Source organism: Zingiber officinale, chromosome 6A (assembly GCF_018446385.1).
Source record: "Zingiber officinale cultivar Zhangliang chromosome 6A, Zo_v1.1, whole genome shotgun sequence".
NCBI lineage: Eukaryota > Viridiplantae > Streptophyta > Magnoliopsida > Zingiberales > Zingiberaceae > Zingiber > Zingiber officinale.
Genome location: NC_055997.1, coordinates 115,127,923 through 115,200,011, shown reverse-complemented (window position 1 = coordinate 115,200,011; position 72,089 = coordinate 115,127,923). Strand labels below are relative to the sequence as shown.

At 38.4% G+C, this 72,089-nt stretch overlaps 2 protein-coding genes across 2 annotated transcripts; one reads left to right on the top strand and one right to left on the bottom strand.

Moving 5' to 3' along the window:
- The first annotated feature begins 41,348 nt into the window (after positions 1-41,348).
- On the top strand, positions 41,349-44,879 carry LOC121997579 (protein CYPRO4-like). The gene is made up of 2 exons (XM_042552067.1): positions 41,349-43,073; positions 44,425-44,879. The coding sequence occupies exons 1-2, from the start codon at positions 41,424-41,426 to the stop codon at positions 44,710-44,712; spliced, it is 1,938 nt and encodes a 645-aa protein (XP_042408001.1). The 5' UTR covers positions 41,349-41,423; the 3' UTR covers positions 44,713-44,879.
- A 1,972-nt stretch (positions 44,880-46,851) lies between these two features.
- On the bottom strand, positions 46,852-47,232 carry LOC121995190 (protein TsetseEP-like). Its single transcript, XM_042548997.1, has one exon. The coding sequence runs from the start codon at positions 47,230-47,232 to the stop codon at positions 46,852-46,854; it is 381 nt and encodes a 126-aa protein (XP_042404931.1).
- Positions 47,233-72,089: the final 24,857 nt, after the last annotated feature.

Below are 72,089 nucleotides of genomic sequence, written 5' to 3'. Positions count from 1 at the left end.
AATAAATACATGGTTAGATCAGTTTTGAAACTTCTTTATATATGAAATGCGTATTTTATAAAATTAAGTATGTAGTTCATTCTGAAAATTTTTACCTCTTCCGGCTTACCATTACAATTCGAAAATACTTAGTGATGGAGATTTAAAAAAATAATGAATAATATATTTTTTATTTAAAACGTGTACAGATTGATCATGGCTGCGTTATTTACCAATTACAAAGAGGGTACCTATGGGTAAGTTCCGTGCAGTAGGTAAATTATTTTTGAGAAATAACACGACACGTACACGTGTCTTCGACGCACCGATCAGTAACGTTAAACCCTTATGCCCTGTTTTTGCCCTGTTACTTGGGATACGAATTTAAAAATCGAGGAAAATTGCACTGTTTACTTCATGAGGAAGGATAGATTTATCGTCCTTTTTATTGTTTACTTCTTATCAAATAATTGATGGATGAATTCTTAAATCCATCGATGGGTTATTTTTTGATATTTTTTCATCCTCCTAAAATCGGACGAAAAGCCTACATCCATCCTCTGCTCACAATTCACATCATCTCCGCCACCACCCTCCTGGTTGTCTTCTCCTCCGTTGAGCCTTTTCTCTCCCCTCCTTTTGTTCTCATCTGCCTCTAACCAATCCAACTTACAACTCCTTCCTCCGCTCCTCCTCCTGCGTCGCCATCACCAACACCTCCACGCCCCGTGCTCACAAGTGGCTCGCCTGTGGGTAGGCGGGTGGCCTCGCGCTCGCCCACAAGCAAGCGAGAAAGCGGGCTGCCTCACCTCGCCCACGAGGAAGCGAGCAGGCAAGTGTCCTCACGCTCGTAGGCGACTCGGGCACGAGCAGGCGGGCGACCTCACTCTCGCTCGCAAACAAGCGAGCAGGCTGCTTGATGGCGAGCTGGTAGGCGACCTCCTGCTCGCCCGCTAGGAGACTGGTAGTCGTAAACCGGCAGGCGACCATGAGCACGCAGGTGGCCTCGCGCTCGCCCACAGGGAGGCTGGCAGTCGTGAGCCGACACGCGACCGCGAGCACGCAGGCGGCCTCACTCTCGCCCGTGTCGAGGATGGCAGTCGTGAGCAGGCGGGCAACCGTGAGCAGGCGAAAGTCCAGGGCACTCGCTTGTGAGCAGGTAATGGCTGGGGGAGCTCGTCCGTAAGCAAGCGGTCGGGGGCGCTCGCCCAATTTTTTTATTTCTCTTTTCTATCTTCCTTGATTTGTTACCCATCCGTTGCCTTTCTCTTCCTTTTATTACCCATCTGTTGTCTTTCTCTTCCTTCGTTTCGAAGGAATTTTTTCTATTGGGATTCTTTTCCTTTCTCCATCCATATCTAAGAATAAATAGAGATGTGCATTTAGTCCAAAGATCGTGGTTAGAAATATAGCTTTGAAAATAATTTCAAAAATATTTTGGAAAACATTAGTGAAGACTATTTATTGATAGTAATCACCATTAGAAAGTTATACACAAATTTGGAAGAAACATAGAAGTTTTCAAGAGTTTCTAACTTTATGTCAATCTTTGAAAATTGGATGTATTTTCTTAAAAAATTATTTTTTTCATGATAATATATAACATAATTAATGTCTACATGAATTTTCATGATTTTTTTAAATTTTGTAGAATTATTTATGTATTTTTGAACTTCGATTGAAATCAAAATCAGAAATTCAGTTATAGTAATCGATTGAAGCAATCGATTACCACACCTTAATCGATTAAGGCAATCAATTAAGGTGAATTTCCATGAGCACAGTGGCTCACAGAATCGATCACCGTGATTGATAAAAGATCTAATCAATTAAAGTAATCGATTGAGACACTGTGATCGATTAAAGTAATTGATTGAGACATTGTGATCGATTAAATCTCAACTTCAATCGATTTAGGAGGTTATAATCGATTAAGAAGGATGATTTTGACTGAAATGGTCTAATTTCAATCCTTTAAGCCTCGTTTAGTAGTGTTAACCATTCTTAACCTTAAGAAATTCATTTATGAATATTTAATGGTAGTTTTCTTGTTGAAACATTAAAAGATTGGTTAAATGAGACTAATTTAGAGTTTACGATAAAGTTTAGTTTCAAAGTTTTATTTTGAATCTCAAAACTTCAAATTTTCGATTTTCTAAAAGTTTAGGAACTTCAAATTATTGTTGGTACAATGACAAAATGTTAGAATATATTTTGAGGGGGAGCTACTCCTTAAAGACATGATTTTGATTTTCTTTCAAAACAATAAAACAATAGAATGTTGAAATCTTCATTGTTATGAATGCTTAAAGTTGAGCATTGGAAAACAATGGAAGTTGAAAAATCTTCATTGTCATGAACGATTAATGCTCAAGGGTGAGCATTGGACATAATGAAGGTTATGAGACCTTCATGGTGATGTTGTCAATAATAAGTGAAGTTGTGAACAACATGAGATAACTCTTAAGGAGAAGAGTTTTTGATATGTGCCAAAGGCGGAAAATATAAGGTTTAAGTTATGAATTTCTCCATATTCACATAGGAAGATTGTGAAACCCTTATATTAAGGGGGAAAATATAGGAAACCCTCATTTATGTTTTGGCGTGAAAAAGAAGTTGAGGCTTTGAGATTAACCTAACTTAAACGTATTGCCAAATATCAAAAAATAGGGAGGTTGTTGGTGCAATTTCCCTAGGTCTAGGTTGACCAAATTGACTAAGCTTGGGTTGGCTCAAGCTTGAGTCTTGATGTTTGAGTTTTGATATTTGATAATATATGGAGATTGCAAGTGCAATTATCCGTTTGGTGAGATTATTAGTGTAATTCCCCTCTAGTCAAGATTTGACTAGTTTGATGTGAACCAGAAGTCAAGTAGGTCAAAGTTGACCTGATACTTGACTGAGAAGTACTAACTGGAGGTTAGGCAAAAACAAAACCAACGGGACGGTTGACAGAAGAAGAAAATCTAGATGTGTCAGTGTTGACTAAACACTTGGTGTGGAAAATCCTGATGAGTGAAGCCAGGCAGTTTGGAAAAAATCCTAGCGAGTGAAGCTAGATGATGAAAGTCTTGGTGAGTGAAGTTGAGTAGTTGGAAAATCCTAGTGAATGAAGTTAGATGATGAAAAGTCCTGATAAGTGCAGCCGAACAGTGAGAAACTCCTAGTGAGTGAAGCTAGGTAATGGAAAGTCCTAGTGAGTGAAGTCAGGTAAAAATCTTAGTGAGTAAAGCTAGATAATAGAAAGTTCTGGTGAGTGAAGTCAGGTAAAAAGTCTTAGTGAGTAAAGCTAAGTAGTTAGGAAAGTCCTAGTCAGTGAAGCCAAACAGATGAAAGTCCAAGTAGGTTAATAGTTGACCGAACATTTGGTGATTGGAAGTCCAAGTAGGTCAAGGCTGACCAAACACTAGGCAAGAGATAGTAAGTCCAAGTTAGTCAAGGTTGACCGGACACTTGGCATGAGGAGAAAAGTCCAATTGGGTCAAAGGATTGACCTAACACTTGGTGGAGAAGTCCTAGTAAGTCAATGTTAACTGGATCCTAGGAAAGGAGGAGTCCTAACATGCCACGGTTGACCAGATGTTGGATAGAGTAACCCTAGATTTAGGTTTGAAAGTTAGGGTTTGGTAATCGATTAGGCTAATCGATTACCATAACTTAAGCGATTACCCTAATCGCTTAAGCTTATTGTTGTAAAATCAGAAAGGGTCGTAATCGATTACAGCAAGCTTAATCGATTAAGGCAATCGATTAAGCCAGTTTTCGCGAGTGCATAAAGAGGTGCCTAATCAATCAAGCTAATCGATTAGGCACATCTTGTTGAATCATTGAAGTCGCTAGAGGGGGGGGGGTGAATAGCGATCGAAAATTCGAAGCGAGTATGCAGCGGAAAAATAAAAATCACAACGCTAACAGGAACCAGTTTTACTTGGTTCGAAGCCTTTGTCGACCCCTACTCCAAGGCCCGCACTCATTGACTGCTTCGTTAGGCAATCACTAATAGTTCGCAAATAAGATTACAACAGTAGGTACAAGAACTATTAAAACGAAATACCAACAATGATAATAATAAAAAAAACTTGATCATAAGTTGTCAGAGTAACTTCGCAGTGTGGCAGGGGTTGAGCGCAACAGAGTAGTTGTAGAAGAAATTGTTGTGTTTTGATGCTCCGTGGAGGCCTTCTTTGATAGGCATGCTCCGGGCACCCAGATCCCTTCCGGGCGCCTAGGCTGTGACTTCGGCCGTCCAATCAGCGCTCGCCTAGCTGTCAGGATTACTTTTGTCTTCTGTGCACCCGGACCACCATTTTTCAGAAATTCCTTTTCCTATAAGAAAATGTTAGTCCGAAGCAAAAATAAAAATTAAACTACCCTGCAAAACAAAATTTATCACAAATATAGTAAAACAGAGTAATAATTAGATTTCATCTCACCGAGATCGGAATCTAGTCATGATCTCAACTTAGATTCCCGAAATAATTCTAAGTTAGATCGACGCCTAAGTTTCCTAACTGGGAACACATCTTCACCAAGTCACTCCCCTCCAGTGACTTACCTTAACTTACCTGCCAGAACTCCGGTCAGCCCGTCGACTCGTCTGGACTTCGTGCCAGCTACCTGGTAGGCCCGTCGACCTAGCTGGACTTTGTGTCAGACATCCGGTCAGCCCATTGACCTGTCTGGACTTCGTGCTAGCTATCCGGTTGGCCCATCAACCTAGCTGCCAGCTATCAAGTAGGCCCGTCGATCTAGCTGGGCTTCGTGCCAGCTATCAGGTCAGCTCGTCGACCTAGCTGGACTTCGTGCTAGCTATCCGGTCGGCTTGTCGACCTAGCTAGGCTTCTCCTACACACTTAGTCGAAATGTTAGATCACAACGAAACTAACTTAACCTACTTTGTCATTCATCAAAACCTGAGTTAGATCATCAGTGCTAACCACACCAACACATCTTAAGTGATTAGGGCAATCGCTTAAAAATCATTTTGTGGAAAACATAAAGCTTCTTAATTGATTAGGTTAATCGATTAGGAATTGGCTTAATCAATTAGGATAAGTGATTGAGTTTTTAAAAAATAGTCGTTATGCAGATTTGCTGACGTGGTAGTCGATTAAAGAGATTCTTAATCGATTAAGACACCAACGGTAACCCTAGAAAAGAGTTTTTCATGCACTGTTTCATTAGACCTCTCGATCTCACTGGCTGCACTAGTTCTTGGAGGCTTAGAGTGAAGTGTTGTTGCACTTCCAAGTTGATCAAGAGATGTCTACAAGCAAGAAGAGAGAAGCTAGGGTTTCACTTGTTGTAAATCATGTAAGATTTCATATTGTATTAGCTTCTTCTTGTTCTTCTTCTTATATTCTTTGTTGTGAGCTTGTACGAAGCTTCTTCACTTCTGGATTATTTCTGAACAGGAGTGTTTCACAGTGTATAGGTGTGTACTGTGTGGATCCTTGGATTAGTCACCTCATTTGGGGTGGATACCAAGTAAATCCTATTTTTTATCATTGGAGGGGCTTAGCTTCAAGTATTCATCATCATCGAAGCGAAGAAAGCTATTCAACACCCCCCCCCCTCTATTGGTGCAGGAAGCACCAGACGATTGAACCTGTGTTTGATAATGACAAAGGGTTCAAAGTTAAGTTATCTTGTTATCTAACAAGTGTGATTGAACTTGCAAGAAAGTCCTAAGTGTTCTTAGATAAAAGCCTTAGTGGATACTAGGTAGGTGGAAAACCCTAGAGGGAGGTAACCCTAAGTCTTAGGGGGTGGTAATCTTAGGTTATGGAAAACCCTAGGGGGTGGTAACACTAGGTGGAAAGTCTTGGCGGGTCATGAACTTTGTGCGAAATCCTAGAGTCGGGGACTCTAAGAGAAAATTCTGGTGGTCGCGAACTAGGTGAAAGTCTGGACGAGTCGTGGAGCATACGTCCAGCATGAAGACCTGAAGTCTCGGACGTTGAGCAAAAGTCCAGTCGGTCTGGAGGACCGGTCTTGCAACAGATAACTTCTCTTGAGAGGAGTAGGTGAGGACATGTTAGTTGCTACTCGGAATATCGTACCGGTTCTCCTATACAAAAATTTTGTACAAGTCCTGAACCTTTCCTAACAACCTATTGTGTTCTTTATAAATTAAATTTGGAATCACAAACGGAACTTAACATTATTTATTCCAAATTCAACTTATTTGTTCTTAAAGGTTTAGATTTGGATCGCAAATGATGCTTAACATTATTGATCCAAATCCACCTATGTTACAAATTTGATTAAATATTTATTTCAGATATTGGCTTTCAAGTTAAACATGGTGAGGCACTAGGCCTTCTTGGTTATGGGAGCATCCACCACTTCCTAGACAAAGCCTTTCAATGAAATTCAATATTTAATCTCCTTATAGTAACCTTAGGTTTAACCAATAAGAACAATCGAATCACAAGATCGAAAAACAAAAGAAACACAAATTCGAATCATAAATCCAAAACCTAGAATCATAAGCCTCTTGTGTTTAGTATTTCAAGATCTAAACAAAATGATGAACTAGTAATGATGCGGAAACTAATAACTAGTTATACCTTTTGTAGCTTATAGACCTCACAATCTTCTGTCGTATTCCTCTTCTTGTTAGAATGTATACTAAAAGCCTAGCTTTTGGTATAAAACATTTATCTAGAAATAAGAATCACATTGGTCAAATGTCTACATTTGTGATAAATGTAGTTGTTCAATTAATTTATATTGTAGATAACATGGTGTGTGGTGTCACACACAGATCATGTTATCAGTACCTTATAAATTATAAACAGTAGCTCACGACCAAGATGGAAAGGAACAAACCATTGGAAGGTCGTAGTGTAATTAGGTATTAGTTTATCTTAACTATATAATTACACTAGTACACTTAGAGTGTATTGAGTAGGATCATTTGAGGTCGTTCCTTTTATACTGACTTTATGAAGGAACAAAGACCTCAGTTATTATGGAAGTGTGTGCTCTTAATCCTAATATAATAACAAGCACATATATTTGATATTTATTTCTTTAATTTATCAATGGGTGAGATTTAGTTCGATAAATCAATAAGCCCGATAAGTTGGGAAATGATATCACTTATAGTGTGTGTTGTTGATTATAGAAGGAAACTGTGTCCTAGTGATCTAGGTTGAGAATGTCCCCAAGAGGAGCTCATAAGGATTGTCATGTTAAACCCTGCAGGTGGACTTAGTCCGACATGACAATGAAGTTGAGTGGTACTACTCTTTGAGCTAGATATTAATTAAGTGAGTTGTCAGTAACTTACTTAATTAGTGGACATTTGTTATCTTAAACACAGGGAGACTAACACACTCATAATAAGAAGGAGCCCAAAATGTAATTTGGGATTGGTGCGGTAGATCAATAATAGTTCTCTAGTGGAATGAATTATTATTGATAAAATTCAGTTGTGTGTTCGGGGCGAGCACGGGATGCTTAATTTTATCGGGAGACCAAAACCAATTCCTCCTCTCGGTCCCTATCGTAGCCTCTAGTATATAGAGATTTATACACACCGCATACCCACCTTCTTACCCATCCAATGGTGCCGGCCAAGCTAGCTTGGAACCCAAGCTAGGGTCGGCCAAGACCAAGTGGATGAGCCATGTAGGTGGCCGGCCACTAGAATATTAAAAAGGTTTTTTATTAAAATTATTTCTTATGTAGATATCATGATTTTAAAAGAGAGTTTAAAAATTAAAAATTTCCTTTTATAGCTTTCTACAAAAGATTAAGAGAAGAGATTAATCTCTTTCCTTATTTGTAGTTTAAAAGGATGGTTTTAATTTTTGGTAAAAACTTTCCTTATTTGTAAATCATCTACAAGTTTAAAAGAGATTTTAAAATTTGAAATCTTTCCTTATTTGTTGATTAAAGGAGGATTTTAAATTTTAAAAAAACTTTCCTTTTTAACCATGTTCATGATTTAAAAGAAAGTTTAAAAATTAATAATTCTCTTTTATTAGTTTCTACAAAAGATTAAGAAAAGACTTGATATCTTTCCTTATTTGTAGATTAAAAGATATTTTAATTTTTAGAGATAACTTTCTTTTTATCCACATGTTTAAAAGAAAGATTTTAATTTATTAAATTTCCTTTTTATAAACCAATCATGAATGGATTAAATTATTGGAGAAATTTTTATAAATTTCCAGAAACAAATTAGGAAGTTTTAATTCTTGTTTTAATTAAAACTTTCCTTGATTTGGGGCTTGAGGTGGCCGGCCATTGTATTTGAAAAAGAAAATTATTTTTAATTAAATAATTTTTCTTTTCAATGGAAAAAGAATTAAGGAAGTTTTTATTAAATTTTCCTTATTTGCCAAGACCAAGGATTATAAAAGAGGGGGTAGAGGAGGCTTCAAGGTGAACGACTCTATTCTATTTTTCTTCCTCTTTTCCTTGGTGGTGTGGCCGGCCCTTCCTTCTTCTCTTCTTCTTCTCTTTGTGGCCGAACCTCTTCATGCTTATGGAGTTTTAATTGGTGGCCGGATCTAGCTTGAGGAAGAAGGAGAGAAAGCCTACATCTCTTGGAGCTTGGTTGGTGGAAAAGATCTTCATCTTTTGGAAGCTTTGTGCTTGGCCGAAATTTGAAGAAAGGAGAAGGTGCTTTGGTGGTTTCTCATCTCGGAAGATCGTTGCCCACACAACGTCCGAGGTTAGAAGAGGAATACGGTAGAAGATCAAGAGGTTTTTCTAAAAGGTATAACTAGTATTTTTTCTTTCCGCATCATACTAGTTATTTTTGGAAATAATACTAAATACAAGGCATACGATTCTAGAGTTTCGAATTTATTTTAGATATAGTGTTCTTTTGTTTTTCTTTTCCTTGTGATTTGATTGTTCTTTTCGGTTAACCTAAAGTTATTTTAGGAAATTAAATATTAGCTTTCCATAAAAGGTTTTGTCTAGTCGGTGGTGGTTGCTCCCATATCCAAGAAGGTCATGTGCCTCGCCACGTCAGTACTGGGAACCAATTATGGAAATTAATATTTAATGGAATTAATAACTTAAGGTGACTTGGGTCGAACGTGTTAAGTTCCGCAGGAGATCCAAGTCAAAACCTAAAAGAACAAATAGATTAAGTTTTGGATCAAACGTGTTAAGTTCCGCAGGCGATCCAAAATTTAATTTAAAAGAACACATAGTAGCTAGGAAAAGGTTCAGACCTTTGTACAAAATTTTTGTACAGTGGAATCTCTAGGTTTTCTGAGTAGCAACCAACACTTCTTATCTCAGACGTCATGTGGGCGACGATCTACCAAGACGAGAATCCACCCAAGCTTCCTTCTTCTCCAAGAAAGTTTCGGCCACCAACAATCTTCAAGAGATGAAGAACTTTCGGCCACCAACCAAGCTCCAAGGGATGCTAAGAAACAAAGCCTCCTATCTCTCCTTCTTCCTCTAACAAGATCCGGCCACCACCAAGCTCCTTGAGATGAAGATGTCGCCGGCCACACAAGGAAGAAGAATAGGAGAGGCAGAGGAAGAGAGGGCCGACCACCACCAAGGAAGAGAGGAATAATAGAAGATATATTATTATGAGGTGAGGCACCTCTACCCTCTCTTTTATATTCCTTGGTCTTGGCAAATAAGGAAAGTTTTAATAAAAACTTCCTTATTCTCCATGCCAATGAAATGAAATCTTAATTAAAATATCCTTTTAACCCTTTTAATGGTCGGTCATCTTAATTCCTCCAAATAAGGAAAATTTTAAACATAAAATTAAAACTTCCTAATTTGTTTCCAGAAATAAAAATTTCTCTTAAAAAAATTCCCTTTATGGTTAGTTATAAAAGGAAACTTTTATATATTAAAATTTCTCTTTTAAAATATGTGGATGATTAAAATTAAGGAAAGTTTTCTCCAAAATTAAAATCTTCCTTTCAATCTACAAATAAGGAAAGATATCAAACCTTTCTCTTAATCTTTTGTAGAAAGCTATAAAAGGAAATATTTATAATTTTAAAACTTGCTTTTAAAACCATGAGGATGGTTAAAAAAAAAAATGTTTTATCAAAAATTAAAATCTTCCTTTTAACTACAAATAAGGAAAGGTATCAAACCTTTCTCTTAATCCTTTGTAGAAAGCTATAAAAGGATAGATTTAAATTTTAAACTCTCTTTTAAAACCATGACTTCCACATAAGACAGATTTTAAAAAATAAAATCTCTTTTATTTTAATTGTGGTCGGCCACCAACTTGGACTCCAAGTTAGGGTCGGCCACCTACTTGATCCATCTTGGCCGGCCCTTGCTTGGGCTCCAAGCTTGGCTTGGTCGGCCACCTTAGGATGGGTAAGAAGGTAGGTATAGGTGGGTATAACACTTTATAAATAAGAGGCTATGACAAAGACCGAGAGGAGGAATTGGTTTTGGTCTCCCGATGAACTTGAGCTTCCTGTGTTCGCCCCGAACACCCAACTCGAGTTCATCAATAATAACGCATTCCACTAAAGAGTTATTATTAAACTACCACACCAATCCCATATTACTATATGGGCTCCTTCTTATCATGAGTGTGTTAATCTCCCTGTGTTTAAGACATCGAATGTCTACTAATTAAATGAGTTACTGACAACTCACTTAATTAATATCTAACTCCAAGAGTAGTACCACTCAACCTTATTATCATGTCGGACTAAGTCCATCTGCAAGGTTTACATGACAATCCTTATGAGCTCCTCTTGGGGACATCATCAACCTAGATTACTAGGACACAGTTTCATTCTATAATCAAAAACACACCATATAAATAATACCATTTCCCAACTTATCGAACCTATTGATTTATCGAACTAAATCGCACCCTTTGATAAATTAAAGAAATAAATATTAAGTATATGTGCTTGTTATTATATCATGATTAAGAGCACACACTTCCATAATAACAAAGGTCTTGTTCTTTTATTTAGTCAGTATAAAAAGAACTTACCTTAAATGATCCTACTCAATACACTCAGAGTGTACTACTGTAATTTCATAGTCAAGATAAACTAATACCAAATTACACTACGACTATTCCAATGGTTTGTTTCTATCCATCTTAGTCGTGAGCTACTGTTTATAATTTATAAGGAGCTGATAACATGATCTTCTGTGTGTGACACCACACACCATGTTATCTACAATATAAATTAATTGAACAACTACACTTAGCATATAAATGTAGACATTTGACCAATGTGATTATTTTATATGCTTATACAAAAAGCTAGACTTTTAGTATATACTCTAACAGGACACGTTCCCTGTTAAGGGAACAGTAGGCGTCAGTTCGACCTAGGATTTTCGGAGAAAATTCGAAAGTCAGAACTAGACAGTCTGGAAGCTATCAAAAGTTATTCTTTCATATTGGTTTAGCTTCTATTTGTCTAACTCTATTTTGTGGAGACTAACACTTTTTGCAGGGTTAGATTCAACATTGATTGGTTGACCGAACACTCAAACAGAAGGATCAGATTTCCAACGAGCTGATCTGGTTTGACTAAGGGATCAGTTAATCGAACCTGGGGTTCAGTCGATCGAACAGTGGATAGGCATCAACGTGGTCGAGCCGAGTTGATCAGACCAGATGAGCTGGGGATCGGTCGATCAAACGACGGGATCGGCCTACCAAATGACGGGATCGGTCAACCGAACGAAGACTATTATCCAAGTAGGAGCATATGGACCAGAAGCTGGGCAGGTTTAGAAGGTTCGGTCGACCAAACACCTGGATCGGTCGATCGATCAGCTTTGAGTCAAAGACTAATCCCGAGATCAGTGCATCTAGATCAGGTTTGGCTCAGCTATAAAAGGAGAGTCGACTAGTAACTTCAGAACACTTACAACACATTCTAAATGATCAATTGAGAATAATTTGAGCTCTTGTGCACAGTCCGGAAACTCCTAAACGCTACTCCAACGATGACCAAGCCAGAAGATTGATTTCACCAAGTTGTCAGCAACAAGTTGTATTTCAATATTTGTAAAGCTTATTACTTGTACTTATTTTGTGTAAAAGAATTTTCGGATCTATAGTGATTGCCCAACATAAGCATTCAATGATCGCGGGCCTTGGAGTAGGAGTTGTCACAGGCTTTGAACCAAGTAAAAGAAATTATGTTAGCATTGCTTTTATCTCAATTGTTCTTTATTCTCCTACATTTACTTTGTGTTTTCCAAAACGAGTGAAAAAGCCACGAATGCTATTCCCCCCCCCCCCCTCTCTAGCACGTCTCGATCCTATAATTGGTATCAGAGCTAGGTCGCTATGAATTAGTGAAACCACCAATCGAGTAGGGGGGATCCTTTTGAAAGTGAAATATATATCATTTTTGTTTAAACAATATTTTTACGCCTTTCATTTTTTTCCTCCAATTTTTTTTTTTTGAAAAAGTCACTTTCATTTTTTCATCATTAGTCAGAATTTGTGAAATATTACATTTAACAAAATTTTGTAATAATAATTTTTATTATTATTTTATTATTTTTTCTCAAAATTAGTGAAATACTATTTTATTTCTCTCTCGCACTACTAAGCCAAGACCTAGTCTTGGGACAAGTTTTTGTTTTGTTGTGCAAGAGCTCTTTTAAATAGCTTATCAAGAAGACTACAACACTGCACGCCCACCACTCTTGTCCAGCGAAAATTTCGGACACTGGAAAGACCAGATGGAGCACCAACTGAAGACCCAGGCGGAGATATGGACCATGATCCAGACCGGATTCATACTCCCCACTAAATAAGGTGTGTCCATCGCCTGTGACAAGTGGGATGCACAAACAAGGAGAAAAATCGAAGCTGATGCAAAAGCAACATGTACTCTCCTGTGCGGACTGACAAATAAAGACCTTGATCAAGTTGAAAAGTTCAACAACACTAAGGAGCTTTGGGAAAAATTGATCGAGCGTCATGAGATTCCGTCAGAGTCAGAAGACCAAGTAAAATTTAAGTTCGAATATGAATATGAATCCCCAAAGTCAATCTCTGAACCAGACTCAGAAGAATCAGATCAGACCAATTTCACAGCACTGATGGCCAAGGAAGAGATAGTTGAATCTGAGTCCGAATTTGAAATGACAACAGTCAAGCGGGAGAATCCTATCATGGATCTAAAAGGTAAAATTGTAAATAAAAATTTCAAATTTCACATAACTTGTTTTAAGTGTAGAAAGAGAGGGCACCACAGAAACCAATGCCCTACTCATAATATTCGGACAAACAACTAGATGAGGAGTTATCAGAAGAGTCGGACGAAGAAGAACACGAGCAAGCAAGCTTTGTTTCTCTACCAGCACAAGCGTATGTTGCCGAAACAGAGTCTGAGTTCAAAACCGGAGCAAAATCAGAAATCAAGTTCAAAAGAAGCCATGAATCTGTATTCGTTTTTGAAGGGCCAAATGACATTGTAAGTTCTCTGTTTGTCGGTACTCAAGTAGATGAATTACAAAATTTAATTGAATACTTGTTAACAAAATTAGCCAAATCCAATCTCCGGGTTAAGTCACTCCAAAAGGAAGTAACATCCCTTAAGGAAGTAATCAACTCGAGTTCTTTGACTGAGCAAGTTCAAGAAGGAACCTTAACTCAAGTCCAACAACTTGAGAAAGAGAATTTCAATTTAAAAACTCAAGCCAAAGAACTCAAGGACTCATTGGAATGGTTCACCTTGAGTTCCAAAAATCTTGATTTGATTCTTGGAAAATAAAGAGTCATATACAATCAATCCGAACTTGGATATAAGGCTAACTGTAAGTTTAGATCTTATTTAGCATTGGTGAATCGAACAAGTAGAAAAACAATCTAAGCATGGGTCCCCAAGTCTAACTTGATTAATCAAGTTGGGCTTGGTCAATATTGGATCCCCAAGGATCAAATCTATTACCTTGATAAACCCTATCGAGGCTATGATCCAAGGGGAGCTAATAGAAAAACCATATTCATTAGATAAAATTATTTGATGTATGTTCTACTATTCTCTATTATTCATGTTTAGATAAGGACTTAGACTTGGTTCACACTTGACTTGTTAGACCTCGGATTTTCGGAAAGAAAAATTAAATATTTAATTTTTTTTTAAAAGGCTTTGTCCAAAAGTGGTTGATGATCTAATACCCAAGAAGGCCTAGTGCATCGCCACAGCCTAGAAGCCAATTATTGAAATGAATATTTAATTAACTAACTGTTAAACCTTAGTTGAACTCAAATGTAGATCAATCCTTAGATTTTAATCTGAAGTGAAGATTAAATTAACCATCTCATAAAACTATTAAGATCCCCTGATTGAAAATCTAGAAAAGGGTGAGATGAACCTAGGTTTAAAATAAAAAGTAGTTAACCAAATTTAATTAAAATTAATTCAAATTAATTAATCTAAGTCACTTTAATATTGATTAATTTTAAAATTCTAATTAATTTTAAAATCATTAATTAATTTTAAAATCCTAATTAATTTTAAACCATAATTAATTTCAAAATTATTTTCAAACCATAATTAATTTTAAAATTATAATTATTTTAAAATTATAATTAATTTCTAAAATATTAATTATTTTTAAATCATAATTAATTTTAGAATTATAATTATTTTCAAACCATAATTAATTTCAAAATTATAATTATTTTTAAATCATAATTAATTTCAAAATATTAATTATTTTCACATCATAATTAATTTCAAAATTATAATCATTTTAAAATCATAATTAATTTTCAAAATATTAAATATTTTCAAATCATAAATTTTTAAAATCTTAATTATTTTCAAATGGTAATTAATATTCAAAATTTTAATTATCCTAATCTAATTAATCTTCAAATTCTAATTAATTTTTAAATTAAAACTTAAAATTCAAATTTTAATATTTTAAACCCAAATTTAAATTCAAACTAAAAATTTAAAATTTGATATTTTTAAAATCTAAATTTAAACTCAAACTTAAATATTCTTCAATATCATAAATATTTTTCAAAGTAATAGACAAAATTAACTTAACCTTATCTCACACAAACTCATAAGTTGAACATGCTTGATAACATAGAATGAGTGAGATAGAAAATTAGGAAACTAAATAATTACTTTTACTTTAAACTTATGCTTTAACTTTGAACTCTCATGTTTGAACTCTAGGGCCCTAAAACTTAAAGCATTCATCTTTTTACAATAATTAATGGGGAGTGAAAGGAAGTTCAAGATTTCTTAACTATTTTTCTTAAAGAGGGAGTGACATTAATTTTTCTTAAATGTTTTCTCAAAGTAATAGTATTCTTTTTCAAGATTTCAAATCAAAGTATTTTTTTTTTAAAAGGAAGTTCAATTTTATTTTGGCTTACCTATTTTTGAAAATAAAGTCTAACTATTTTTAAAAAACAACTATAAAACTTTATTTGAAAAAAGGAGTTCAAATATTTCTAGCTAGAGAAATAAGTTTTTGAAAAAGTTTTTTTAACTAAGTTTTTATGTATTTAACTAAGTATTTTAAAAATCTTTTCAAAATGTAAAGTACTTGATATAATGTTTTTAACTTAACTAAGTATTTTTCAAAGAAAATCTTTTCAAAGCTAAGTATTAAGCTAAGTTTTTTTAAAGAAAATCTTTCAAAGCTAAGTATTGAGCTAAGTTTTTTTTCAAAGAAAATCTTTTAAAAGCTAAGTATTGAGCCAAGTTTTTTTAAAGAAAATCTTTTCAAAGTTAAGTATTGAGTCAAGTTTTTTTCAAATACATCCTTTTCAAAGCTAGATATTTAGCTATTTTGTTTAAAAGATAAATGATTATTAAGTTAAGTAAGTGCTACCATTATAGGGAGAGCTTAAAAGATTAAAAAAAAACTAGTACCCTTTTTTAGTTTTAAAGATTCTTTTTCTTTCTAACTTAGTACCTTTTTTTTTATGTATGGCAAAGGGGGAGAGAAAAGTTAAAGTTAAGCGTTAAACATAAAACATGAGCATAAGGGGGAGTTTTTTTTTTAATATGCCAAAATTGTTATGTTTAAATTCTTATGCTCATGCTTAAATTCCTTTTCATTATATTACAGTAAATATTGTTATATTTTACTTAACTTTAATTGTGTTGCCATAATAAAAAAGGAAGAGATTATTGGTGCGGAAAGCACCAGATGTTCGAACCTGTGTTTTGAAAATGGTAAAGGGTTCCAAGTTAAGTTGTCTTGTTATCTAACAAGTGTGATTGAGCTTGTAGAAAAGTCCTAAGTGTTCTTAGGAAAAAGTACTAGTGGATACTAAGCAAGTGGAAAATCCTAAGGGGATGTAACCCTAGATCTTAGGGGTGGTAACCCTAGGTTATGGAAAACCCTAGGAGGAGGTAACCCTAAGTCCTAGGGGGTGGTAACCTTAGGTGGAAAGTCTTGGCGGGTCGTGAACTTTGGGCGAAACCCTAGAGTCGGGGACTCTAGGTGAAAATCCTGGTGGTCGCAGACCAGGTGAAAGTCTGAATGGGTCGTGAAGTGGACATCCAGTGTGAAGACCTAAAGTCTCAGGCGCTGAGCAAAAGTCCAGTCGATCTAGAGAACCAGTCTGACAACAGGTAACTTCTCTTTAGAGGAGTAGGTGAGGAGGCATTCCCCATTGAGGGAACAATAGGTGTCGGTTCGACCTAAGTTTTTGGAGGAAATCTGAAAGTCAGAACCGGACAGTCCGGAGGCTATCAAAAGTTATTCTTTTATATTGCTTTACACTACAACAAAAACTGCAAACGACAACACCCCTACGACAACGGTTTTAAGAGAAAGTGTTGCGTATATGCTCAAAGACAATGTTTTTGCCAAAACCGTTGTCTTTGAACTCCCCATTAAATATAAAAGACAACGGTTTTAGCAAAACTGCTGTCATTGAGCGAATTTTTTTTAAAACGACAACACTTTTTACAATGGTTTTATAAACCGTTGTCTTTATCCGCGTTTTTAGCGGCTACGACAACAGTTTTGAAAAAACTGTTGTAATTGAATTTGGTCATTTCCCCCCTTCGCTGTTTTCCTTTCCCTCGCTGTTTTCTTTTCGGTGCCGTGTTTTCGCGTTCCCAAACCTAAGCCATTTATCTTTCCCTCTCCTCATACGACATTGTGCTCCTTCTCGTTTCCTGGTGAGCGGCGGCGTTCTCCAATGGGTTGCCGAAGATCCAGACGCACAGGAGGGAGAAACCGGAGAACGGGATCTGCCACGACGACAGCGCGTCGCTGGTGAAGGTGAAGACCATCGACGAACTGCACTCCCTGCAGAAGAAGAGGTCGGCACCGACCACCCCCATCAAGGACGGTGCGCAGCAGGGCAATGCTGCCTTCGCCACCATCTCAGAGGAGGAGCGGCAGAAGCTCCAGCTCCAATCCATCAGGTCAATATTTAATCTCCAAACAAACATCTCTTTCTCAATAATAAAAAAGGGGAAACATCCAAATTTCATTCGGTGTCTTCTCGCCGCCTCCCTCGTCCTTTTAAGGCCACCTCCTGTCGCCTTGTCATCGGTCTAGGAAGGGCAGCAGCCGAAGACGGCAGCGTGGTTTGTGTGGAGTTTCGCAGGGGAGTGGCGGAGGAAGCTTCTTCCAGATTGGTTGGCGCTTCGAAGGTGATCACTTTAGGTTCCGCTTCCCCGATTCCATCACTACAACAAAATCCCTCATAGACATCAGTGGAACAACAACGGTTTTAGGCTAAAACCGATGTCTTTGAGTATTTTACACCAGTTTTTCTAAAAACCAGTATCTATGGGCGCAGATTTTCGCTCATAGACATCGGTTTTTTAGGCGATGTCTATGAGCGCTCTTTTTTTCTTTAATAGACATCGATTTTAACATCGGTTTTTAAAATCCGATGTTAATGAACCAAAATAAAATATTTTAATTTCCCCACAAGCCAAAATCTGCACACTGTGATGTTCCGTCCAAACCTAAATCTTTATCCCGCCCGTTCCTCCGCGCGACATCTCTCGCGTAAACCTAAACCGAGACATCTCTCTCAGCCTAAACCTAAACCTCCGACCATCTCTCTCAACCTCATCTCCCTCTTCCCCCTTCCTAGATCCTCTCCCGATCAGGATCAAGACACGATGAACTTGCTTCTCCGTCCAACCACACCGCATCTCCTCCAACTCCTCCATTTGGTTGAGAAGAGGAGGCCTTCTTCGCATTCCAGTAGTTTTTGCTTCATCCATCTCCAGTCCAACATTCACTGCCACCGCTCGAGTCCTTCTTCACATTCCGATAATTTTCCCTTTATACATCATCGCTACTGAATTTCTTCCTCATCTTCGACAGTTGCATCTTCTTGATCTCTTGTTTGCAAGTATTAATTGATTGATGCATGCAATGTGTTTGATGAATTTCCTCAAACACTACCTTGAGTTGATTTTATCATTTTTGTTTGATAGATTGAGGAGTTGTTAGTTCCTGATGCTAAGTTGGTTTTATGTAATCCTTGAATTATCAAGTTTCTTTTATGTCTAGGCTAATTGTTTTCACTGAAATGTCATGGTTTCTGGTTTAGAAATTTATTGGTATAATGATGAAGTAGTTGGTTTCTGGTTTAAAATTTATTGGTATAATGATGAAGTAGTTGGTTTCTGGTTTATGAAATTTATTCGTATCCTTTTCTTGGTAAGCGTAGTTGGTTTCTTAGAGGACCCGCATAGTTAATTTATTTGTATAATGATGGATTAAGAATTTTGGCTCATTGTTGTAATTGTCTTGATATTTTTGATTGATTTTAGATTCATTAGTACAACAAAATGGACAAGGCATGGATGGCAAAGGATAGATTATCACATGAGTTTGAACTTGGACTAGAATCTTTCTTGCAATTTGCGCTGCAACATGCTACTAATCCTACTAGTATACCTTGTCCTTGTACGAAATGTGGCAATCTATGGAACACTAATATTAACAGCATAAGGGCACATGTGTACTATAATGGTATAGACTTAACATATAAAAAATGGATATGGCATGGGGAAGAATCTATATTAGGAGATTTAAAGAAAGAGAATGATGCAGCTGGAGAAAGTGAAAACTATTTTGTTGATAAACCTATAGATATGGTACACGCTGCATATGAAAGTTCAGAGAATCCAGATCAATTTATAAAATTACTTGAGGATGCTGAGAAACCCCTGTATGTTGGGTGTACTAAATTTACAAAGTTATCTGCAATTGTGCAATTATATAACTTGAAAGTGAAATACAGCTGGAGTGATAATAGTTTTACTGAACTACTTGTCTTGTTTGGAGAAATGCTTCCCGTTGACAATGAATTGCCTTTATCTTTATATGATGCAAAGAAAAGCTTATGTGCAATGGGGATGACTTATAAGAAAATACATGCTTGCCCTAATGATTGTGTCTTATACTGGAAGGAGTATGAGGATTTTACCGATTGTCCTACTTGTGGGTTGTCAAGGTGGAAGTTGGCCAAGAATTCTAGGATAATTGAAGGAGTCCCTGCAAAAATTTTATGGTACTTTCCTCCTATTCCTAGATTTCAAAGAATGTTTCAGAGCAAGGAAATATCTAAGGAGTTAATTTGGCATGCTAATAAAAGAGTATGTGATGCCTATATGCGACATCTAGCTGATGCACCTTGTTGGAGACTTGTGGATCATAATTGGCCAAATTTTGCTTCTGAGACAAGAAATCTAAGGTTGGCCATAGCAGCTGATGGAATCAATCCTCATAGTTTGATGAGTTCTACATATAGTTGTTGGCCAGTTATAATGATCACCTATAACCTTCCTCCATGGTTGTGTATGAAGAGAAAATATATGATGCTCACGTTGTTGATTTCTGGTCCTAAACAGCCGGAAATGACATTGATGTGTACTTGGCGCCTTTGATTGACGATTTAAAAGAATTATGGGAAGTTGGTGTTGAAGCATATGATTCACACCGAGAAGAAAGATTCTTGCTTAGAGTTGTCCTATTGTGGACAATTAATGATTTTCCGGCATATGGCGGGATGCACTGTAAAAGGATATCAAGCATGCCCTATCTGTGGTGAGGAAACTTGTGCAAAAAGGTTGAAGCATAGTAAAAAAATGTCATTTACAGGTCATAGACGGTTTCTTCGTAGAGATCATCCTTATCGAAGGCAGAAGAAGGCATTTGATGGGACACAAGACTTTACTATGGCCCCAAAACCACTAAGCGGTGATAAAGTTTTAAAAAAAGTAGAAGGAATTACATGCCGATGGGGAAAAATTAGAGCAAATTTTCAATCAAAGGAAAATGATGGTAAGTCCTGCTGGAAAAAAAAATCGATATTCTTTGAACTTGAGTATTGGAAAGATCTGCATGTTCGACATGTTCTTGATGTGATGCACATAGAGAAAAATGTTTGCAAAAGTTTGGTTGGTACATTACTTGATATGCCAGGAAAGACAAAAGATGGAATTGCAGCAAGAAACGACCTAGTTGATATGAAAATTAGGGGAGAATTAGCACCATAAAAAGGGGAGAAAAGGACATTTTTGCCCCCAGCATGTCATACATTAAGCAAGGATGAGAAAAGAAGACTTTGTAATTCATTGTTCGGAATTAAGGTTCCCACGGGTTACTCCTCCAACATCAAAAACTTTGTCTCAATGAAGGACCTAAAACTGGTTGGTCTTAAATCACATGACTGCCACACCTTAATGCAACATTTGCTTCCAATTGCCATCCGTGGTGTTCTACCCAAGCATGTCAGAAATGCTATCACAAGGTTTTGTTTGTTATTCAATGTGTTATGTAACAAAGTAATAGATGCCTCAAAGTTGGATAAAGTACAAATAGAAATTGTGACGACGTTGTGTCTGTTTGAAAAGTATTTTCCACCTTCATTTTTTGATATAATGGTTCACTTAACAGTTCATCTTGTGCGTGAGGTCAAGTTGTGTGGACCAGTTTGGTATAGATGGATGTTTCCATTTGAAAGATATATGAAAACATTGAAAGGTTATGTGCGGAATAGAAATCGACCAGAAGGATGCATGGCTGAATGTTATATTGCTGAAGAAGCTGTAGAGTTTTGCTCAGAATTTCTATCTAATATGAACACGATAGGGATTCCATCAAAGCATCGTGAAACAATACTCACTAAGTCCTTGTCAGGTGCCAAGGTGCACTTCTGTTATCATGATGAGTGGGAACAAGCACATTGGTATGTATTGGAAAATGAAACTGAGGTTGATCCTTACATTGTGTAAGCCCTCTAATTCAGTAATAATCTCCTGAAATTGTTTTAAAAAATATCTGATTAATCTCTTCAAAATTTTTTGATTAGGGAACATATGACACACTTGAAGCAAAAATTTCCTATTAAAGGTGCAAAGTGGTTACAAGATAAACACCACAGAAGTTTTATTTCTTGGTTCCATGAACATGTAAGTACCATAAATATTAGCATGTTTATTATTGAACACAAGAACTTTAGACTTTTAATAATTAAACCCCCTTATGATGAATTGTAGGTTACAAATACAACATCATCTTCCTCCAACCAATTATCAGAAAAAGTGAAGCTGTTGGCAAATGGACCTAGCAAGCAAGTGCTAAAATACTCTAGTTATATGATCGATGGGGTCACTTATTACATGAAAGAACGTGATAATGTTACAGTTGTTCAAAACTCGAGTGTAAGCTTGCTCGCACAAACAATGCAAGTTGCAAGTTCAAAGGATAAGAATCCAATTATATCAGACATGATGTATTATGGTGTGATACAAGAAATATGGGAACTCAATTACCATGATTTTCGAGTTCCAATGTTTAAGTGTGATTGGGTAGAGAATAACACTGGTATTAGAGTAGATGATAATGGTTTCACCTTGGTAAATCTTAAGAGAATGGGATTCAAATCCGACCCATTTATCTTGGGCACTCAAGCGAAGCAAGTATTTTATGTAGAAGACCCTCAAGATCCCACATGGTCTATTGTACTTTCAACTACAAATAGAGAGTATTTTGAATACATCACTGATGATAAGTTGGGAGATCCTTCAATCCACTACCAATGCTTCACAAAAGGGATGCCATCAATGGATATTGACGAAACTGATGACAATGAACCATCCTGTATTCGTGGAGATTGTGATGGGATTTGGGTTGACAATGAGAATTTTTAGTTTGGTAACTTTATTTATGGTTTATATATGTGACTATTTACTTTATTTTGGTAACTTTGGTTAATTGTTTGGTAGTAGTTTTTTTAAAAAAAATATACGAATGTTTATTTTGTTGTGATTTTGAATGATATGCTCTGCTCTATTTCAAATTCTCACTGTTATGATTAGGTTTTCGACACAATGAACACTAGAAAAAAGGCCAATTTAGCACATGATGATAAGTATTCACACACAAATGCAAAAGACAAAGAACAAGATCAAAAAGAGGGTGCTAAGGATAGCCAGGACATAGGATCAGATGGGACGGCCCAAACAGCAAGATCAAAAAGAGGTCGTACACAAATGAATAAGCTTGTTGTTCAAAGGATTCAGGGAGTCAAACAAAGTGTCAAATTTAATGAGTATGGACAGCCAGTTGGCCAAAAGGCTTCTGAATTGCAAAGTTTTATTGGTGTGCTTGCTCGGGAAAAAGTTAATATTAATTACAACTCTTGGAAGCAAGTGCCGAATGAAGTTAAGAACATGATATGGAATCTGTCAATGTAAGTTACATGAAACTTTCTTATGTGAAGCATTTTTTTCTGTTCTTTTATTTATATACTTAAGATATTTGTTTGTGTAGTTGACATGCCAACTGGACCCAAAATAGAGGAAAGGGTGTTTGATCTCTGCAAACACCAAGTGGCGTCAGTATAAAACTCACCTCACCAGGACATTCATCCAGCCAAATAGAAATAATCCGAAGCTTCTCAATAAGGTACCTCAAGGGCATTGCATTTCACGTGAAGATTGGAGTAGTTTTGTGATTAATCGGATGTCTGAAGACTTTATAGTAAGTTGTTTAAGGTGGTCTTTTTAAATTCTAGTTGATATATGTGGTTATAATTCATCTATCACTATGTAGAGGAAAAGTGAATTACAAAGTCAAAGAAGCAAGGCAAACTTATACCCTCATCGTCTTTCTCGAAAAGGATATGCGGGGTTGTCTGAAGAAATAGTAAGTATTTAGTTAACATTAATAAATTCCTACTTATGGTTGTCATTGTTGGTGTTGAGTACGTTGACTTCATGTGGTTTTTGGTATCAGTCCAGTGTTTTATGTGATGACGAAGAGATAAACAGAGCCATCCTCTGGAAGAAAGGGCGGCTCAACAAAGCTGGGGAATTTGTTGGCGATGAGTTGAAGCAAACAGTGAATAAGATTGTAAGCAAAAGTATACATAAATTGCTTATTTTGTACATATATGATATATGCATATATTTAAAGTTATTGTATTTGGATGCATGACAGGATGATTATATTGTCCAAAAGAAGGATGGTAAGATGCCCTTTACCAAACCATTTGAGGATATTCTCACGAATGCCTTGAATTCTAACGAACATGGTGGACGTGTGAGAGGCATAGGAGCAAATGTCACTCCATCATCCTTCTTCAAGCTTGCTAGAGGGAAGGTGCAAATTGATAAGGCTGCCTATGAAAGGCAACAGAAAGAGTTTAAGGAGGCAAAAGCTATGCTTTCTGATCAAGGTGACAGAATAGAAAAATTGGAAGCAATGGTGTTGAAACTTTCTGGTCGAGAATTTGAGAGTGAGGAGAAGGGTAGCTGCTCAGTTAAACCACAATGCCTCCTCGATATAAAACCTGAAGTTGAACGTCATAGGCGCCTCTCAAATGAAGGCCTAGAAGAACATGATGATGATGATGTGAAAGTTATTGAGAAGGATTCGGCTTTACAGGTTAAATATATATTTCATGTTGATATTATTATCCCATCGTTAGTATCTAATGAATCTTGTAAAGCACTATCTGTTGAAGATTCATAAATTGTTTGTCTTATAAGGAAAATCAGTGATGTTGTTATTGCAGCCTAACGACAAGACTGTTGCATATGGGACAATTGTCTCTGTTAATGGACCTGGCAACTTTATTGATGATGTTACATTACCCGTGAATTGCATGAAGATTGACATTGATAAAGCAATTGATCAATCAGCACCACTGCCTATTGCAATCCCGTCTGCATGTCAGAGTATTGGGGATGCTGTAGGTGGCCATGTGGCTTGGCCTGTGCACTTAATCAGCATGCGGGATGAGGTAAATGTGATAAAGTGTTGTCTAAATTTTGTGTACATTTAAAGTATGTCACATATCTAATATATATATGGTTGCATCTACATATGTAGAAGACCAGGAAGAAACAAGTTGACAACAGACAAGAGAAGAAGTTACAATCGTCCAATGTGCCAAGACCCTTACACATCTTATATAGTTATTTTCAGCGTCTTGATGAAACAGAGAATGTGATTTTGGAATTAGTTCCTGATGTATTTGGCATGGAGCGCACAGTCCATGTTAATTGCGATGACATATTTCCCTTTTGTGAATTGAAGTCAATCACAGACACTTGCATAGTTGTGTATATGTGGTAAGCTTTCAATTGAATTGGACTTTATTTATATGTTTCATTAATTTAGATTTCATCATTTTTTTGGGATATTTTCCAATTGTAGGCATCTATATAGAAAGATGCAGGAAAAGATGTTGCTGCAGGATTTCAGATTGGTGGATCCAGTGCCTGTGGAATATGTACCATCAAGAAATCGAATAGAGATTTCATCCAAGAACAGTTGAATAAAAGGGCTTGTTACTTAAGCAGTAGGCTAATTGGTACCTCATCTGGTCAATTGGTTGTTGTGCCATGCAACGTTGGGTGAGTAAGAATAACATTATATATCACTCTCACTTGCATATTTTGAGAACTTGCAAGATGCATATATACACTAATTATATTTCTTTGTGTAGTTTTCACTGGATTTTGACTATCATCAATGTTGAGAAGGAGATTATTTTTTTGTTGGATCCTCTTAGTCACCGCATTCGTGATCAAGATTGGAAATATGTTGTCAACATGTAAGTTTTTTGGCTTCTTTTCTTACCTTTGTTGAAACATGTAAGTATTTTGATGTGGGAATACAATTCCCACGGGTTATATGCATGTAGGGCCTTGAAAATGTATAATGCGGAGGCTGGAAGGAAAGGGAGAAAACAACCAACATGGGTAGTCGTCAAGGTATGCCCTTTTGATTAGCAACTGTTTCACTATCCTTGAAGGGTTATTCCATATTTCTTTTCTAACATAGGCTCCTCAACAACCGGATGCGGAGCAATGTGATTTTATATCATGCGATATATGAAAGATATAATTGAAAATTTTGGAGTTGACCACAAGGATTCACTTCAAGAATGGTAATAATACAATATTTACCCCTGGTGATTTTGATAATTTCGATTTAGTTCCCCTGGTGCTTGCTATGATTTTTTGATACAAACCGGATGCTATGCTTTTGTTACAATGATTTTTTTTATACAAACCGAATGCTATGCTTTTGTTACAAACCAGATACTAGTTGGAGACTAAATGATTGCCTAAGAAGAAAGGAATTAGAGATTAGGAGATGCAGTGAGTAGAGTGGTTGGATAAGCTATCTTAAATGGTAACCTTAGGATTAAAGGATTGATTACATTTTTTGAACCTGCTCAACTTCCTCTAAATATCTAACACATTGACACTCGAATTTAACCTAACCTATTAAGATAAATGGGTAATCAATACTAATCCTTATTTTGATTGTTTAAATGTTGGGCTCCTGTTTCATAGCAAAAGGTTCATTTTGTGACTCTAAACTAAGTCTTTTTTTTATTGTTTAAGTGTATTTTCTGAATTTTGAGAACCAATTTTTTTTTGTACATCTACCATCAAGTATGACCCTACTTTATTAGATGCTATCATGTTTCTTTTTTTGCTTCAATTGACAATCTGGTGGTTCGCAGAATCTGGAGTGTGGATAATCTGGTAAGGTTGTCTTTAATCAGATTTCGATTGTGCTACTAGAGATTCATAAATGAATATTTGTCAATCTAATCAGCTGGTTGGGCTTAAGAATAAGATCAGTAATAGCCAACCAAAGTCTAGTAAAAATGCCCTCAAAAGTAACTAGAGTGGCCGAAAAGAGGGAATTAGAATTGGAGAAAGAGATGGAGATTATTAAGGATATCAATGTATATATTAGTCTCTTTCTCTCTTTCCTAACAACTTAGCTTTTAGGATAAATAGTCAGCCAATCAAATTTGAGAGAAAAAGAGAGGAGAACCTTCACTAGTGCAATTGGCGACCATTCACCACTCTTGTTGTCCGCTGTGCTGTAAGGCAAAGTTGACGGATGTAAGTGTGATATGTTAGGATCTTTATGTTCTTGAATTTGGGATCGTTTCCAAGGTTTTTCTGAAGTAAAATTGCTGCTTAGGATCTCAGCGTCCTATCATAATCGATGTTTCTGAGTTTTGTAACCTTGTGCCCTATGATTACAGTAATTGGCTAGTTTGCATCAAGAAAATTCCCTGCTCTTGATAAGAAAGAAGACCATTAAATAGCTTCCTGATTGTGAATACTTCTTTACTTGTAAATTAACCAGATATACACTTTTTAGTTGATCTGTTATAGTAAAAGCCAGTAATAGAAACTACTTAACTAGATATACACTTTTAGACCCCCATCTTCATGCACATGGCTAACTGTAACCCGCGAGGTCTTCTGACTTTGTGTTTTTCAGTTCAGGGTCTACTAGTTTACTTATCTCTTCTGGGTTTTGAAGATACTTTGTGGCCTGTATAACATAGAAGAACAATGAGCCATGGATATATAGCATGAATCTACTAATATGAATCACAAACTGTTGGATCAAGAAGGATATATCTTGAGACTAGCGAACCCAAAGGGCAAACAATGTTATGTCTTTTCCAACTAATGAATCTCCAAAGGGAAGATAATGTTGAAAGAAACTTGTGATTTGCAGCGAGACTATGGTTTCCTCAGTTGGGATGTGATAAGGTAGCTAAATAGAGGTAATACAACCTTTAACTTACCCTGACTATTGTATGAACTGATTAGAGGGCTCGTTGAGAATTAAGCTTCTAAACTACATGGAACAAATGATTATCGGAAGTTTGTAGGAAATAAGAACAAATTTGGGTTTATGCCCTCAGTATCTGTTACAAGAAGCTGATGCTCTTTTTGAGTATCAAATATTTTCAAATATGCATCTTACCCAATTTATCAAACACCCTCTTTCCTTGCAATATGGAGGTCTTCCACTGATTATTTCCAGTAAAACTACTCCAAAAGCAAAGATGTTAGCTTGAATTTCCATTTCTTGTTGCTCTCGAGGAACATTATATTCTGGAAGAGAGACTCTGCTGAAGTAACCAGCACTTTTCTTAGATTCTGAGAAAATAATTTTCCAGCTCTCAAAATCAACCAACTGCAAAAGAAATGTAAGAGGGTTTTATAATTTTAATCCATTCCGCTAATACAAAGATGTGAAAAAACAGAAACCAAGTTAGCAGCAAAAATCACTGAAGGAATTATCTGGGAAAGATGAAAGCCGCAAAAAAAGCTCAGACTTGAGTCATGATTTGCTGCAGTTCCACTTAATTAACACTTTCACTGCATATCAACCCACCTTGTGTTTGCCTGCTTCATTGATTGCGTGGTGATGGTGAATTTTATAGCTTTTGCTCCTTATTGTATTATGTCTATTAGCCATGTGTATACAAAGGGCACAGTTGCATTCTTGCTTATGAGATTTGGAAGATGGCATCAGAGGTAGTACAATAAATAGTATATCTCTTCATTTGCTTGTTAACTATGAACATTTTCTTTGTTTTTCTATGCTTCCTTCACTGTTATATTCGTTATCTTCCACAGCAGCCTTTAAAAACTCAGTATTCTATTTTATTTGATACATGCACACATTTGTTTTAGTTATTTGACATATGGTGGATTTATGTGTTTTTACAGTTTACAAATCTCAAGTACTCCAGAGTTGAAATTGATGAAGCGCGGTTCGAGTGGGCTGAATGCATGCTAGATTACATTTGAGACAGTTGTACCTTGATGTGTTAACAAAATGTTATACTTTGATTTTGATATCTATTAGCTAGCTTTTGATGTAAAAAGAATATTTGGGTATTTTATGGATATTGTTGTAAGAAGATTATTTATATAATTTGTGAATATTTGTGTATTTTATGGATATTATTGAATGAAGAATATTTGTACAATTTGTGAATATTTGTGTATTTTTTTTTGTTATTGTCGGTTTTAAAATCAAATCTGTGCTATTAAAAAATATACATATTACATCGGTTTTCCACCGATGTAAAACCAGTGTTATAAAGTAATATTACATCGGTCATTTACCGCTGCCAAAACTGGTGTTATTAACATACAATATTACATCGGTTTTACACCGTTGATGAAACGGTGTCGTTAAGTGATACTACACCGGTTAATAACCGATTTGAAGACCGGTGTCGTTAAGTGATACTACACCGGTTTTAACCCGATGTCTAAAATGACAGACTTTTAACATCGGCTTCATAGACATCGGTCGAAAATCAAATAGACACCGGTGGAAAACCAATGTCTATGAAGGTTTTTGTTGTAGTGCATGTCAAGATTCTGTTTTCGAGAGATTTTTGCATTTACTCTTGTTTTCTGCTAGGAGAAAAAGAACGATTTTGCCGTTGATCTTCTTTGGTGGTTAGATAATGCCATTTCGTATCGTTTCTTCACTGAATATTTTCTTCCTCTGTCCTTTTTTTTTCTTTTTGTTTGAGGAGCTTCTTCTTTTAGGGGATGACACAGTGATGTTGATGTTTCAAATATTTTTGGCTATATATTCTTTTTCTTGTGTTCTTTATTTGTTAAGCACTGATCATAACTAGTGTTGAATCTTTTCTCGCATTATATTGCCTTTGGTTTCTGTTAACCAGTGTTTATGAGTCGAATCCTTGCAATGCATATGAAATCAATCATCTACTGATATGAGAGCTCATCATTTGACATGAGAAATCGTTGGATCAGCTGCCATGCTGATTAGAATTGAACAATATGATGCATATCCAAGACCTGTAGTTTTTCACTTCATCTGAGGGAGGATGCAGGGTCAATCTTCGAATTCTATGATTTATCCATAAGAATTATCTGATGGAGCAAAATATATATGTTGAATATACGCATGATATGAGCAAAATATCTTGTGTTTTTTATTAGGAAGTATGAGTGATTACTATCACAAATAGGATCAATGTAACCCCCTTGGACAAGAAAATGATCTTCATAAATAGCACACATTCAAGGCCTTAGGTTAAAAATGGTAAAGTGAGATTCAACAATATAGTTGCAAAATTGTAAGCTGCTCAGTGAGTATTCTTTTAAGGAATCTTGAAATTTAACTGGCACCTTGATACCATGTTCAATTTTATGTATGATATGAAGGTATTAGGAATCAGCTGTAGGTAAGTTCCCAACTAGCATTGGAATTTTTCTACGGAAGTTAGCTATTGCCTCCTGATTTGCTAAGGATAAGCCTTACGATTATCTATCCTTTTTAATTGATTTAGGAGAAGCTTATTCCAACTTGACATAAAATGAAAATAAAATTGAAAATTGAAGTTTGTTCAATAGGGAGATATCCCTTTTTCTCATCTGATACATTTTTCATTATACATGGTGACACTTGTAGGATCGACACTTTTCCTTAATAAGTTTCCGTCATTCACCTGTGTATTTTTCATTACCTTTTTCATAAATTCCTGTCTAAGGACGTTAAGGTTGTTGTGCCTACCAGAATCGAATGCTGACAGTTGAATGATGCCTTAGTAATTCTGTAGTCTACTAGATTTTCTGACAAGTCAAGAGCATGAAGCAAATTTTGTAATAGCACGAGTAATGTCAACGTTTTGTCTTTGTTGTCCATAGTGAGAATATATGCTACATATCTTCATTCCAGAAAGACAGAAAATATATATGGATAAATGGATTATCTGAAGCACTTATAATTTGCATTGATATTGCAAAATTCACTATTCATCGAAGTTGGTAATTGTTTTCTATTGAATTTGATATCAGTCCCACTTTAATAATTTGGAAATCTTTCTTACTTTGGTTAAAAGCCTTCTTTCATTTATCAAAGAAGTGATTTGCTAACACTTATCCTTCATAGTTTTTTGAAGTTTGATCTATTAACACCTCAACTCTTTGGATAAGGTACACATGCACATCCAGTGTTTGATGTAATTCCTCATAGATCCTAATATGCCATCTGAATGATACAAGGTATTTGTGAATGACCAATTCCTCAACTGGGATCCCGAGCATCGAATCAAAGTTAAAATTGTCTCTGCAAGGGCCTATCATTCCCTGTTCATGCACATGTAAGTGAAAAATACTACTAATAAGAATGCTAAAGATGCTCTTCAATTCTACAGTTCGGCAGTTATCCAGATAAGTCATCTTTACGTTGGTTCTGTTGATCTCTAGTAGTGAATCATAGTTGTGTTAGTAGCATACTGGATCATACATATGCATATATTAGTGTTAGTGAGCTAACTAGCTCCTCTTTCTCTCCTTAATGTCAAGGGAAAACATGTAAACTAGAAGAAGAAAAACTCTCTTTTGCATGAAATAATTGGAAGGATCGCAGGTGCATCCGTCCTACGCCTGAAGAACTGGAGGATTTCAGTACTCCGGACTTCACAATTTACAATGTTGACCAATTTCCATGTAATCGATACACACTATACATGACTTCAGGGCGGTAGTTCGGTTGGGAGGCATGCCGTCTACTCATTCCTCTGTCAGAAGCGTTTCTTTTTTTTTAGGTCGTCGCTTCTCTATTTTCCCCTTATTTTGCAATTTGTGAGGTTGAACTATGGAATTTTAATCAATTATGCTTGGATTTTTCTAGGTCGTTACTGCTGTGGCTACTTTGCTTGGGCTGGAGAGGTAGGCATGTAAAATTGTTTGATGAAATTCCCCAGTGTGTAGTTATTGTTATTCCCTTCAAGGTCTTGTAATTGAAGTGTACTAACTTAACTATGTAGGGGATTCTTTGACTCCATCTTTGGCATGTCTGTTGTATTTGCTACTCTAGTTATTGTACGATGCTCAGGTAAACTAGTTTTCTTTTTTGGTTTATGTTCTATAGTCCTTGTGTATGCCATGATGGTAATTTGCAATTAGACTCTATTTATGTGAGTTGACTTTGTATGAATCTGGAAAATGTTTTTTCTTGGGAACTGTGTTAGCCATATTTATCATCGAGGAATATAGTTGAATACTGTTGCCTGAGAGTTAGAATTGGTTTGAGTGAAGCAACTGATAATCCTACAAACTTCTAATGGTTTAGTCTGTCATTGCCATGGGCTCGACAATTTAATTAGTTTGTTTGCCATATCCATCTCCTGCGCTTCTAGAAGAAAGCTTGTATGATGAACACAATTTATAGCAGAGCTTGTGAAAACAATGAGTTTAAAGTCGTTTCTTTCTCAACCAACTTGTAGACAAAGAAAATTGGTCTTGTTTGGTTAGTGAAAGTTGTCAGATCATTGTCGGAAGAACCGGCATGAACACTCTTACTAACCAGACTGGCGAAGTTACAAGGTGATCTTATACTTCTATTCCATCTTGTTGTTGATGATAAATGTTAAAGTGCTCTAATTTTGAGAAAAATTTATGCTTGACTTGGACTTATTTATTTCTTCTTCTAACTCTTGACATTTTGTATGGCCAATAAGTCATTTGCAAGGGATGTTCAATCGAACTATCAGATTATTAGAAGCATGTATCGAGCCAATGTAAGTCCATTTGCATGTCTAAATATCATTTTATTTCTCATTCAGCCACAATATTTTATTATCATTTTTTTGATGTCAGATATGTATTTAACGGTCAATCTCCAGAGCTGAAGAAACAAGAACTTGCCAAAAAGCTAGTCTTTACAGTTTTGTCATTGTTCCCCTCCTTTTTTTTTTTTTTGCAAGATAATGATAATCTTTAAGCTTATTCTATTCTTTAGATATTCAAAGAGGGAAGATGCAACTAACGATCTTAACACAACAATTGAGGTCATTGCTTGTGCATAACAAGTACTTTTATTGGGACACTTTAGTGTGCTAGAATTTCTTTTGCTGTCTTAGTTGCTTACATTTGCTGTTTGCAAACTGGTGATCTGGAGGGAATTGAAAAGTATAGAAAAAGGACTATCAAGGTAATCTTTGATATTGCTATTTTATTGGAAATTACCATGAGGATCTTATTGAATATGATCCAATCAGCATGAAGTCAGCATGCTGATTGTCTGTTTTCTTCATATGTAACATAGAGTTTCTTTAAATATATTTTGAACTTTCAAAAGTGATAAGGTAAAATGAGGATCTTATTGATTATGATGTAATCAACATGAAGTTAGCATGTAATGCGCAGCTCTTTGCAAAAGTGACAAGGTAAAATGATGCAATGTAACACAATCTATTTTATTTTTTTAACTTTAATATCCTAAACGTATTTGTTTGTTATCAATCTCTAGGTGTTTGCGGTTGCCTCAGAAGACATGGATACTTTAACTTTTGGGGCACTGAGGTTTCTCCGTCATTTAATGGATCCTAGTTCCAAAAAAATCTTTGTGATGGAATTATTCTGCTTATTGAATTGAATTACTGTATTTATCCTCATCCTTATTTTTCAGGTTCTTGAAGAGCTAAGACTCACTATGGATCAGTTCATTGATTTGTGTATTCTCTCTGATGTGATTATTGTGATAGCATTAAAGGTAAACTTTCTTATGAGATATTGTACATTCAACAAGTTTAACATACAAGGCTAGTACTCTACTGCTTACTGTTTACGAAATTTGATAACTAATGTTCATTCAAATCTCTAGTATGATAATGCTTGTGTAGTTGAATATGGTGCCAGTGCTGCAACTGTTCCATGTCTATGTTACTTAGACTTGATATAGTGTTCAACATGAGTATGATCACAATCTCTGACATGACTATTTTTACAAATTGTACATGTGTTCAATAGGATTACTAATTGTTCACTCTTAGTGTCACTATAGACATTTTTCCAGGAACAAAGCATATATCAAATTCCTTGTCTGTTTTCAACATTTGTCTAGACAAGTTCTTATCATTTTGTCAATCCTGCCTATAACTCAGCAAGTCCGCATCCTAAATAGACATTTGAATAGCTGATTTGTTTCTTTTATCCTGGAATTGCTTGTATTGCATAAGTTCGTATTGCATAAGTTAAATTCTAAGACTATAAGTTGGTTATATTGCTTGTATTTTATGTAGATTTATATGAATAAATCTAAATCAGAATTCTGGAATTCTGGAATTGAGTGTCATCATGGAATTGTTTTATATTAGAGCTATGTGAAATCCTGAAATTTCTTGTATTGCATAAGTGTGTATTGCATAAGTTTTATTTCTTAGACTATAAGTTGGTTATATTGCTTGTATTTTATGTAGATTTATATGAATAAATCTAAATCTGGAATTGATAAGTTTTGTTTAATTTTCCTCTTGCAGATACGTAACTCGGCCAATTCGTGAGGCTTGAGATTTTTTATGCAAGGAGTGAGCTTTGTTAGGATGTAGCTTGCCTTGCTAATTTGTAAATTAAAAGTCATATGGAGAACAACAAATGGAAAACATGTGATTTAATGTATATGGAGAACAGTAATGGAAAACATGTGTATTTTGATGAGTAACAACTCATTTTGTATATTTTTGTAATATATGTGGCTACAAGATGAATTATATATGGATGTTTATTTTGGATTTAATCTAGTAAATATTTAGTTTTGTATTGGTGGTTTGCTTATATTAAAATAAGATTAGTTGTTTGGTATTAATAAACATTAAAAACAACAGTTAAAAATGTTGTAAAAACTAGGTAAATCACAACGGAATTTTTTTTGTAAAGAGTGATAAAAAACAACGGTTTTATCCGTTGTAAAATATATTAAAACTGTTGTAAAAAAATAAAACGAGTCAAATATTATCTACCACAACAGTTTATATCTGTTGTAAAAAAAGTCTACCACAACGGTTTATTTCTGTTGTTGAAATTATCTACCACAACGGTTTTTAAACGTTGTCGTATCCTTCGTAGCCAAATTTTGAGCATATAAACAATAACGGATAAAAATTGTTGTCAAATGTCTACAAAGACAACGGTTTCAAAACCGTTGTCGTAGGGCAATACATTCTACAACACCCTCAGTTACAACGGTTTTTTGACCCTACGACAACGGATAATATCCGTTGTTGTTTGCAGTTTTTGTTGTAGTGTTAGCTGCTATTTGTCTAACTCTGTTTTGTAGGAGACTAACACTTTTTGCAGGGTTAGATTCGACCTTAATCGATCGACCAAATGTCCAGATCAGTCGATTGAACACTCAAATAGAAGGATCATATTTCTAACGAGCTGATTAAGTTCGACCAAGGGATCAGTCGACCAAAATGGATAGGCATAGGTGTGGTCGAGCCGAGTTGATTAGACTAGATGAGCTGGGGATTGGTCGACCGAATGATGGGATTAGTCGATCGAAAGAAGACTATTATCTGAGTAGGAGCATGTGGATGAGAAGTTGGGTAGGTTCAGAAGGTTCGGTCGACCGAACACCTGGATCGGTCGACCGATCGACTTCGAGTTCAAGACTGATCCCGAGATCAATGGATCTAGATCAGGTCTGGCTCGGCTATAAAAGGAGGGTCAACCAGCAGCTTCGAAACACTTACAACACATTCAGAACGATCAATTGAGAATAATTCTAGCTCTTGCGTGCACTCCGGAAACGTCTAAACGCTACTCCAATGATGAACAAGCCAGAAAATTGATTTCACCATGTCGTCGGTAACAAGTAGTATTTTAATATTTGTAAAGCTTATTACTTGTACTTGTTTTATGTAAAGAATTTTCGGATCTATAGTAATTGCCCAATGTAAGCAATCAACGATCGCGGACCTTGAAGTAGGAGTCATCATAGGCTCCAAACCAAGTAAAAAAAATTGTGTTAGCATTACTTTTATCTCACTTGTTCTTTATTCTGTTGTGTTTACTTTGTGTTTTCCGAAACAAGTGACAAAGCTACGAGTGCTATTAGCCCCCTTCTCTCCTCCTCTAGCTCTGAAGTGTCTCAATAGACAAATCGTTATTCCCAATTTCTGGTGGAGTTGTGAGGTGGGATTAACAAAACGGCTATAATTTCATTGACAACGGTTATAAAGCATTGTCTTATTATCACAACTCACTCAATGACAACCGTTTATATACTGTTGTTCCAAGCGTTGTGATTTAATTAAAATGATATTTTCATTAACAATAGTTTATTGAACCATTATCCCAACTGTTGTTAAGATAAAAAAAATGTTTAAAGACAACCATTTGAGAAAACTGTTATAACTCACAAAGACAACATATGGTGTAAAATTATTGTCTTTTGTATTTAATAACACCATAAAGTCAACGGTTTTGTTAAAAATCATTGTTTTTTACCAAATTTACAATAATTATTTCTAAAATTGTTATCTTTATGGTATTATCTTTTAGCAGTTTTATTGTAGTGAGAGTTGGCATAAATGAGCTATTTTGCAACATAACAGTTACTCATACAAAAACTCTTATCTCATATGAGCCATTTTTTATTTCAACATTCACTAGAATGTCTTATTGGATTGATTTACAACATAGTTCAAGGAACTTGTTACTCCATGGTGCCTAACTCATATGACTCATCTTTTTGAACTTAATACGTTAGTCTCTATCGATTGTGAAGAGGATTTGGCCCACCAGGAACTTTACGCATGATTTTATATGGCTCACTATCTTGAACTTGTTGCATCACACTTTTTCTATTGTGAATGAGATATGGACCACTAGGAGCTTCTTGAATAGTTTTGTATGCCTCGCCGTCTTGAATTGATTTCATCATGCTCTTTTTTTGATGAATGAGATCTAAGTCACTGAGATCGTCTCGTATGATTTTATATGACCCATCATTTTGAACTTGTTGCATCCGTCTCTCTTTATGGTGAATGGAATCCAGGCCGCTAGAATCTTCTTGTTTGATTTTATATGATTGATCAGAATCTTGAACTTGCTGCATCAGACTCTCTTTATGGTAATTGGGATCTAGACCACTAGGAGCTTCTCTTAAAATTTGTAGCATAGATTTGTGAATCTCTCCTCCTATAAGACTCGTTGAAAGCACCCTCATTCCATGGATACCACAAAAGTATGGCACCAAGATCATTAAAGCAAGAAAATGAACGGTTACTCGTGCCATTTTTTGTTTGGAAAAGTTGGTGTTGATATGTTGGCGAACTACATGAGGTTAGGTAGTATATATAAAGTTTTTAAGAAGACTATATCTAAAATGATATGGTAAATGCATAAAATAAGGAAGAGATATTTAGATTAGTACATGAATCTTGTATGTGATGTAAAGAAGCATGATTCACAAGTATATAGTAACATGGTTCCAGTGGGATAATAATTCTAAGAACATTGGCTATTTAGAAGTACCTTTATGAGTGCTTTCCGATTTATGATGATAGAAAAATTTTCATAAGGTCAGATCGATCATCTCCAAAATTAGTTTATTTGAAAAGCTAGATACTTGAATTTAAATAAGAAACAAGTATATAGAGACATGACAACACATGATCTATCAAAAATATATAATTTTTTAATACAAAAATTTACTCATTAAATTTGTAAAGCACAAATATAAATAGGGTTGTAAATAAGTCAAGCCAAGTTAAGATTTGGGGTATTCAAATTTGTTTGATAAGGTAACTGAGTTAAGACAAAACGAGCCTAAAATGTAACAAGTTTTTGAAATAATTGTTCAAGTTTGGCTTGATTTATTTTTTATGGGTCTGAGCTTGGTTCCTTTAGATGCTATCGAACTCTCAATTCAAGTTTGACTTTAGTTGGGTTCATTTAGATACTATCAAACTGTCAATTCAAACTTGTTTGATTGTTTAAAAATTTTACTCATTTGATTGGTTATTGAGCATAATAATTTAAATTTGTTTGTGTACTTTAAAAGTGTATTTTGTGTATTTAGCATGTTAATAAGAATTTTATTAATTGACATGGTTCACAAATAGTGTTCACGAACATTATTCATGAAAATTGTTCACAAATATTAACAAGCTAAACGCATATGTTCAAGTTTATTTGTTTTATTTAACGAGTTGTTTAAGTTTGTTCATTTAATTTTAAAAAAAATAAAGGAGGGGCATTTAGTTTAGTGTATGAATCTTGTGGGTAAGGTAAGAACATGCTATATAGAAAAATATACGATCTTTTAAGAGTAAAGACTTAGCAAAAATACACGTATAAATAGTAGATTATTGTTTCTTATGTTAGGCTTTTGAGATGGTACTATATCTAAAAAGATATATAGTCCATGCATATTTAGTGAGATATAGAAAATAAGAAAGAGCCATTTTTGTATTAATGCATGAACCTTAATGATGTACAAAAATCATGGATTAAACATGCGATATCAAAAAATATATACCCTTTTAGGGGCAAAGGTTAGCCCATTAAATATTTAAAGCTCAAATATAAATATAAATATAAATACAAATACAAATATAAATATAAATATAAATATTATATTACTATCTCTTATTTATAATTTAATTATTCAAATGTGTAGATTTGATGTTCGAAAGTTTAAAACCCAAATAAGAATACTAAAATTGAGATTTAGTTATTTTTAGTCAACTTATATAGCCGTATAGAGGGGAAATACATTATTATGTCCCAATTATTTCTGAGTTTTCCCACTTATATCCCTAAAATGTTTTCGTTCCCATTTATATCTCTCATAAATCGTTTTTGTTCCCATTTATGTTCCTGCCGTTAACTGATCCGTGAATATGAGATGGAATTGTCACGTGATCTGCACGTGCTAGAAACGCGTCCATGTTGTTTTGGTTTGCCAACTGCGAAAAGTTTTTCTAGAAAGGCTTCAACTGTGAATCATCGCACCAAGCGAAGGTTTTGTCTCCGAAATAAGCAACCAGATAGTGATCCTTTTTCCGATTGTTCGATGCATCTCGGAGGATCAAAAGAATCGAATATTTGAGCCGGCCACCATGGGTGGCTCCTCACCTTACCCCAAACCAAATCAGAAACTGCAAACACAGTCTTGTTCTCATCCTGAAAGGGGCAGCAACAAGAATCATGCTCATCGAGAACCGCAGCAGATTTCTGCCGCCTTCCCTTCTTTCGCTTTGCACTGGATCTCACACTTTGGTCCTTCGATTTCTCATCGACCACATCTTCCTCTGCCTCCGTATCTTCGGCTTCCACAGTAACCTTCTCAGTTTCAGCTAAAGCGCCGCCTCCGGAGTCCGTCCCGTCATCGTGTTTGCCAATCGCCGCCTCAGCTTGTTCAGCTTCCTCCGCTCTGGTTAGGGTTTCCGGCTGTTCTCCAGCAGCGAAGTTGAGGTCGAGGAAGCCATCTCCGGGCTTATTCTCATAATCCATGTGGACTAGACAGGTAAAATCATCAGAAAGTCTGAATTTTTTTATGGAATCGCAAACCCTAGAAATCTTACAAAGCCATTCTTGGAGATCGAAAGACACGATCAAACACCATGAATTCAAGAAAAAAAAACAGAATAATTGAAGAGAAATTGGACAGAAAGTCAACTTATTGCAGCTTACCTCGATCGTAATTTCTTGCTGTTTCCAGATCGAGAAAAAAATGGGGAATGGAACTGGACAAGAATAAAGGGGACGAATGAGTTTGGATTTGGAGGAAGAGGTCAGCTCACGCCAGTAGAGAAGAGAAGATTTACGAAGATCACGGATTTTTTTGACATAAATGGAAACAAAAACGATTTATGAGGGATATAAATAGGAACGAAAACATTTTAGAGATATAAGTGGGAAAATTCAAAAATAATAGGGACATGATAATGTATTTCCCCCATATAGAATACTTTAGGCAAATACATATTATATAAAATTTAACAAATTTTATGCAATAATCTTGAAAATAGTGTAAGAGCTTCTATTTGGAATGCATAGTGGCTAGGGGTGGGATAGGGTCGGGACCCGTCCCGTAACCCCCTTACCCAATACCCATCCCGATAAGAATTGGGAATTTTTTTTTCTCCCGATCCCGTACCCGAAAAGTGTCGGGACCCGAATGTTCGGGATCCCGAATATTCGGGATCGGGTAGGGACCCGTAAAAATATCCCGAAAAATATTTTTTTTTTAAAAAAAAATCTATAGAGACTCAAACAATTTTTTAGTACAATACAAATAAATTAAAACGATTTCATGGTACTTAACCATTAAAAGCTAAAATATCTTCCTAGGACATCATAAATATACTAATAAAAAAAAACTAAAACTACTACTTAGTTTATACTTTATACCCAATACAAGAAAATCCAAAAATAAAAATTATCATGTCAACCATTGTATCAATAATGAATTGATGATATGGAGACCTTAGTCCTTAGAAATGCTTGGATTCAACTTACAAAAAAAAGATCATAAAAATTATTCTTTATATCATTTTATTAGTTTTCATATGCTAAAATAAACTAATTGATTATCTTCTTCACACATTGCCAATAAATTATTTAGAAACAAAATTATGATGAAGTATGAGAAAAATGAAGAGAAAAAAAATAAACATAATAGTTAGATGCTTAAAATATTAAAAAAAATAATATAAAAAATAATATTTTTAATATAAAAAATAATATTTTTAATATAAAAAATAATATTATAATATAATCGGGTCGGGACGGGATTTCCGTCGGGAGAAAAAAAATTCCCGATCCCTTTCCCGATAGTGATCGGGACGGGAAAAATCCCGAACCTTCGGGTCGGGAAAATGTCGGGTCGGGATATTTTCGGGTCGGAAATGGGATGGGATTCGGGAAGGGTCGGGATTTTCGGGAATTTTTCCAACCCTAATAGTGGCGATTCATATGCAAGTTGGCTTGGTTAGGGAGGAGTAAATTATATGGTGCTTACAAAATAAAATTATTAAGAAAAAGATAAATTAAATTCATAATTTTTGTATGTAATAAATATTGGAATAGATTTATTTTTGATATTACTTGTTACCTAAATTTCAAATAAATGAAAAGAATAGAGTAATTGTTTTTATTTATAAATGAATTATAGCTTACAATTAGATGGTGATAAAAGGTGAATTCTTTGTCTTAATCATCTTTTGAATACAGCTCACGCAAGGATAAAACATAAGAGCTTATTAATTTTAGCCAAGTGGCCTTCTAACTAGTGCAAGTCTATCCAAATATCAATTCAGTTACACTTGTGAGGATTGAAGGTTTATTATTTGAATAAAAAGTTATATCGCTTGTCCAAATAATTTAGTATTATCAGTTTTATAGTAAAATATAGCAGATAAATTAAAAAAATATTTTATCGGAGTCCAATTATGATATTTTATATTAGAATGTTAACGTCTAACAAAATATTTTATAACATTGGTATCAAAATTTATTAAATAAATACCATTTAAAAAATTAATTAATTAGACTCGAATCTGAAATGACGGACTCTCATTGCCCATCCCAGCCTTCTTTAGTCAAAAAAAAATACTTAGATGTGTAAATGAATCAAACTGCTCGTTAATTATTCAAAATTTGATTCAATAATAATTTGTCCTAGCTCGTTTAATGAGAATCGTTAAGATAAACAAATCAAATTCAAGCTTCACAATCTCCGGCACATTAACTCATGAACATATTCGTTAAGCTCATGATCAATTTTTAAATAAAAAATAATAGTTTTGATATTCTACTTATGAAATATATAGTTAAATATATTAATTTTTTTATTAAATAAAATTATAAAATTTATTTAAAATATTATAATTTTTTTAAATGTATAATTTAATTTTTAATTAATATTTAAATTTATAATTTATATTTATTAAATTCATTTAGGCTCGATAAAATCTTAAATAAATTCATGAGTTATGAATATATTTATTAAATAAATCTCAACTTGATTAAAAACAAATCAAACTCAAATATTCAAAAATTCGAACTCCACTATATTATTTCCCTAAAATACCGTCTGAAGGTTTACCATTACAATTCGAACATACTTAGTGATGAAGATTTCAAAAAAATGATAAATAATATATTTTTTATTTAAAACGTTTACAGATTGATTATGGCCGCGTTATTGACCAATTACAAAGAGGGTATGTTGTGGGTAATTTACGTGCAGTGGGAAACTTATTTTCGAGAAATAACACGACGCGTACGCGTGTCTTCGACGCACCTATCGGTAACATTAAACCCTTTAGGAAGTTCCATCGGCCGCCCCTTCGTCATTTCGAATTCAAATCTCTCTCTCTCTCTCTTTCTCTCCGCCTTCGCTTCGCCATGGGTGGATCTCACAGCCGTGAGGGCTTGGAGCTTTCCGAGTCCGAGGAAGAAGAAGAAGTAGAGGGAGGAGAAGAACGAGAAGTGGATGAAGAAGGTGGAGGAGAACAATTTGATCGAAGCCGCGGCGGGCATCGATCCGGTGAAACCCTAGCCCCCTCCGCCTCCCTTGAGGAGGTAGATCGGAAGCTTCAATCGCTGAAGCTCAAGTACTCGAAGCCTATCTCTTCGTCTCCCTCCTACAACCCTAGCTCTAATAATGGCGTCAAGTTGTACCTCCATATTGGCGGCCACTCCCCGGCCGCCCGTTGGGTCGTCTCTGACAAACTCACTTCCTATGCGTTCTTCCGTCCTTCTAACTCCGACGACTCCGATGGGGACGAGGAGATCCCGTCCTCGTCGCCTTGGTTCTTGCGGATCGGCAGCAAGGTCCGTGCCAGGGTCGCCCCGGAGCTCCAGCTTAAGACTTTTTGTGACCAGCGTCGAGTGGATTTTGTCGCTGATGGGGTGTGGGCCATTAAGTTCTTCACCCCCGAAGCGTACCAGGGGTTCCAGGAACAATACCAAAGTTGCCTCTTTGAGAACACCTATGGCTTCGAGGCGACCGAGCAGAACAAGGTGAAGGTGTTTGGGAAGGATTTCATGGCGTGGGCGCAGCCGGAGGTGGAAGAGGACAGTATTTGGGTGGATGCGGAGGAAAGCTTTAAGAAGAGTCCAGGATTGGCCACCCCGAGCAGGGTAAACGAGGACCTGATGAACGAGTTTGAGGAGGAGGCAGATGAAGGTGGCATACAGAGCCTTGCGCTGGGAGCGCTGGACAATAGTTTCTTGGTGGGTAATTCTGGAATACAGGTTCTAAGGAACTTTAGCCATGGGGTTCATGGGAAGGGGGTTTCAGTGAAGATTTCTGGGAATGGAAACCAAAGGGACAGGTATTCGACTCCAAAGAAGGCACTTTTGATGAGGGCAGAAACCAATATGTTGTTGATGAGCCCAGCACAAGCTGGGAAACCCCATGCGTCCGGGGTTCATCAACTGGACATTGAGACTGGAAAGATTGTTTCTGAGTGGAAGTTTGAGAAGGATGGAACTGATATTACCATGCGAGATATCACAAATGACTCCAAGGGTGCTCAATTGGACCCATCAGAGTCAACCTTCTTGGGCCTAGATGACAATCGTCTTTGCCGTTGGGATATGAGAGACCGCAGAGGGATAGTTCAGAACCTTGCAAATGCAATGGAAACCCCAGTGTTGGATTGGACACAAGGTCACCAGTTCTCTAGGGGTACAAATTTCCAATGTTTTGCTTCCACAGGTGATGGTTCAATTGTTGTTGGGTCTCTGGATGGGAAGATACGTCTCTATTCAAAAAGTTCTATGCGGATGGCAAAGACGGCATTCCCTGGACTTGGATCACCAGTTACTCATGTTGATGTCACTTTTGATGGAAAGTGGATTTTGGGGACGACAGACACATATTTAATCCTCATAAGCACAGTTTTCAAGGACAAAGATGGAAAGGAGAAGACTGGTTTTAGTGGGAGAATGGGGCAACGAATTGCTGCTCCAAGGTTACTGAAGCTTACTCCATTGGACTCACATCTTGCAGGCTCGAACAATAAGCTCCACAAGGGTCAATTTTCATGGGTATGTCACAAATCCTCATACTTTACTCTGATGTTATAATTTATCACCCACTTTTTCATTCCCTTCTAAATTTTAATTGACTTTAAATATATTTCATGTCTATTGGATCTGTGCTTCTTCTTTTTTTTTTTTTTCTGTTTTTTCTGCTAATTGAAATCATTCATGCTTGCTCGAGTTTTTCTTTTCGTTTTCCTTTTTTTTTTTTTTTGTTGATTAGAGCTTCTGCAGTATTTCACCTTCCGAAAGCCTTCCCAATAAAGTTAATTTTGTTATGTTTCTAAATCTCAGATGTATATGTAGAAAGTGAAATTAGTTGAACCTGCTCTTCGGATTGCCTGTTATATTCAAATTGTGCTTTGTTCCTCCTTCAATTAAACAAATTTCAGTTGTTTTAACTGAACTAAGAGGCTTCATTTGTGCACCTGTATGTGATGTCGGGCCACAATTTTAAGTTTGATGATACGGAAGCCCTTAATGTAGTGCTAAATTGGTCATTCTATTGCATAAATTTAGCTATTTGTCTCTGCTCTGGTGATTTTCAATAGCTAATTAGTTAAGTTTGGCAACAAAAGACCTTTGTTCTGCAATGGTGATCAACTATTTTGTCAGATTTTTTTTTTTTTGTCGATCAGACAATTAATTATTCCTTTTCTTTGTGTCTTTGTCATCGAAGCCCAAATCCTTCTATTCTCGATAACTTTTGCTGGACTTTCAATCTCGGCCATTTTTCAAAATTTTGATACGCTAATGTTTTTAAAATCAAGAATTAAAATTGAGATTCTTGTGGCAATATCTTGAGTTTATGAGGTTGATCAATATTTGCATTCTAACTGAAGCATTCGTTGAACTAAATCATCAATGGGACACTTATCATTACTTGATCACATCCTGTCATCTGCAAAAACTACTGGAAAATTTTATTGCAAATGTGTTTGTTAACATGGATTATGTAAATTAACTTGTCTGATATGTATATATATATATCCCCCTCAATGTGTAAAAGAAACTGGCAAGCATGAAGAAATGTGCCTACTGTTAATCAGCATATCTGTTTCCATACTTTTGTAAATTTAGACCTTTTGTTTGAGATTCTTGATTGTTTTCAATAGCTGGAGACGTAAAAACCTCTGATGATTAATTGGCCACGATTTTATTTGCCAGGTGAACAGAGTTTGCTTGGTTGAAAATAAAAAAGAGCCGATATTAGTTGTAGTTTAAGTTTCATTATAATTACCAAACAGTAGGCTGTATTAGATTGTTCGCCTTGCTAATTACACACTCTGGTTTTTTTTTCCTTGTTCATTGCTCTTCCATTTCTAGTTCCAAAATGTCAATCTCGTCTCAATTTCAGGTGACTGAGCACGGTAAACAGGAGAGGCATCTAGTTGCAACCGTGGGCAAATTTGGCGTTGTCTGGAATTTTCAGCAAGTCAAGGATAGCAACCACGAATGCTACAAGAACCAGCAAGGATTGAAGACCTGTTATTGCTACAAGATCGTACCTAAAGAGGAATCCATTGTCGACAGCCGCTTCATGCACGAGAAATTCGCCATCAGCGACTCCCCAGAAGCTCCTCTAGTTGTTGCTACCCCAATGAAAGTAAGCTCGTTCAGTATCTCGGCTAGAAGTAGGCGCTGATTGCTTGCCACGGTTGGAAATGAACTAGTTTGGATTTTTTTTTTCCCCCACTGTTTTGGATATTTCATTTCATGTTGATTTTCCACTGTATTTCTGATTTGGCTCTGACCTTCAGCTATGTAGACTTGATCACCTTCTACTGTGTTGATTACATATGATCTCGTGAATTCTGGATGTTTCTTCGATAATAATAATTAAAACGATTGTGGTTTTCACTTAATAGTTTCAATTATTTCGCCAGTAAGCCATTACTTGATTTAGACGGCCATCCAGAATGAGTCTTATCATAGTGAAGTTTCTCACTTTGATAAGTTGGTCGGACACCTTTTACTGGTGAAAATTGACAACCATAATCTACCTACAGTTGAATAAATCTGTAACTGAAATGCTAATTGTACATGAAGTCGTCAACATTGTTCATGATTCACAGACAACCAAGAAAGCTTTAACAACCAGACTCTCTGCCCGAAGTAGACAAAATACAGAAACTGAAACGCTCATTGTACATGAATAATAGTCATACACTGTTCATAATTTGTAGACAACATGTATTTTAAATATCAAAAACTGATAATTTTAGAATCTAAATTATGCATCAAGGAGCAGCTCAGAAGGGATAGCAACAGATGGAGAAGAGAGGCAGGGTAATAGAAGAGAAAAATTAAAAGCACAAAGATAAAATTAATTTTTTGATTAAAAAGTCTTGCAAGGTCAAGAAAAAAAGTTAAAATAAAATCAAGATAAAAAATTAAAAAAAGAAAGAAAGATAGCTCAGCAAAGATAGCACCAAAATCAAAAATCAATTCTATCAACTCCATCCATTTTTCTTTTCTTATAAGAACAGAAACAAGAAGCCACCACCTCCAATGAAACTCTCCCTAAGCATATCGTCTTTCTTTCCCTGTAACACCAGCGACAAGGAACCCCCTCCAATGAGAAGTCCATTGCCAAGGTCGAAGAGAAGCTGCAAGGGAAAGGGAAAGCAAAGACAACTGAGCAATAGTAGTGTAGCAAACAGAGGAATCAGGGGATCCTTATATAGGAAACCACCAAGGTGTGCCCACGAGGATTAAATGTGATGAGCTACGAGAATTATATCCTAAGATTTCCATTTTTGTGAAAAAAAAAATATACGATTAAAAACCCTATTCCTATCATAAATAAAAAATGAAGTCAAACATGGTACAAACGAGCAACCAAAAGTTAAAACTTCCTTGTGTGTGGAGGAAGTAGTAGTACCAGGCAACTGTGTGGAGCCTGCCTCTGTTTTACTTCCGCCTCACTCACAGAACAGTGATATCACATCGATCTCTTGGCAGCTGCCTCACGCAACATCGTGACGCTGAGGCGGGGCGAGGCCAGGCCAGGCCAGGGGAGAGAGCTGCCATTTCTTTTGGATGGACTGAGTTTTACTGGAAACTTACAGGGCAGTAGTTCATAAATGGGTCAAGGTGAAGGGTAAAATATGTGCATGGCCCATGGCCGATGGCCCCATGCATGCACAACAGGTCAGACACGTAACATGAAAACTTAGCCTCAGTAAATTGCTGCCAAGTCGCACCAGTAGTGGCACAGTGGAACATATATTTCCATCGCAGTGGTTACACTACATGCATCATGGGCTTTTAGGGTTACTGTCCTATAGTTGCCTAGATGTAATGATTCAAGCGGACAGAGAATCCCTGCACTGCATCATCATATCTTCTTCATGCTACCACGTTAATGATAATAATGTTTTCATGTTTCTGACAAGTGACCACACGAGATAAAGTTATTTAAGGTGATGGATACTGGAGCTGGAGATCCTCACTGTACGAGTTCTGCTGGGGAGCTGCACTCAATGTGTTCATCGCTTTTTCTTCAGATGAACTTAATTAGGTTGTGCTTATTTAGTGGATGGAACGTGTCATTATTGAAGTAGAAATAGTTGTTAGCTCCACTACAAACAAATTGCTTTAGGTTTTATTTTTTTCTTAAATTTTTTTGATGAGAGACAGCACTGCATTCCACCACTTTCTGCTCTATCATTCTTCTTTTTGGGGATATAAATAGAGTATCGCGGTGTTTGTTGAATTGCAAAAGAAGTGAGCAAGTAAGGTAATCGGTGATCGGTGATCGATCCATGGCTCGTTTGGAGCTTCAATTCTGGGCTACTCTTTTCCTTGCTCTCTTTGTGACCTCGGTGGTCGAGAGCCGGGTTACAAGGATGGACCTTGGAGTCGGCACAGGACTCGGGTTGGGAGCCGGCACGGGGATCGGACTCGGGTCGGATGGTAGCGCCGGTGTGTCCGTCTCTGGTTCAGGGTCGGAGTCAGGATCTGAGTCTGGCTTCGGGCAGTCGAGATCGGAATCTCGGTCGGAGTCACGTTCAGTTTCAGTCATCTTGCCCGGTCTGTTAGGCTCCGGGCCAAGCGCATCAGGATCCGGCGCAGGCTCAGGCTCAGGCTCAGGCGCTGGTTCGAGCTCTGATTCGAAGCTTGCCCGTGGATCCGCAAAAGAAGGGGGGCAGTGAATTGTCATCACTATTAGTATGAATAATTGGATGTATAAATAAATAAATAAATGATTAAAGGATGCGATGGCAATCCTTATTTCATAAAAGTTCTTTAAAATTCCTTTGTTAACTAACAAGGTTTATCGAAAGAAAACATAAACAGTAAGTATAAAGTATTCCAAAGTAGAAGTTAGATTCTCCTCGTGAAGAATAGCATCTACTAGTGCAAATACATGAAGATGGATTCCTTGTAGTGATGATTTTCCTATAAAGGATCCTCTTACAGTTTATCTAATTTTGCACAAATTAAATCTTAGTTGTTAAAAAACAGGCGAGATCATCGACGATCAAGATATGATCCTAAATGTAAGATTCACTTTCTTTGAAATGCAGAGAATAAGCTTCTATTAGCTGGGCAAGTGAGATCCTTTAAGAATAAGAATCTCATAGTGATATTCGATATTTGCCTCTCTAAATGGATAGGGATTCTCATTTAAACAATTTTCATATGATGAGAATTATTAAACAAATAATGTAATGTCAAATCTAATGGCTAATTTTATTGCCCATTTGCTTTTATAAAAGGAGCACATCACGCAAGATGTGGTACCAAACTAAGATTTGAAATATCTTATTGACATGAACTATAAAGATAAATTCACATGTCTATTGTTTTATTTTATTCAAGTGGGCATAAAATATAATTTAATATTATTTTAATATTTTTTTATTGCCAAGTTGTGAGATATGTACAAGGAAAGTCATTCCACATAAAAGTTTGCAATCATGATGATTCTATTTTTTTTTTTTCTGGATGAATCGTGCGAATGAATTCTAAGTGGTGAGCAATAGTCCTTATGCCACCGACTTGTGAATGGACCATTAATTTAAAGTGAAACAATTAATTAATTATTGCCAAGAACCGTGCAAGTGGTAAGAGAGTTGTGACATCAGTAAGAACATTCAATAAGAGCAATTGCCCAATGTGAATAATTCTAAAATGTTCATCTAGCATTGTCAAATCACTCAGCGCTTCCCAAATTTGTCGATAAAATTTTTTTTATAAGATTGAATTGGTCATCTTTATAATTAATCAATTGAATTAGATATTTGAATTATTAAAAAACAAATAGGTAACTAATTAGTTATAACAATTATAAATTTAATAATATGGATTCTTTAAAATTAAATTATATTAATATTTTCTTTCTTTTACACTGAAAATAAATTTAAAATTTTTTCTTTGCTTATTTTTTTTATATAAAAGTATGTACTACCATTGTTCCTTTTAGTTTCATATTTTAAGATTGAACATACTGTGAGTAAAAAAAATTTCATAAATATTTTGGGTCGGTGATATTAGAAAGTATATTTTTTTGATCTTTTAGCTAAGATCAAGTATAGTATATATTCTTATCGGTTTAATATATTTTACAAGGAAGAGTTTGTTATAGTAACTTACTATTGAGATTCTCAAGCGTTGTCCTTGTATTGTATTACTATATCAACCTGACACATCTTTACCAAATGTAAATTATGATTCTGGGGTACTTTTATGTATATTTATGTATAATATTATACATGTAATACGTATGCGAAATAACTAGTATATAAAGAGTTTTGATATATATATATATATATATATATATATATATATATATATATATATATATATATATATATATATAGTATTAAGTAAAAAAAAAAATTAGGTGTGCAGCTGTGTAGGGTAAAGTGCGCGGACTGTGAACTTAGAAGGGATGAATTTTAGTGGCCAATTAAAAGTTTTGTATAGGTTATTTGATATATAAAGTGGAAGTATGAATCATTTATCAATAATTAAATGGTTATTCAACAAGTTTAATACTTAATAAGAGAGTGCAAAAAATTTATTTGGCCACCTCTAAGAATTTTTTTAAATATTATCTCAAGTAATACTTTTGCAAAATAGTAGTGGGCCAAATTGAATTGTTTGCGTCGAATTCCATAAATAGTTGTATGCATAAATTCTCTAATGGTAGATGAGTGGGTTTGGTCAAGTGAAATGAGACTTTTTCAAATTAATTTATCATTTTTTTCTTTAACTTTGTTCCGTGGATATTAGATAATTCTATTTATTTTTAATTATATTAAGTTGATCACTTTTTTACTTTTGGAAATTATAATAAATTAGAATTTTCTCTGAATTTTATATTAAAAATAATTTAAGATCCATTTTAAGCAAAATTAATGATGCAATAATAAGGAGGGGCATATTCAGTAGGGGTCAATTGTCACGATAGAGATCCAAGTCAAGACGATCAATGTTCGGGTATCATATGGTTAATTGGGAGATCAGGTGGCCGATCGGGAGGAGAGGGTTTCGATCTGACTCCACCTTTGATCAGAGAGGTATGATAGACAGCTAACACTCGAGTCTGTTGTCGGACGCCGAACGGAGGAGAAGATTATAGGTAGAGTCTTGGCCAAGCAGCTACCTTGCTCGACCTGGATACCAAACTCGATGCTGGCCGCAGGCCAGAAAGCCATTCAGACGGAGATCGTTGCTTACCAAACTTGACTGGCACAGGGAGGGCCATCTAAGGCCGATCGGTCGAAGAAGCTCCGACCGAGCGGGCTAGCCGGTTGGCCAGACAGCCATTGAAGACCCACTGTTATTATCTCTCGACAACATTTTGGGAGTTAGTGCCGCTGACATCGGGCATGGTCGACAAGAAGATCATACAACGGAAGCTTCCACTGTCACATCAGAGATATGCTCGGCTCGTTAAGGTATTGTGTCAGGGGCATTTTACTGACAAGTTCTTTTAAGGAAAACTTCGAGATGGGTGCCCGCTTAGGGAAGCGTGCATGCGCGCTATAGGAACTCTATATAAAGGGGGGGTCCAAGCATCGACAGAGGTACACAAGATACACTATTTGTGCTAAAGTCTTCGTTCTTGTTGCTCCGCTTTCTACTTCATCGCCGGTGACTGACTTAAGCGTCGGAGGACCAACGTCGGGGACCCCTTCCCTGACTCAGCACTGATGTCCATAGGCTGTCAACAGGAGCGCCACATCCCTAGCTTTCCATCTCATTGACTTTCGGACAGAATCATATTGGCGCCGTCTATGGGAACCTAACCTGCATCTGAATCGAGAAGATGGAGGACGCTAAACAATTCATTACCGTGACACTTACCCAAGTAAGCCCGAGCGATGAAGGTTGTCGAGCAACAGCAACAACAGGCATTAGCCGATCGACAAGCACCGCAGCCTGCGACGTCGGCAGCCAGGAGACGAGCAGGGCATGAAGACCGAGCGGAGCAAGTCTCCGTATGGGGGCAGAATAGGAGGTCGACCGGCATATAGGGGAAGCGTCGCCCGTGCCGATCCCCTTCCACCGTACCTTGTTCTAAACCCCCTCCGAAATAGCCCAGGCGAACCAAGAACGGGTATCATCTTTGGATGATGCATCCGTTCGGGATGCACGAAAAGGCATGGCGCCTAGAAGCCACGCTTCACCCGAACAGATCAATCGACAGTTCTATGAGGAGATCTTAAAAGACCCTCTGCCCAAACACTATACCCCGCTGGCGATCGGGGAATACAATGGATCGATCGATCCAGATGATCATCTGGATAGGTCCGATAATGAAGCCACGCTGCACCAATATACAGATGGGGTAAAGTGTCGAGTCTTTCTTACTACCTTCTCCGGATTGGCACAACATTGGTTCAGACAATTGTCGTATGGATCCATACGCAGCTTTAAGGACTTCCGAGCTATATTCCTACACCACTTTGCCAGCGGTCGACGCTATCAGAAGACAAGCATCAGCCTCTTCTCCCTGAAGCAAGGATTGAAAGAAGCGCTTCGAGCCTACATCAGGCGTTTCAATCAAGTGGCCATAGATATCACCTCGGTCTCATCTGAGAAGATGATGAACGCCTTCACTCAAGGGTTGGTTGAAGGAGATTTCTTCCGGTTGCTCATTAAGAAGTCGCCTAGGGACTTCAACCACTTGCTCAAGAAGGTTAATGAATACATAAATGTGGAAGAAGCCCAGGTGGTGAGAAGAAAAGAGGTGTCGACCGAACCGTCGAACAGCCACCAATCGTCCAAAGGGCCAACGGCAGAAGGAGCGCGGCCACACCAGGAGGCCAGAACACATGTCGTGCAACATGTAACTGTTGGGATGTATACTATAAGTCTAGCTTTTGTATGAACATCTATTTTGAAATATTTGAAATGAGAATCACTTTGGTCAAATGCCTGCATTTTATATTTATATATATGTCAATGTAGTTGTCCATTTAATTTATATTGTAGATAACATGGTGTGTGGTGCCACACAGAAGATCATGTTATCGGTTCCTTATAAATTATAAATAGTAGCTCACAACCAAGATGGATTGGGATAAACCATTAGAACGATTGTAGTATAATTTGGTATTAGTCAGTCTTGACTATAAAATTACACTAGTACACTATGTGTGTATTGAGTAGGACCGTCTGAGGTTATTCGATTTATACTGACTACATAAAAGAACAAAACCTCTGTTATTATGGATGTACGTCCTCTTAATCCATATATAATAACAAGCATCTATACTTAGTATTTATTTCTTTAACTTATCAATGGGTGAGATTTATTAGTTAAATCAATAGGCCCGATGAGTTGGGAGATAGTATTATTTATATGGTGTGTTGTTGATTATAGAAGGAATCTGTGTCCTAATTATTTAGGCTGATGATGTCCCCTTGAGGAGCTCATAAGGATTATCATGTAGATCCTGCAGGTGGACTTAGTCCGGTATGATAATAAGGTCGAGTGGTACTACTCTTAGACTCAGATGTTAATTAACTGAGTTGTCAGTAACTCATTTAATTAACGAACATATGATATCTTAAACACGGGGAGATTAACGCACTCATAATAAGAAGGTGCTCATATTTAGGCCTGGATCGGTACGGTATACCGTACCCAAAATCGAATACCATATACCGTACCGAAAAAATCGGTATTCTAAGAAATGATACCGATACCGTACCGACATTTCGGTATACCGAAATGTCGGTACGGTATCGATAAAATACCGTCATGCCGAAGTTATATATATATTACATATAATATATAAAAAATAATTCTCTTGTAATGAAGACAGTGATCATATAAGAACAAGAGTTGGGATTTCAGATCCAAATATGCAAGATTGAAGATTAAACCAGTAGCTAGTGGTCCCAGGGTGGTGGCTCGCCGGAGATTTATCGAAATCTTGCCAGAAATAACTAAATGCTAGCTGGAAAAATAGGGGAAGCATATAGGCTTCAATCCCTACTAAAAATATCATAAATCCACCAAAGAAACAAAAGCTAAAACTCACCGAAAAATCGGACAAGAACTTGCGCAAGCATAACTCTCAGAACAGAGCTCGGTGATTAGATTTCTTCAGATTCAATGAAGGGAAAAAAATATTAGGGCTGGAGAAGAAGTTTCTAAGTTGTTGTGCATCTTCTCCGGCGACTACGTGCGGTGGTCGACTGTGGAAGGAAAGAATCGCGAGTCGCGACGTGTGCACCGACGGCGCAAGGAGAGAACATGGTTTGGGGCCGTTTAGGGTTTGGTTTCGGCTTTAGGGGAATCTAAATTAATCATTTAATCTATAGTTACTCGGTATTTCGGTATACCGAAATATTTTAAATCGTTACCTTTACCGTTACCGACAAATTCGGTATGGTATGATACTGTACCGAATTTTTCGGTATACCAAAAATTTCGGTATATATGGTATTTTTCAGTATGATTTTTCGGTATTTCGGTATTTCGATATTTTTTTCCAGCCCTACTCATATTGTAATATAGGATTGGTGTGGTAGTTCAATAATAACCCTTTAGTGGTATGAGTTATTATTGATGGACTTGAGTTGGGTGTTCGGGGCGAATACGGGAAACCCAAGCCCATCAGGAGACCTAAATCAATTCTTCCTCTAGGTCCCTATTGTAGCCTCTATATATAAAGCCTCGCATCCACCCATCCATAACCGGGTTTGGTTTAACTTAACTTGGTTTGGTCTAACTTAACTTGGTTTAGTTTAGTTTAACTTAACTTGGTTTGGTTTAACACAGTTTGTTTAGATTTTTTTCTAAATAAAATTTTGTTAATTTTTCTTTCCTTGTAATCGACGGCACGTCTATAAAAAGGAGTAGGATGTGGCCCCTAAAACCTAACTTTCTAATCCTCCACAATCTTCTTCTCTCCTTGTGGCCGGCGCCTCTTCCACCTAGGGTCGGCGCTACATCCACCTCTTCTTCTCCTTGTGGTCGGTGCCACCTTCAACCCCACCTAGGGCCGACGCCACCTCTACCAAGGGCTGCCCCTTTTCTTAGCTTGCAAGGGCCACCCCCTTTCCTCTCCTAGCTAGGGTCGGCGGCACTTCTTCTTCTTGGTGGGCGGCGGCTTGAAGAAAAGGAAGAAGAGGAACGCAAGGAAGAAGAGGAAGGAGAGGAAGAAGAAGAAGAAGATTAAAAGGTACCCCATCCTAGAGAGTCCTTTTTGTGGCCGGCGGTTTTGGAAGAGAAGAGAAGGAGAGTGGTTTTGTTCTTGGTAGATCGTCGCCCACACGACGTCTAAGAAGAGGAGAGGAATACGACAGAAGATCAAGAGGTCTTTAGCTACAAAGAAAAGGTACAACTAGTTCTTTAATTCTGCTGCGTATCTAGTTTCATTTTTCTTTGTATCGATTTTGCGTATCGATTTTGAATACCAACACAACAGGCCAGCGATCTTGTATTTCAATCAAGGTGTGCTTTGATCATTCAAGAACTTGCTTGATTGATCGAACACATCTTTGATCGAACATGCGGGTTACTAGGAAGAGTTCTGTTCTTATACAATTTATTTTATGTAAAGAAATTAAAACAGAACGGAATTCCAGCGCCCTTCAGCGACATCCTATCGACAGAATACACTAAAAGGCAAGATATGGATGTCAATATTCTGCTCTTTTCATCAGTCGAGGACGCATAACACACGTGATTGTCATGGTCTAACACCAATAATCAGGCGACCGGCTCCAAGAGGATACCGCCTCCGATCTCCATCTCTCGATCCTCGACATAGACCTCAATCTACCAGGCGACGAGAGGACGAAAGAAGGGCGCCTGAGCAACGCCATCAACATAAGCGGAGGGATAACACCCACCCCTCCCACGTTCCGGTTGAGCAGAATAGATCCTCCGCCCAGGAAGAAGGCAAGATATGGACGCCAATGTTCTGCTCTTTTCACCAGTCGACGACACACAACACGCTTGATTGCCATGGTTTAACACCAATAATCAGGCGACCAGCTCCAAGAGGATACCGTCGCCGATCTCCATCTCTCGATCCGTGATATAGACCTCAATCTACCGAGCAGCGAGAGGACAAAAGAAGGGTGCCCGAGCGACGCTATCAGCATCAGCGAAGGGATAACACCGACCCCTCCCACATTCTGGTTGAGCAGAATAGATCCTTCGCCCGGGAAGAAGAGAACAAAGGCAATGCCTCCCGAGAAGAAATAGGCATGATCGCCGGGGGCTGACTGACGGTGACTCCAACAGAGCCAGGAAAGCGAATCCTCGGCGACTGGAAATTCACACCGTGGGATGCAACAAGGAGAAGGCCGAAGGACCCGAGATAAGCTTCGGTCCCAGAGATTTACAGAGAGTGGAGAACCCTCACGACGACGCGCTGATCATCCGAGTGGTAATTGCTAATTATACTATTCACCGAACTTTCATTGATATAAGGAGTTCGGTGAACATCATCTTCAAGAAGGCGTTCGATCAATTGCAAATCAATCGAAGCAAGTTGTTGCCTATGACAACCCCGCTCTATAGCTTCACAAGCAACGAAGTACTGCCGCTCGGACAGACCCGACTGGCCATCTCACTCGGGGAAGAGCCATTGAGGAGAACCAGGACCACAAACTTCATAGTGGTGGATACTCCGTCGGCCTACAACGTAATATTGGGTCGACCGACCCTCAACTAATTCTAAGCGACGGTGTCTACATAATGTCAAAAGATAAAGTTTCCAATGGACGATCGGGTGAGTGAAGTCAAATTGCGACTAGCTAGCCGCTCGACGATGCTATGTCGAGATGGTCAAGTCTGAAGCGAGAAGTGCTCAGAAGAATCCGCGCTTGGAGGTGAACGTCGTCACCGAGAAGCCTCCTGGGTTGGTCTACGAAGAAAAGGAAGAGATTCAAATTCACTCAAGCCAGACGGAGGCGACCACCTTCATCGCGACCGATCTAGAACTTAAGAAGAAGGCAGAGTTGGTCGCATGTCTCAGGAATTGTAACACCCCGACCTGAGTGAGCCCCACCCGAACTGAACCGAGCACGCCACCAGAATTTCCCATTGGGTTGACGTCTAGCTCCACAGACCACCGGAGGTCTTTTCAGTGTGCTTTGTCCTCACTTGCACGCACCCTGAGAAACTTCCCAGGAGGTCACCCATCCTAAGATTTCTCCAAGCCAAGCACGCTTACCTTTTGAGTTCTTAAGTTTGGGCTTCCGAAAAGGAAGGTGCACCTTGGTGATATGGATAGTTCCATCTAACCTTTTAAGTCATACTTAACCAGAATCTCAGAACCGGGGTATTACAATCACCTCCACTTAAAGACACAACGTCCTCGTTGTGTAACCACGAATCACACCACAGACAAATTCCAGAATCTCCCTCGCTAGGTGGTGCCCTGGGTGCTCCTGCCACAGGTGCACTCACGGTTGCAAGGTCGCTCTGATACCATCTGTAACGCCCCCGCCCGGGCGAGCCCCACCCGAACCGAACCGGGCACGCCACCAGAATTGTCCATCAGGTTGACGACTAGCTCTACAAATCACCGAAGGTCCTTTCAGCGTGCTTTGTCCTCACTCGCACACACCCTGGGAAACTTCCCAAGGGGTCACTCATCCTAAGATTTTTCCAAGCCAAGCACGCTTAACTTTGGTGTTCTTAAGTTTGGGCTTCCGAAAAAAAAAAGATGTACCTTGGTGATATATATAGTACAATCTAACCTTTTAAGTCATACTTAACCAGAATCTCATAATCGGGTAATTACAAGAATAATCATGATGTATTTGCCTGGTCGACGCACGAGCTTCTCGGTATCTCCCAGAATGTGGCTCAACACGAGCTCCATGTCCGACCGGACGCTCGACCAGTGAAGCAAAGAAAAAGGGACTTCAGCACAAAACAGAACTTGATCATCCGGGCGGAGATAGAGAAGTTGCTGGAGGGTGTCCATATTAGGGAAGTTCAATTTTTGAGCTGGCTAGCCAATGTGGTGCTAGTCTCCAAGCCAAGCAATAAATGGCAGGTTTGCATCGACTTTCATGACTTGAACAAGGCGTGACCAAAGGACTTCTATCCGTTACCCAGGATAGACTAGATGATGGATTCAACGGCGGGTTGTGAGCTGATCTGCATGCTCGACGCGTACCAAGAGTGTCATCAAGCGTCGCTCGCCCGAGAAGTTCAAGAGAAGGTCATCTTCATCATGGCCGATGGAACATACTGCTATAACGTCATGTCGTTTGAACTGAAGAACGTCGGCGCCACGTACTAGAAGTTGATGAACAAGGTGTTCAGACGGCAAATCGGCCTTAACATGGAAGTATACATCAACGTCATATTAATAAAATCCCTCCGAACTGTTGACTTGTGCTTAGATATCGAGGAGACCTGTCGAACTCTGAGGGATGATGGCATAAAGTTGAACCCGAGTAAGTGTCTGTTCGGCATGAAGAGTGACCGCTTCCTGGGTTACATCATCACCGAGCAGGGCATCGAAGACAATCCGAGCAAGGTTAAGGTGCTACAAGACATGTCGCCGTCTCAAAGCTTGAAGGAAGCTCAACATTTGACCGGTCGGATCACGGCACTGTCCAGATTCATATCCAAGTCATCCGATCGGAGCTTGCCATTTTTCAAAGTATTTCGTCGAGCTACAAAATTCCAGTAGGATGCCGAGTGCAATCGGGCATTGGAAGAGCTTAAGGAATATCTTAACTCCTTGTATGTATTAGCCAAACCAATTGTTGGTGAGCCACTTTGGATCTATTTAACATCCAACGAGTATGTGGTTGGGTTGGCTTTAGTAAGGCAGAACGGTCAAGAGCAACAACATGTATACTTTTTAAGCCATATATTGAAGAATACAAAATTTCGCTACAATGATCTGGAAAAATTAGCTTATGTATTGATACTCGTCGCTCGAAGGCTTCGTTCGTACTTCCTAGTGCACATAATAATCGTATTAACTAACAACGCCTTGGGGCAAGTCTTTCTCAACCCCGAGGCATCAGGAAGGCTAATCAAATGGACGACCGAGCTAAGCGAATTTGATATACAATATTAACCCTGAACCACAATCAAGGCCCAGGCCTTGGTGGATTTCGTCACAGAGGTCCAGAATGTCAAGCCAGAGGCTACATGGAAGATATACGTTGATGGCTCGTCCACTCAACAAGGTAATGGGATCGACATCTTGCTCATTTCACCATGGGAAGACTGGATTCAGCTATCCATTCGGCTTGACTATCGCGCCACTAATAATGAAGCAGAGTATGAGGCATTGATAACTGTCTTACAGGAAGCCTGGCATGTGGGAGTCGTTAAAGTCCTCATTCATTCAGACTCTCAATTGGTCACTCAGCAGTTATCAGGGATGTTCGAGATAAGCAATGCCCAACTCAGGCTCTATGCGGGAGCCTTCGAGAAGCTGAAGACCAACTTTCAGGAAATCCTTATACAAAAGATTCCTCGATCAGAGAACTAGGCAGCGGACAAGTTGGCAAAATTAGCCAGTTCATTGTGACCGATCATCATAGGGCAGCAAATCGAACAGGTATCACTCGTAGCACATATTGACTGAATGGAAGGAATAACCTTCCCAAACGACTAGAGGACGACTCTGATAGAGTTCCTGTGGTCGGAAGTCACACCAGCCGATCAGGAAGAAGCTTGCTTGCTGAAGAAGAGGGTCAAACGGTTCACTTTAGTTGGGGACCAGTTTTATAAGAGAGCCTTCTCTAGGCCCCTACTAAAGTGCATCGGATCGGAAGATGCTGAATACATTCTGCGAGAAGTGCACCAAGGTTCCTACGGAGGCCATCCGGGCGACCAGTCGTTGGCCCGAAAGATACTCTTAGTAGGATATTTTTAGCCGACCCTCCAAGAGGATGCCGCTTTGACGATAGCCACCTGCCTGTCCTACCAAAAGTATCACAACCTTCCTCACCGGCCGACCGAAGAAATGAAGGCGTCCACAGTATCTTGCCCGTTCGACTAATGGGGCATGGACATCGTTGGGCCATTCCCCATAGCGATAGGGCAGCGGAGATTTCTGCTCGTCACGGTTGACTACTTCTCAAAGTGGGTGGAAGCCGAGCCACTTGCAAGAATAACCGAGCATATGGTCATTAAGTTCGTTTGGCAGAACATCATATGCCAGTTCGGCATCCCACACCGCCTCGTATCAGATAATGGGAGACAATTCGCTTGTCAGAGGCTCAAGGAGTGGTGCGAGGGCTATGATATCCAGTAAGCCTTCACCTTGGTGGGCTACCCCCAGAGCAACGGACAAACGGAAGTCGCCAATAGGGAAATCGTCAAGGTCCTACATGCTCGGCTCGACCACGTCAGAGGTAGCTGAGTCAACGAACTCTCTAGTGTGTTGTGGGCCCTTCGCATGACCCCGAAGGAGGGAACTAGCATAACTCCTTTCCACTTGATATACGGTGGTGAAGTAGTCGTCCCCGTAGAGGTCGGAGCAGAGTCCGATCGAGTGTAGTACTATGATGAAGGAAACACCGGATGGAGGCTCATGGAGCTCGACTTGGTGGACGAAACGTGGGTGAAAGCAGCGGTTCGACTAACGGCGTGCCAACACCAAATGAAGTAGAATTACAACCAGAGGGTGGTCCTGAGGTCCTTCCAGGTTGGTGATCTCGTATGGAAGAAAGTGAAGCCGGTCGACGACATCACCAAACTTGAAGCTCCATAGGCGGGACCTTTCAAGGTCATGTAAAAGCTCTGCACAGACGCCTACTACTTGGAGGATGAGGGGGGAAGGCAGCTCGAGCGGCCATGGAGCGTGAATCATCTCTAACCCTACATAGCCGAGTGAGAGGTGCGTGAGTGAATACATGTATTTTATATGTTTCCTGAACGCAAGGCAAATATGAATAAAAGCGAATAATGCCACTCTTGAGATGCGTCTTCACCAACGGTCGAGCGGCAACCTTAAACCCTCGTCTTCCCCAACGGTTGAGCGGCGACCTTAAACCCTCGTCTTCCCTAATGGTCAAGCAACAACCTTAAACCCTCATCTTCTCGAACGGTCGAGCGACGATCTTAAACCCTCGTCTTCCCCAACGATCGAGCAGCGACCTTAAATCCTCGTCTTCATCAACGATCGAGCGGCGACCTTTAACCCTAGTTTTTACCCAGTCTTCGTCAACGGTCGAGCGACAACCTTAAACCATCGTCTTCATTAATGGTCGAGCGGTGACCTTAAACCCTCATATACACCAACGGTCGAGTGACGACCTTAAACCCCCTATTGTCATCAGCGGTTGAGCGATGACCTTAAACCTTGGTCCCGATAAGCGGTCAAGTAAGAATGATTAACGACCAACTATGGATATGCGCTACTCAAAAAAAGCTCCAAGTCTTCAAGATACAGTGATTGCTTGGGATTATTCTGCTATGATTCCTCGTCACCAATCGGAAGGTCACTAAGTCGCAATAAGCAACTCGCTATCTCGCTCAAGATTTTTCGCGGTGCACGAACTAAAGTGCGAGTCCAATCGAGAAGCCGAATGGTGGCAAAGGGACGAACGAATAAGAAAAATCGCCGAACGGGTGATCATTCATTATTACAAAGGATTACAAACATCTTACATAAGGATTAAAAACAGAGGGGTGAATTGAAAATCACTCAAGCAGAGATCACTCCAGATAGTCCAAGGCATCATCGAACCGTGAGGCAGTCAGCTTGTCCCGACTAATGATCTTGCTCGATAGAGCAGCAAGGAGATAGCTGCTTGCCTGGAGTCGGCCGAACGTCCCTTCAATCGCCAGGTCGAATAGGCGAAGTGCCCGGTCGGTTACCTTGTCATTGAAAACGTCCGAGTGGATGTAGTTTTTAATCATAGCCTTAAACCGACTAGGCTTGGCATCTTGACAAGTTTTCAAAGCCACTCGGGAGGTCCCCAGCTCGTCCTTTGCGATGGCCATCTCATTATTTTTTTCGGAAAGTTAGCCTCGAAGGACAGCTTCTTCAACCGACCGGCTTTTTTGTTCGGCAACAAGAAAATCTTCAACTTCTTTGAGTTTCTTAGCGAGAGTCCGGACCTCTTTATTCTTCAAGTCCAAGTCTTCGATAGCTCGGAGTTTCCTCGCATTAGCCGATTCGATCTTGGCATTAAACGTGTTGACTTGCTTGTTAAGTCGAGCCAGCAGAGAGGCCTGCTCAGCGCTCTTTCCCCGCTCGGACTCTAGCAGCTGGGTGCTCTTCGCCAGATCAGCCGTCAGCTGAGCCACCTCAGCATTCATCTGCTCCAGCTGCTTCTGAGAAGTGGATGATTGGCTGCTCGATGCCTTCAGCTACTTGACCTCCTGCTCTAGAAAGGCAAGTCTTTGGCATATGGCCAGGCTCTCTACCCAATACTGTGAATAACCAGGAAAATATAAGCGTCGATCAGGGATAAATTAAGAAAACAATAAAACACAACACTTACCACAGTAGACATCTAGGTGTGGCTATCTGCGAGCGCCCCCGGAGATATAAGCGCTGCGCAGGCTCAGGCGTCAACCCATACCTGCGCGAGCGGCCCTTGAATAATTATGTGGTGCTCAAAGGCTCGGGATTCAGCGCTAGTCGACTTGCGCCATTCCTCAGTCGGGAGGTGGAGAACTGTCGTTATATGGCGCGGGCTGCTCGGGGCTAATTGGGATGAGATCGCTCGGCCGGACGGCCGAGACTAGGACGCCGGATGGATACCAAACTTTTTAACCTTCGACGGTGGTGGCATGAAGGCCACTGGCGGCGCAGAGAGTTCCCTGTGGCAGACCGGATAACGATGGCGTCCGATCAGACGATGTGGGGGCCGTAGTTTCTTAAACTGGAGCTGGGGGTCGAAGTTTCAACCCGCTCCGTAGAAGGACAGAGGCTAGTTCCTGTGGGGGGTCCGCACCACCGAGGAAGCGGAGCGCGATGAAGTCTCCGCCCGGCACCTCTTACGCCTTATCAGTGGCTCTCCTAAGGAGGCCGAGCCTGACGCCCTTTCAACCTAAACAACTGGGAGTCGTTTAGAGGGAGGTTGTGATCCACCAACTGCTCCACCGCTAGGTGTCCGGCTGGCTACCCCTCCGCTCACCAAAGCTTGAGCCACTTCGCTCTCGCCTTTCAGATCTTCTTGAGAGTCGACCGACTGCAAACCACGACTCTCCAACTCATCTATGACCACCACATTGGTCACGACATCCGCAAGCTTAGCCTTTCCGGCCAGACGTGCACATAGCATGACTTCAGCTGTAAAATAGGAAGAAAAATCAGTTAGAATCAAAGGAAGGAGTGAAGAAGTTGCATACCTAGGCTGGACGAAAGTCGGGTGCGGATCGGACTCAAGCAAAAAATGTAGACGATACCCTCCAGCAGCAACTTGTGGATGTCATATTTCTGACCAGCCAACATGGAAGCTGCATTGAGGTAGTCTGATTGACTCTTGTACTGTTTTAAGGGAGGTTGACTCGCCACTTCATGTTGCAAGTTGGTCGGAAAGTTTGGACGCTCGAGAAGACGCACAAAAAAGAAGTACTCCCTCCAATATTTGTTGGAGGTCGCCATTTTGTCCAAAAAAACTAAGCCCACTCGGGTTTCGAAAAGAAAAGTCCCCTGCTCGGACAATTTCGGATAATAAAAATAGTGAAAAAGTCGAGGAGTTAGAGGAATGTCGTGCAGATGGAATAAAACCACTACCCCGCACAGCAGCCGAAAGGAGTTTGACACTAATTAATGAAGAGAGATGCGAAAATATTTATATACTATAGGAAAGAAGGGGTGGATTGGAAATTGCGGACTGACGACAAACTGATCCCTAAAGAAACAAAGACAGCCAGACGACAGAGAGTTTGGCCGATCGGAAGGAGAAGGAAGAAGAACTTGGTAATTAGAAGGAAACTCAAAGGTGGTTGTCAAGCTCTTAGCGTCGTCGGCGTCAAAGCTGGACTTAGTAGAAGTGTACCAGGGCCTAGGGATGCTGGCGGGAGGCTGTGAAGAGCTTGCCATCAGAAAAAGCAAAGAAGGCAGCGAAAAGATGCGATTGGAAGGAAGAAAAACTTATTTGGATGTCGTCGAAGAGCAACGGAGGAAGAAAAATTGCGTAGGGGCAAGGACAGATTGTCGCCGGAGGAAGGATGTTGCTGAGAAACACAAGGAGTTATTGCCGAAGAGCTCGAGGACGAAGATGCGCAAAAGGAGAAGGTGACGCACACGGGTTTATAAACCTCGGGGCCGACCGACCAGAGCCGTCCGATCTAGGTCACAGAAACCTACGCATAAATCTGGCCGTTGAATTCGAAGCGCCAAAGGCCACATCTCCAACGAATATCCGCCTGTCACGTCACGCGTGCGGCAGCAGCCGGCGGGACACATGGCGCTTGGCCACGGGATGACATTTAATGAAGTCAATTAATGTTGGTTGCTACTCGGAAAGCCTAATGGTTCCACTGTACAAAAATTTTGTACAAAGATCTGAACCTTTTCCTAGCTACCATGTGTTCTTTTAAATTAAACTTGGATCGCCTGCGGAACTTAACACGTTTGATCCAAAGTTTAATCTATTTGTTCTTTTAGGTTTAGACTTGGATCTCCTGCGGAACTTAACACGTTCGATCCAAATCACCTAGGTTATTAATTCCATTAAATATTAATTTCCAAAATTGGCTTCTAGGACTACATGGCAAGTCACATGACCTTCTTGGATATGGGAACAACCACCACCGCCTAGACTGTTAGAATGTATACTAAAAGCCTAGCTTTTGGTATAAAATATTTATCTAGAAATAAAGATCACATTGGTCAAATGTCTACATTTGTGATAAATGTAGTTGTTCAATTAATTTATATTGTAGATAACATGGTGTGTGGTGTCACACACAGAAGATCATGTTATCAATACCTTATAAATTATAAACAGTAGCTCACGACCATGATGGAAAGGAACAAACCATTGAAAGGTCGTAGTGTAATTAGGTGTTAGTTTATCTTAACTATATAATTACACTAGTACACTAAGAGTGTATTGAGTAGGACCATTAGAGGTCGTTTCTTTTATACTGACTTTATAAAGGAACAAAGACCTCAGTTATTATGGAAGTGTGTGCTTTTAATCCTAATATAATAACAAGCACATATATTTGATATTTATTTCTTTAATTTATCAATGGGTGAGATTTAGTTCGATGAATCAATAAGCCCGATAAGTTGGGAAATGATATCACTTATAGTGTGTGTTGTTGATTATAGAAGGAAACTGTGCCCTAGTAATCTAGGTTGAGAATGTCCCCAAGAGGAGCTCATAAGGATTGTCATGTTAAACCCTGCAGGTGGACTTAGTCCGACATGATGATGAAGTTGAGTGGTACTACTCTTGGAGCTAGATATTAATTAAGTGAGTTGTCAGTAACTTACTTAATTAGTGGACATTTGTTATCTTAAACATAGGGAGACTGACACACTCATAATAAGAAGGAGCCCAAAATGTAATTTGGGATTGGTGCGGTAGTTCAATAATAGTTCTTTAGTGGAATGAATTATTATTGATGAAATTAAGTTGTGTGTTCGGGGTGAACACGGGATACTTAATTTCATCGGGAGACCAAAACCAATTCCTCCTCTTAGTCCCTATCGTAGCCTCTTAATTATAGAGTACTATACCCACCTATACCTACCTTCTTACCCATCCCATAGGGGCCGGCCAAGCTAGCTTGGAGACCAAGCTAGGGCCGGCCAAAGATTGGTTCATGGTTGCTTCAAGGTGGCCGGCCCTAGCTTGGGTTCAAGCTTGGTGTGGCCGGCCCAAATTAAAATAAAAGGTTTTTTATTTTTTAAAATTTTTCTTATGTGGATAACATGATTTAAAAGAGAGTTTAAAAATTTAAATCTTTCCTTTTATAAGATTCTACAAAAGATTAAGAGAAGAGCTAAATCTCTTTCCTTATTTGTAGATTAAAAGGTTGATTTTAATTTTGGTAAAAACTTTCCTTTTTAACCATGTTCATGATTTAAAAGAAAGTTTAAAAATTAATAATTCTCTTTTATTAGTTTCTACAAAAGATTAAGAAAAGATTTGATATCTTTCCTTATTTGTAGATTGAAAAGAGATTTTAATTTTTAGAGATAACTTTCCGGAAATTATCCACATGTTTAAAGAAAGATTTAATTTATAAAATTTCCTTTTTACCAATCATGAAGGGATTAAAATTATTGGAGAATTTTTTTATAAAATTTCCGGAAGCAAATAAGGAAGTTTTAATTTGTGTTTAAAATTTTTATTTGCTTGGAGAATAGGTGTGGCCGGCTATTATAATTGTGAGAAGAAAAATTATTTTTAATTAAATAAGTTTTTCCTTTCTATGGCAAAAGAATTAAGGAAGTTTTTATTAAAATTTCCTAATTTGCCAAAACCAAGGATTATAAAAGAGGAGGTAGAGGAGCCTTCAAGAGGTGAACTTCTATTTTTTTTCTTTCCTCTCCTCTTTGGTTTTGGTGGTCGGCCCTATTTCTCTCCTCTCCTCTTGTTGGCTGAAACTTATCTCTTGGTGGAGCTTTTGTTTGTGGCCGGATCAAGGAAGGAGAAGAAGGAGAGAAAGCAAGCCTCGTCTCTAGCATCCCTTGGAGCATTGGTGGTGGCCGAAATTCTTCATCCTTGGAGGAGTTTATTGTGGCCGAAATCTAGAAGAAAGAAGGAAGGTGGAAAGGTGGTTCTCATCTCGGAAGATCGTTGCCCACACAATGTCCGAGGTTAGAAGAGGAATACGGTAGAAGATCAAGAGGTTTTTCTAAAAGGTATAACTAGTATTTTTTCTTTCCGCATCATACTAGTTATTTTTGGAAATAATACTAAATACAAGAGGCATACGATTCTAGAGTTTCGAATTTATTTTCGATATAGTGTTCTTTTATTTTTCTTTTCCTTGTGATTTGATTGTTCTTTTCGGTTAACCTAAAATTATTTTAGGAAATTAAATATTAGCTTTCCATAAAAGGTTTTGTCTAGTCGGTGGTGGTTGCTCCCATATCCAAGAAGGCCATGTGCCTCGCCATGTCAGTACTGGGAACCAATTGTGGAAATTAATATTTAATGGAATTAATAACTTAAGGTGACTTGGGTCGAACGTGTTAAGTTCCGCAGGAGATCCAAGTCAAAACCTAAAAGAACAAATAGATTAAGTTTTGGATCAAACGTGTTAAGTTCCGCAGGCGATCCAAAATTTAATTTAAAAGAACACATGGTAGCTAGGAAAAGGTTCAGACCTTTGTACAAAATTTTTGTACAGTGGAACCTCTAGGTTTTCCGAGTAGCAACCAACACCGCCTAGACAAAGCCTTTTAAGGAAAGCTAATATTTAATTTCCTTAAATAACTTTAGGTCAACCGAAAAGAACAATCAAATCACAAGGAAAAGAAAAATAAAGAACACAATATCGAAAACAAATTTGAAATACTAGAATCGCATGCCTCTTGTATTTGGTATTTTTACATGAAGATAAAACTAGTATGATGCGGAAATAAAATACTAGTATACCTTTTCTTTTGCAAGCAAAAACCTCTAGGTCTTCTACCGTATTCCTCTTCTAATCTCGGATGTTGTGTGGGCAACGATCTTCTGAGATGAGAAACCACCAAAGCACCTTCTTCTCCTCCTTGCAAGGTTCGGCCAAATCAAGTGCACCTCCAAGGAAGAAGAGAAACCACCACCAATGCTCTAAGGGATGAAAGCTTTCTCTCCTTCTCCAAGCTAGAGACCGGCCACAACTTGATCTCCAAGAGGGAAGAAGGTTTCGGCCACAAAGGATGGAGAGAAGAGAAAGGGAAGTGGCCGGCCACACCAAGGAAGAAAAGAGGGAGAAACTAATAGAGGTTGTTCCCCTTGAAGGCTCCCAAAACCCCCTCTTTTATAATCCTTAGCTTTGACAAATAAGGAAATTTAATTATAATAAAATTTCATTAACTTTCCTTGACATGAATTAATTAAGAAAAATTAAACAAAATTTCCTAAACCTTCATGTCATGGCCGGCCACATCATTAAGAGCAAACAAGGCAATTTCAATCAACAATTAAAATTCCTTATTTGTCTTTGGAAATTTTAAAAAATAAAATTTTCCTTTAAAATACCTTCATGGTTGATAAAAAGAAATTACTATAATTTTAATTTTTCAACATGTGAATAATTTACAAAGAAGAAAAATAAAATATCTTTCCAATCTATAAATAAAGAAAGAGATCTAATCTATTTCTTTAATCTTTTGTAGATCCTTTTAAAAGAGATATTTTAATTTTTAATCTCTCCAATAAATTATATCTTTCACATAAGAAAAATTTAAAATTAAAATTCTTTTTAATTTAATGGGGGCCGCCCACCTAAGCTTGGGTTCAAGCTAGGGCCGGCCACCCATGAACCAAGGATTGGCCGACCCTAGCTTGATCCACAAGCTAGCTTGGCCGTCCCCTACATCATGGGTATGAAGGTGGGTATAGGTGGGTATAGTACTCTATAAATAAGAGGCTACATCAAGTGTACTAGTGTAATTATATAGTTAAGATAAACTAATTCCTAATTACATTACGACCTTCCAATGGTTTGTTCCTTTCCATTTTGGTCGTGAGCTATTGTTTATAATTTATAAGGTACTGATAACATCATCTTCTGTATATGACACCACATACTATGTTATCTACAATATAAATTAATTGGACAACTACAAACAAATGTATATAATTTGACCAAATGTGATTCTTTATTCAAAATAAATGTTTACAAAAGCTTAGGCTTTCAGTATACACTCTAACAATCTCCCACTTATACTAATGACTAAGCTGCCATATCTTCTGCCATACATCTGATTCCCATTCCCTCCACATGCCGATCGAAAGCTTTTGCCGGAAGGGCCTTAGTGAAAGGATCTGTCAGGTTATCTGCTGATGCAATCTTGGCGATGACAACTTCTCCTCGCTTCACGATATCTTGTATCAGGTGGTACTTGCGCTCTATATGTTTACTTGCCTTATGGGCTCGTGGTTCCTTCGAGTTTGCAACTACACCGCTATTATCACAATAAATTGTGATGATTTTGGGCAAACCAGGAACCACATCTAAGTCCATTAGAAAGTTCCTGAGCCATACTGCTTCTTTAGTTGCCTCAGAGGCTGCTACATACTCAGCTTCCATGGTTGAGTCCGAAACGTATTTCTGCTTAACACTCCTTCATGCAATGACTCCACCTCCTAAAGTAAACACATAGCCTGATGTAGACTTATTGTTGTCCCTATCTGATTGGAAATCTGAATCCGTGTAACCCAAAGGGAGCAAATCGTCTACTTGGTAAACTAGCATATAATCTCTAGTCCTTCTCAGGTACTTTAATATATGTTTTACCGCAGTCCAATGTCCTTATCTAGAGTTATTCTGATATCTGCTAACCATGCCCACGACAAAACAGATATCAGGTCTCGTACATAGCATTGCATACATTAGGCTTCCTACAGCCGAAGCATAAGGAACTGCTTTCATGTCCTCTATCTCCTTTGATGTCTTTGGAGACATCTCTTTAGATAGAGCTACTCCATGCCTAAAAGGTAAGAAACTTTTCTTGAAATCCTGCATGCTAAAACGAGCAAGGATTGTATCTATATATGAAGCTTGGGACAGACACAACATTCTTTTCTTGCAATCCCTTATAACTTTGATCCCAAGAATGTGTGCACAATCTCCTAAGTCCTTCATATTAAATTGTTTGGACAACCATACCCTTACGTCCGATAATACCTTGACATTGTTGCCAATTAACAAAATATCATCTACGTATAGTACAAGAAATACCACTACGTTTCTGTTACACTTCTTGTATACACAAGACTCATCCAGACACTGAATAAATCCATATGACTGGATTACTTCATTAAACTGAATGTTCCAAGACCTTGAAGCTTGCTTCAGTCCATAAATGGATCGATTGAGCTTGCACACTAGATGTTCTTTGCCTTTTTCAATGAACCCTTTTGGTTGCTTCATATGGATGTTCTCTTCAAGACTTCCATTTGTTGGTGCAACCTTAGGTCAAGGTTGACCTGGTTGACCCGACTCGAGTTGACGTGACTCGAGTTGTATTTTGATGTTTGACTTGGGGAGATTGTCGGTGCAACCTTAGGTCAAGGTTGACCTAGTTGTGTTGCATGTTGATGTTTGACACTCGTGAGAGAGTTCTATTCTTGATGTGGGACAAGAATAGATGTTTGGGAGATTATTGGTGCAACCGTAGGTCAGGGTTGACCTGGTTGACCTGATTCGGGAAAAGTCCAAGTATGGAGACTTGGCACGGAAAAGTCCAAGTAGGGAGCTTGGATCGAAAAGTCCAAGTATGGAGACTTGGCACGGAAAAGTCCAAGCAGGAGCTTGGCACGAAAAGTCCAAGTATGGAGACTTGGAAAAGTCCAAGTATGGAGACTTGCACGGAAAAGTCCCGAGTGAAGCCAGGCGGGGGAAAGTCCTAACTGGATGTTAGGCGGTTGGAAAGTCCTGGTGAGTGAAGCCGGTAGTGGGAAAGTCCTAACTGGATGTTAGGCGGTGGAAATCTGGTGAGTGAAGCCGGTGGAAAGTCCCGTGAGTAAAGCCGCAAGGAAAATCCAGATGGATCGAGGATGATCGGACTTCTGGTGTTGAAAGTCCAAGTAGGTCAAAGGATTGACCGGACACTGGGAGGAGTTCTAGCAGTCAAGGGAGTGACCGATGCTAGGGATGAAGTACCAATAGGTCAAGGTTGACCGGATATTGGTTTGAAGTCTTGGGACTTGGTTTGGGCAAAACCAAGCTACGGATCGGTCACCGGACCGATCAGATACTTTCCTCGATCGGTGCGGTGACCGATCGATATCGGTCAGAACTCTGTTCGTTGATCGATCCGTGACCGATCGCCAGCAAGAGGCGAAAGAAGCAGCCGATCGGTCCACGCACCGATCAGATGTCCCGATCGGTCCGGGACCGATCAGAGACGATGTCGCGGAAGCACGCCAGAGTTGGGATCGGTCGTGGACCGATCCAGTCAGAGCCCGATCGGTCCACGCATCGACGTAGTACGCATGAAGGTTACGTACACTAACCGATCGGTGCGGGACCGATCGGCCTCGATCGGTCCGTAGACCGATGGGGCTTGCCGTTATGACGCAACGGCTAGTTTCTTCGCCGTCTTCTTCGCAGTATAAAGGGGTCGAGGGCTGCTGCTGCGCGATAACTTCTTCCTCTTCTTTCTACTGAGCTGCTGTTGTGCTCTTGAGCTTTGTTGAGTTCCGAAGCTTCGTGTGAGCTTCTACGACTGGTTTCCTGCTGTTGTAGGCGTCGCTTGAAGCTGCTGCTTCATCCAGTCGAAGAGAAGGCAAGTAAGTGAAGGTTTTACAGTTGTATTGTATTTTGCTTCTTGCTGTATACTCCTTCTTGTATTGCTTTTGCAAAACTTTGTGGCGAGGTTTCTCCACCCAGAAGGAGTGATTATTAGCCGGTTCTCCGGGGACTCATCCACCGACGGATTGATAGGGCTCGTCCACCTTACGGACACGCCGAGGAGTAGGAGTTTATCTCCGAACCTCGTTACATTGACGCGTTGAGGTTTGATCTTCTTGTTTTCGTTTCTTGTTCTTATTTCCGCTGTGCTAACCCTAGTTTGTAGAAAGAAACGCGAACGATTTGGGGCGGCTATTCACACCCCCCTCTCTAGCCGAGGACCATCGATCCCAACAAGTGGTATCAGAGCGAGGCCGCTCTTCGACGGATCAATACCCGTGGGAGCAAAGCTAGAGAATGGATCTCTATGGAGAAGATGTCACCATTCCACCTTTCTACGAATGCGGCGACTTCGCGTATTGGAAGGTAAGGATGAAGTATTTTCTTATGACTAACATAATGAATTGGTTTTGTGTACAAGAAGGTTTTACTCCTCCGGTGGATGAAGAAGGAAAACCACTTGAGAAGAAGGAGTGGACAAGAGAACAAATTCACAAATCCGAAATCAACGAAGAGGTAACGAGAATAATTGAATTTTCATTGCCTACTAACATTTTGTGTAAGATAGGATACAACAATGCCAAGGAGTTATGGAACAACTTGGCCAAGTACCATGAGGAGAGCTCCACCTCAAGCCATGAAGAGGAGCCTAGTGAGCCAAGTAGCTCACATCATGGAGGGAGCGAATTGGAAGTTGAGGGCTACTCAATATCCAAGGAAGAAGAGGAGGAGAGTTCCTCTTGTTCAAGTTCGGAGCAAGAAGAAGAAGTTTCCACCTCCGGAAGGGTTGAAGAAGAAAGCTCACACCCATCCCCAAACCTAGGTAACTCAAGCATCTCAATTTCAAATAAGTTACATATAATATGCTTTGAGTGTAGGGAGTGTGGACATTACAAGAGCAAATGTCCAAAGAGAGTTAGGAAGACTCCACCGGCACCAAAGGTCAAGGAAGCCAAAGTCCCAACACGCAAAGGCAAGAAGCACATGGTGTGCTTTCAATGCAAGCAACAGGGACACTATAGGAGCCAATGTCCGAAGAGGAGGAAACCTCACAAGGACAAGGGATGCACATCGATAGGGGGAGCTAAGGCAAACCCTAAGGTAACCTCTAAGGTTCATTATTGCAATTCTAATAAAACTCATGCTAGTAGTTTTGTTGCAATTGTTAATAATGATAAGCATGTTAACTTTAGGAACCAATACATGTGCTTAGGAGCTAAACATGTTAGCCTAGATAGGGATACTACTAGGAATGCTAACCCTAGGATTAACACTTCTAAGGTTAAGAAAACCTAGGTAGAAACCCTAAATCAACTAGACATATGCCTAGGAATACCTCAAGGAAGAGTGATAAATCAAAATTGAGGTATTAGAAAAGGAGAATCAAGTCTTGAGGTCAAGGCTTGATACCCTAGAAAAGGCCCTTAAAAGTTTAGAGAAGTCAACTCTAGGGCCTAAGGGTCAAAAGTCCAAGGACAAGAAAGGTTTGAGTCACAAACCTAAGTCCCAAATGGTCAAGCCCACATATCATGATGTTCCATTCGATTATGGAACAAAACCTAGGGCTAGGAAGACCAACACCAAGGTCACAAGGGGAGTCACCCCTAGAGTTGATCTTGATGAGTCCCAAATGGCCAAGGCTTTAAAGCCTAAGAGGGTCATTAGGAGGGTTGCTAGGGAAGTTATCCCTAGTGAATATTTAGTGAACCCAATGAGCTCAAGTAGGTATTGGGTTCCTAGGAGCATTTTCTCTACCCCATAGATGGGTTAGAGAGTGTCAACTCCAATAAGAAGGGTAGTTAACCCAACTTTGAGGAAATTGACACTCAAGGAGCATTTTCAAGGTTTTGATAACCTTTGAAAATGAAAAAGAATTATTATTTACTCCTTGAAGAGTAAATTGTGTCATATTTGAAAAATATCAATTTTAATCTCATTTGGCACAATTTAAGAAAACCTAGAGAAATACCATAATTGAGATTTTGGTTTTCTCTTAGGGATATATGGGCAATCTAGGGTTAGATTTTAAGTTAGCTAAGGCTAAGGATACTTAGATAGGGAATTTAGGT

Coding starts and splice junctions, on each gene's coding strand:
- LOC121997579 (XM_042552067.1), top strand. CDS start 41,424: ATGGGTGGATCTCACAGCCGTGAGGGCTTGGAGCTTTCCGAGTCCGAG. Junction 43,074..44,424: donor ACAAGGGTCAATTTTCATGG/GTATGTCACAAA, acceptor TCTCAATTTCAG/GTGACTGAGCACGGTAAACA.
- LOC121995190 (XM_042548997.1), bottom strand. CDS start 47,232: ATGACAATTCACTGCCCCCCTTCTTTTGCGGATCCACGGGCAAGCTTC.